The sequence below is a fragment of the Zootoca vivipara genome, chromosome Z1, assembly GCF_965207765.1.
Source record: "Zootoca vivipara chromosome Z1, rZooViv2.hap1.1, whole genome shotgun sequence".
NCBI classification, from domain to species: Eukaryota; Metazoa; Chordata; class Lepidosauria; order Squamata; family Lacertidae; genus Zootoca; species Zootoca vivipara.
In genome coordinates this window covers 35,113,494-35,174,441 of record NC_142583.1, presented here as the reverse complement: position 1 = coordinate 35,174,441, position 60,948 = coordinate 35,113,494, and the positions used below count along the sequence as shown (strand labels likewise).

General features: G+C 43.0%; 2 protein-coding genes across 4 annotated transcripts; both read left to right on the top strand.

Moving 5' to 3' along the window:
• Nucleotides 1-1,057: 1,057 nt before the first annotated feature.
• Nucleotides 1,058-8,009, top strand: LRAT (lecithin retinol acyltransferase). Of its 2 annotated transcripts, none has more exons than XM_035112399.3 (3): nucleotides 1,058-1,684; nucleotides 3,102-3,791; nucleotides 7,324-8,009. In XM_035112399.3, the coding sequence occupies exons 2-3, from the start codon at nucleotides 3,195-3,197 to the stop codon at nucleotides 7,474-7,476; spliced, it is 750 nt and encodes a 249-aa protein (XP_034968290.1). In that variant the 5' UTR covers nucleotides 1,058-1,684; nucleotides 3,102-3,194; the 3' UTR covers nucleotides 7,477-8,009. The 2 variants fall into 2 exon arrangements, with proteins under 2 accessions (XP_034968290.1, XP_034968291.1); XM_035112400.3 differs by having other exon boundaries at nucleotides 1,059-1,299.
• An 8,428-nt stretch (nucleotides 8,010-16,437) lies between these two features.
• On the top strand, nucleotides 16,438-31,728 carry RBM46 (RNA binding motif protein 46). Of its 2 annotated transcripts, none has more exons than XM_060279136.2 (4): nucleotides 16,438-19,276; nucleotides 19,785-20,252; nucleotides 20,848-21,630; nucleotides 26,071-26,126. In XM_060279136.2, the coding sequence occupies exons 1-4, from the start codon at nucleotides 19,126-19,128 to the stop codon at nucleotides 26,124-26,126; spliced, it is 1,458 nt and encodes a 485-aa protein (XP_060135119.1). In that variant the 5' UTR covers nucleotides 16,438-19,125. The 2 variants fall into 2 exon arrangements, with proteins under 2 accessions (XP_060135119.1, XP_034968789.2); XM_035112898.3 differs by lacking the exon at nucleotides 26,071-26,126 and adding an exon at nucleotides 30,702-31,728 and having other exon boundaries at nucleotides 19,111-19,276.
• Nucleotides 31,729-60,948: the final 29,220 nt, after the last annotated feature.

Here is a 60,948-nt window from a genome sequence, read left to right as displayed (position 1 = left end):
ATGTAGGAGGCAGCTGACCTTCAGTTGAAAGGAGTCTGTTAGGTGCTTTGCAGTTTCCAGGTTGCACCCAGGAAGAAAAACTGACCCCCCCCCCTTTGGAAAACATAACAATCTTGCTCTTCAGCTGTTGCATTGGCAATCCTAAAATGCAACCTGGGAACATCTTGGAAGGGCCACAGCCTATGTGCTTTAAATGTATGGTGTGGTGGTGTGACCAAGGACAGGTAAGCCAAGCGCCTGTCAAGGGGAGAGGTTCATAACCAGGACAGGAATGTAAGAACAGCCCTTCTGTTGCTTATCTCCACTATCAATGAACACGAGCTGAAACAATTGCGCAGGAGAATCCTCATTTTGCAAACACTGATGGTGAATATAGCATGCCGTCACTGCTTGGCTTTATTCCCTCACCGCACCCCTTTCCCCCGTTGTTTTCCCTTCACAACTGATGCCCCCGGCATTCTCTGCCCCCGGAATTTGAATGGGTGGGGATGGAGGGAGAAGTCTCGCTCATTTTCTTTGTTAGTTTAATATGCTTCCTCAATTAAAAGATTAACAATAGCAGGCAAGCTTCTGCCACCGCTGTCAGATCTCTTGCAACATACAGCCCGGAGGAGAGGGCCAGGTGTGTAGCACTCTTCCATCCATGAAACACATCCCAGGTGCTCTTGGGGGTGTTTCAAGCGTGTCCAATCCAGTCGGTAGAGCGTGATACTCTTAATCTCTGGGTCGTGGGTTCGAGCCCCACGTTGGGCAAGATTCCCTCGTGGCCCCTTCCAACTCTACGATTCTGTGACACCTTGGCTGCGAGTTCCTTCCTGGTAACTGGTTAGGGAAGCCAGGGGTCCTGAGGTGCGCCTCCCTCCCTCCCTCTTCCCTCCCCGCCCCCGCCAATCCTGCTGCGCCTCCGGGGAGGTCCTTAGGCAGCGCTGCCTGCCCGGGCGGGGAAGGAAACTCGTCCTGTCAGGGCCCATCGGGATCCGTTGCAAAGTTTTGGCAAAGAGAAACAGCTCCACGCCTCTGCCCCGTTCAGTCCCAGCGGCGCTTTGAGAGAAAAGGGGAAAGGGGGTGGGAGCTCTCGCTTCTTCTAAGCGCAAGGCGAGAGAGATCCGCCCCCTTTCCCCGGTGTCCCGCCCTCTCCCCTTTCCAGTGGCCGCTTTTCTCCTTCTCCGGATCCGGAGTGCGGGGAGGGCGAAATACACAAAAAAGTGAGTCTGGCAGGGGCCGCTAGAAAGAGAAGGGCGGGTTGCGTGGGGGAGAAGCCTCCCCCGCTCTGGCTGTCAAGCCCTTGTCGCCTTCCAGGTAAGATGAATGGCCCCCCATCAATCATCCTTTGCAGCCCGCGGGAAAGCTGCAGGCTCCGCTGGGCTATCAAGCATAGTAGCCTCCGACAGGGGCCGAGGAGGAGGGCGGGTAGGGGAGAATCGCAGCTTGATGGGCTTGGGGTGGGTGTTGAGTTGAGGCTTTTGTTTGCTGGGATTGACCCCTCCACATAATGGATTAGCGGAGAATCAATCTTAACCGCAAGGCACGGCTGGCTCCTTTGGCGCGTTTCTCTGGCTTTCTCGGCTGGGGCAGCCAGTTAGTCTGCCGCAGAGTCTTGTGGCACCTCGAGGCTGGCGCAGTTGTCGTGCCAGACGCTTTCGTGGAACGAAGCCCACGTCATCAGTGTTATCCTCACCTGCAGGTACGCGCGCGCGCGCACACTCACTCACTCACATACACGGTGGGGGAGGGCAGTGTAAACAGTGGCGTCAGAGGGAAATGAAATGCAGAAAGTTAAAACGGGGATATCCGTACATGAATAGATGTGTGAAGTGCAACATTAATATCCCCCTTCCCCAAAGCCAGCCAACGATTACAGTACACTATTTTATTTTTTCGTTTGAGCAGAAATACTGGCCCATTCTGAAAGGGGGGGGGGAATGACTTTTAAAGGATCGCTTGCTTTTCTCCCATCACTCTGCTTCTCCATCACCCCAGTTTTTTTAGCACCTTCCTTCTGAGAACACTGCAAGTACCTCCATGGTGCATGAAAAAAATACCTGGGTGTGTGTGTGTGTGGAAAGGATTTGCCCATGCTTTTGTTTTTTGTCATAACAGAAATGTATACCTTCCCCAATTCTGTACAGATCTGTTGCCTCTCTAAAAGTTAAAATAAAAAGGATACATTACAATTCTGGTGGAAACCAAACCACTTCCCAAACTTCTGCCAAACAGAAACCACATTTGACAAAAGCCCTATATATCTTGCATTGGAACTTGATGCTATCTTACCTGGAAACTATGTGGAAAGTTATGCTTTGAACACTCACATAGGAAATGCAAATAAATGAACTTCTATCATGGCATTTGATCTCTCACCATCTTGCTAATTCAGATATATATATTTAAATGTTAAGTACCAAGCTGAGTTCATGTTTATGTCAAAAATGAATCATTTTCATCAGTAAGCATATCTCTGTATCTTTCGATCAGTACATGTATAAACTCAGATCCAATTTGCATGGCACACAAAAAAACCTTTCACTTAGAGGTACCTATCAACATTTTCCTAACACTGACTACATGGCATGGTTTGAAAACCTATTCCTTACTTGAAAATAAGGCTGCAAACATATGTACAAGGAAATAAGGCCCAGTGAGCACAGTGGGGCTCACTTTCATGTAAGCATCTATACAATTAAAAGTCTGCAATTCTAATGTTTACTTGGAAATAATTTTAGGGTGCCATAAGTATGCAGCCTTGTAACCCAAACCCCTGCATACAGTATTTACTTTGAAGCAAGTCTTACCGAGTTCAGTGACAACTTACTCCAAAGTAAGTGTATGCTGCAGCTTTTGTGTCTCAAATAGTCTCCCAGGATGGGCTCAGTAGTCATAATATATCACAATCTGAATCAAATGCCTAATGATTGCATTGGTACTTACATCATTCTAGGCTTTCAAGCTGTTCATTCACTAAGTGCTTGCATTTTGATAAGTACATGGTCTAGGTGATTTTGTATGTGTGCCCATTCTATATACTGAATGCATAATTGGGACTCTTGTAAAAAGTTTATGAGAGAGTCACTTTCTGAGTAGAGGTCTATTTCACTCCACAGTAACCACCCACTTGCCTATCTGCCAATCCAAACTGATGCTGGTTGTGGGACAGCCCCTCTTGCCATGATAAAAAGGCAAGATGCTGAAGCTGAATGAGTCAAGAGCAGCTGCAGCCGCAGAATAAGAATAAGATCAGCACCATGAAAAACCCCATGTATGAAATAGCATCCCTGCTACTGGAAAAGTTTCTGCTGCTTGCCAATTTCAAACTTCTCGGTGTGGGCTCCGGTGCAGAGGAAGAAGAGAAGAAGAAACAATGCTGTTATTATGATACCACCTATTTCAAGCCAGGTGATTTGCTGGAGGTGCCCCGAACACTCTTCATTCATTTTGGCATCTATCTGGGGGATAACCGGGTGGCTCACCTTATGCCAGATATCCTGCCTGCTCTCACCAACGACCAAAAACAGATCCAGAAGGTGGTGACTAACAAGAGACTAATCTTTGGTGTCATCGCTAAAATGGCCAGGATCCGTGTGGACACAGTGGAGGACTTTGCCTATGGAGGCTCTATTCTGGTAAACCACATGGACAAACTCTTCAAGAACAACGTCCTGCGTGATGAAGAGGTGGTTTGCAGAGCAGAAAAGCTGGTGGGTGCCACTGAATACAGCTTGCTGTGGAACAACTGTGAACATTTTGTGACCTTCTGCAGATATGGCTCTCCGGTCAGCTTCCAGACTGAGAAGGTAAATTGCCACTGTACAAATCTAGCCAAGCAACCTGGCAAAAGGATTCAGAGTCCTTGCTTTGAGAGCACAAAGGGACAACTGCACAGTGGCTTATCTGTATGGGACTCCGTGTTGTGCATTTATAACCTGTTTCTATAAGCATTTCTCACTTGCACTTTCCTTCCCCAGAACATAAAGTAAGCTGTGTGAGTTGAGGGTGTTTCATTTTTGGTTCAGTCTTGTGCCTTTAACTATTACCGGTAGTAACCAACCGTGTTCCAAAATCTCTAACAATCCATAAAAAGCTATATAGTGCCTTTTATGTTAGTGGTAAGATTCAAGGCCAAGCTTTCCTTGCCTGCTATCCAAACATTAAGGTATCTCTGAGCCAGAATAAACAAAAAAACTAAAAAAAAACCTGTCCAGCCATTCCATCTCTGAGAACAGGGCAGTGTGAGCTGATGCTGCCAAGGATGTCTAGAGATCCTGCTGTAGCACCGGCTATCCAGTTTTCCTGTCTGAAAGCAAACCTGGGCAGAGAGCTATTCAATTCCCAAAAGATTTTAACTAGAGCTTTCTCTGTTGAAGAAAAATGCTCATCTTCCCATTGCTATTGGAGAAGTGGAGGTGATCATCCAATCCTGCTCCTAATAAATGGAATTTATTATTATTATTATTATTATTATTATTATTTATTAATTCAGCTCAGGATTTGACTATACTTACAGTCCTTTTAAATTTTGTTTCTTGCGAGTCAAAAGTGGGCAAGTCATTGTTTTAACATTCCACCTGCCTCTCTTAGATCCAAGCCCAGACCTCTAGCAAGGGCCCACCAATTCTAAATAGAATTTGGCCTTAGACTGCTGACAGGATGCTAGATTTGGTATTTTGAGTACTTTCTACCTAGTGACAATGGTGCTGGTTGCAGGAATTGCTATATAGTGTATATATTTTCCCCTGCTCCCCCCCCTAAAGAAATGGTGATTCCCTGAAAGGCTTACAGTTCAAGGCCGTTGCAGAATCTGGCTTTTTAATACTCATGCAGAAAGCTAAGGGGTGTTGTGGGCAACACTAGCCTCTGTCCCTCTTTCCTTCCTTCCCTCCCTTATCTTATGCCCTCTTGCATCTCTGCCTCCCAAAGGCTTGCACAGCTGTTTGTTCCAGCAGCCCTGGCTACACGCTCCCCAGGTGAATGGTGCCTCTGCGGCTGGCCAGGGGGTGCTTCCCACACCCCCATGGGGCAGTGTGATGGCACCTCTCTTTGGGGCGCGGGGGCAGCTCAGAGACCAGGGGCAGCTGCCCAGAGGACTCCCAAGGAGAGGAGGCTGAGGGAACATTCCACAAAGGAGGGTGTTTGAAAAAGGGGTGAGAGGCTGCCAGCTCTGCAGGCAAGGGGTGACATAACTGGGCTCCTGAGCCCCAAAGGGGTGCAGCAGTAAGAATATAGTTGGTCAAGCGAGCCTTGGACTCAAAAAGGTTGAAAATGTGTGGGCTAAGGTATGTCCTTTCCTTTTCCACTCTCATCTTTTGTGTGTAAAAACTTCTGATTCATTGGATTGGCTGCTATCTAAAAGCAGAGCATGTAAAACAGCCATCTGAAGCACAGCACATCCTCTGCAGAACTTGAGTTCATTCCCGTTTTGCTGAATGTATGTTTGAGTTGGGTTTTATTTCATATTGTTGAGGGTGGCCCTATGTGAACCCTCCATCTCAAGCTTAACAGTGTTAAAGAAATAGGTCCCTCTTCATATGGGACAGCTGGGTACAGGGAGTGAAAATGAACACTGGTTTAGATTGTACACTGTGTACTGTTCTAACAGGCAGGGGTTTGGCATTGCAAAGGTAAAAAAAAAGTTCATCTTTCCATCAGAGGGTAAACACAGGATATTTTTGGTGTGGTTTAGCAAACATCTAAATGTGATGCCCTGAAATTCAAGGTTATGATTCTCCTTTGTAGCTGGGGATGGTGGTATTAAGAGCAGAGCTGATTTCTTCTCCACCATTCAAGAGAAATAAAGGTACATTGTGCAGGGACTAGGGGCAGTATTACCAGCAGCCCCAGGTTAGCTCAGAGGCGTGCTTTTACAAGCTCAACTTGATGAAGTCTGCAAAAGGAAGTACGTCAGATTTATTTAGGTACCAAGCAAATAATTTCTTGTAGTAGAGGCAGTGTTTCTGGGTGGCTAATTAGAATGGAACACATACAGTATTACCTCTCTGTACCCAATGCAGGCAGGAACAGAGCAAGGGCTATTTTGCTTTAATTTCTCCCTCTCTCTTAAAAATATTGAATCTGTGTGAAATGCCAATGAAGCCATTTAGGTTTGCCAGGTTTCTGACAGACAAAACCAGATTTTAATTGGTGTTACTGTTCAGCACTGTTAATCTAACAGAGTTTTTGTATAGTGCTTTATTAGTCTAATAAATGGCTTGGCTGGAGAGAACTTGCAACTTTTAAACCCTTAAGGCTGCCTGGTTTGGTTTAATTTTTTTTTTTTGCTATGTTTCCTTAAGAAGTAGGACAGCTAGTTCTGAAGCCTTCATTTGTTCATTTTCAATACACTTTAACAACAACAGCCAACCCCCACTATTCACTACTCTACGCCTCACTTGGATGTCACTGGTGGATTGGCACATTCTGAAGACTATTCTTTCCCCCTTTCTGTTCGTTTCACTCCTGCCATCTCATCCCACTGCAATATTCTAGTAAATAGAAAATGTGTAGGTATCACAGTTCTGCTGACATTTTGTCCTGAAGCCACAGGAATGATGGGGTAGTTGAGATGGGGGTGGCTAGAGAGTAAGCAGTTAAGGCATTATTTAGTTTCAGTCCATCAAAACCGACTTGCTAGAAAGCTCTGAAATACCATCATGTAAAAGTTAGCAGAGAACTGAAACCAAATTCTAGCCAATGTCATCATGCAGAACATAATTATCCAAATGGTTTTAGAAACACACAGCATCTGGATAATTAGAAATTCAGGTGGATGGGAAGTGGGTTCCTGGCCACTGGGGTACCTACTCTTAACCTGTAGTGTCTCTCTATTGTCTCAGGTAGAGCTGTTTCCCTGCCCTGCTGTCTTGAGATCTTGGAAGTTTTGAACCTGTGGCATTTTGCATGCAAATGGTGTGCTCTTCCACAAAGCTATGAGTCCTCCCAAATAAACAAGGGTGCTTCAAGATCCTTTGTAACATCACTGAGGATGTTGGGGTGCATCTCTTAGATCATGTGGCATAGTTGCTTGTAACAGCAAAACATTTTGGACTAGCCCTGCTAAATTTCATTAAAAAAAATTAAATGCTACCTACGGTAAGTCAATTTGCTATATAACCTCCTTCCCTGGAAGGTGGTGGACTCTCCTTTGTTCAACCAGGACTAGCTGGTCACTTTTTAGTGTGTTGCAGTAGCAATTCCCTGCATCAGCAGGAGGTTGAACTACATGAACTTTAAGGTCATTGCCCAATCTATGATTCCATGCATGTGTTTATTTCTCAACTGGAAGCAGCCCTTAATTTGCATTCTAAAAATTTCTGCTCTGATTTTTTTCAGTTCTGTGAAACGGTGAAGATGATTATTCGGGACCAGAGGAGTGTTCTTGCTTCAGCATTGCTGGGACTGGTTTCTATACTCTGCCTGGGTCTGGCACCTTCTACTACCCTCCCTACCATCATTATTCCATTCATTTTGTGGATGGCGGGTTAAAGGCATCCACATAGCTTGTTAGAAGTTGTAAATAGAATGTACAATGTATTTATGAAAGTTCAAACACCTTTCCAGTATCATGTACAGAAGAAAAATGTGGCATCCAGTTGTGTAATGATTTAAATGCATCATTGGCCAGAATATGTAATAGCTTACTGTGTAAGCCACTGGATTTTGTGAAAATCTTTCTAGAAGGCAAATTTAGCAATGGGTTCATGGGATTTACTCCCAAGCTAGCATTCCTAAACTGCATTCCTAAGCTCAAAAGTGAATTCTAATGAAATTTATAGGTCTAACTCCCAAGTAAATGTGCATAGGTTTGGACAATAGGGGTAATATGGGACAATAGGGGCAATAGAGGTGTCTTTCAGAATATCAGTGAAACAGGGTATTAGAGTCCTTAGCTAGTTGAGAGGGGACAAATAGGGAACGAAAGCATGCTACTAGCATTCAGCATCTCTTCCAGTTGTACTTTGAAGTCTGTTGTTTCTAAACCAAATGCAGTGGGAATAAAATAAGTCCAGATGTGTGTTTTTATTGTTGCATATTTAACAACTTCTGACCGGTTCACCTCTGCTTTTTTACATTTCTAATTTTAGACTCTGGGCTTTACAGGGGCCACCTCTTTAGACAGTAATGTGTATTACTTCACTTACTTCAAAGCCAGCCCTGCTGCATTGGGGGGGGGAACCCTCCTGCTCATTCTGCTGAGAGGGGCCCTGGACTTCTGTCCCAAAGTCCTGCCAGTGAGTTTTATAAAGTGGGAAGTTAATTCACCAAGAGGTTCTCCATTTAAATTACAAAACTGCCTCCCACCATCCTGCCTGGATTTAAGGGCTGTGAAAAAACTGCACCTCCCTAGAGCTGTCCCTGTTATTAAATGTTATAAATCACGCCAGAAGTTTCTGAAGTGTAGACTAAAACAGTTTGACTGGTACAAGTGGTTAACAAGCAAGCAAAAAAGAGAGAGAAAGACTGTGTTTTGAGGGAAGATGAAAGGAGACTGCCTTGCTCTTTAATCTTTTCTTGACAATGAGACCAATCAGGTTGCAAATCATGAAGCTGCTTTATGACAGCTAATGCACTGGGAAGTGGGAAGCATGTGTCATCATTGTGTCCAGGGCCAGAGCTGCCATTAGAAGGGGTGAAACAGCCTGCACCAGGCAGCAGATTTCAGGTGTTGTAAAAAGTGTGGCAAATTGTCTGTTACTTGGACCGCAGTGCTGAGTACACTTACGTAGGCGCTACCACAGAGCGATCAAGAACAAAAAAGATCGCTTGTGGGGTCAGAGCAAAGCCCACCAGCAAGGCCTCTCCCTTGTTGATTCCTAGCAAGCTGGAGGTATTGATAGATGTCTGAGGAAACATGAATAGTGTACAATTGGGTGGCATATTTGTTATGTTTTCAGCACCACTGGAGTGTGTGTGTGTGGGGGGGAGGGGTTGGTGAGCTGGAATTTCTACCCCGGCCCCTAACCTGTCTTAAGCCGTTTCTGATTGTTCCACGTGGGACAGAAGAAGCCTCAGAATTCAATATCTGATATTTAAAACAGAAGTGCTTCTTAATATAGTCACGTTCCTTCTCATCAGTACGGTATCAAAACCCACATCTTGACATCACAACCATGCATCCCTTTATTGATGCATGGTTGATACCCATGATGTACTAGAATTTTTTAAAGCTCTGATAAAACAATAGGATAACTCCCCCCCCCTTAAAACTCATCTGGCTTGCGATTATATATATACACACACAAGCTGGCCCTGCAATGCGTTGTGGTGGCTCAGTTTGTTAAATGGAGCCTCAGAGTCCTCCTTGAGACTCCCCTCACCTTCAGAGTCCCCCTGTTTTGTGTGTGTTATGTTTACATAGGCGCATCCCTATGTCTCCCCTCCCCCTGTTCCGACCCATTACCTATCCCTGTCTCTCCTTCCCCCATCCCCCGGTTCATCCCTGTGATTGGGCCCACCCTGTTCTGACCCATGATCTATTCGCCCCCCCCCAGGCAGCCGCCCCCCCCCCCAGGCAAGGCCCTACCTCCACTCGGCCTTGTCTGGAAAGCTGAGCCTGTGGAGAGGGTAGGTTTCCTAGGTGTAGTACCAGTGTAGCCATCGCTAGAGGGCACTGGGTTACAATCTCTCCTGTGCTCCCAGCATGTACTTGCAGGTGATTTGTGAGTTCCGGAACACTGGGTTTGGGGTTTTTTACGTGGCATCAGTGTGACATCTGTCTTAGCAAACTTTATAAGATTAATCTCACGGTAGCATGGGACGTTGTGTGCAAATTTGAATGCTATCGGTCAAGTGGTTTCGGTGAAAAGTGGAAACACACCCACATGCCGTTTTTACATTTATATATATATATAGATATATTGAGCTGCTTTACACAGTTGCTATGATCTTCTCGGCAGGGGCTTGTAATCGCAATAGGCAAACTGGTGACCTCCATGTTTCGGACCATCAACTCCCACGATCCCTGGCCACCATGCTGGCTGGGGCTGAAGAGAGTTGTAAAACAAAACATTTGGATTGACTATCTTTGCAGCAAGCTGCCTGAGCATAAGATGAAGACAGTTTTAAAAAGTGAGATGGCTTAATGGTGGGGGGCTTGTAAATGGAAAACAAGTTGAAGAAGTCTAGGGCTGTGATTCATAGCTCCAATAGAACGATCTGGAGTAGATGCATAATGACTGGTGTGATCCCAACTCTACTGCTAGCACACATGGACCCAAACAATGTGAATGTGGGGCCCTTCCAACCATGCCATTCCCTCTTTTTGAGATGCAAATTTGAAAAACTTCCTGCTGTGGTCAGTTTCATTTGCATGGGAGCCTTTTTTTCCTTCTGCAAAGGAGGTGGGAAGGAGGGAATAAAACACTGACTCTGCATCCCTGATACCCACAAGCCATACAGCAACTCTGCTGGTCTCTGGTAGTCCAGATCTTAGAGTGAGGAGTGGTTGGGGGCATAGTCTAAACAGGCAACTGCTGCAGAAAAACACCATGGCAACTGGTACCTCTTGCACGTGATCATCCCTTTCTCTTTAGCATTACAACACCAAACCAGCTGGGAGAGAAGCTGCAACTTTGGATGAGCTGAAAGTCATAGCAATGGGAGGCACAGACATGCTCTCACAAGGAGACAAAGCTTGACCCTCTCCTGGTGAAACAAAACTCGATTCAGAAGGGTTTGTGAAATGAACAGAAGTTGCTGGCAGGAGCAGGGGGCAAGTGCAACGAGGACAGAAGCAGGGAGAAAGAAGGCAGTCCTCAGAATAAAGAGGAGCTTGGCCCTCCCTTCTCTTCCAGATTGTATAGTCCTGTCATCTTCCAGATAAGATAAATGGCCTCCATCAATCATCCCCTGCAGCCCTCACAGAAGCTGGCTATCTGCTTGACTCCTGAAACATATTGGCCGTCAACTGGGGGGTATTGCTGATCTGACAAGGTTCTCTTTTCTGAAAGCAGCCCCTAGGGTTTGATCATTTGCATAATGGTTTATTGTCTCCACAAAACTCAGCCCTGCTTCCTACATTTTCCCAGATGATGGAATTGAGACCAGTTATTTGGGACAAGCAGGTAATTGTCAACCAAATGGAAATCAAAATGAATTTGTCAAGGAAACAAGGATAGTCCCACCAACCTTATAATTTACTCTCCCCCCTCAGCATGCGGTAGAATCAATGCACGCCACTTCATACTCTCAATGAAAAGAAAGAGCTGTAGGAAACAAACATCCATTATTTGCAGACTTATTTTAAATCGGAAAGCACTCAGGGCAAGACATTTTGCTGCCTGAGGCAGAGAACAAGATGGTGTCCCTTCCCATTTCAGCTGAAATGGCAGTTGAATCTTGCTTTAACACTGGTGATGGTACAGTATCCTTCACTGCATCTGAAGACAGCAGGCTAGCTTAGGGTATATCTGTCAGGACATATGACACTCCCTGCCCTCCTGCCTCACTCTACCTAATGGTAGGGCTGGTCCTGGTTATATCCAACATGGAACAATTACTTATCCATATATAATTTTTATGAATCTGAAGAGTTTTGTATTGGTGTTTTAATGGGGAAGCCCATGACTCTTCAGAAGGCTTCTGAATATTAACTAGGGTTGCCAGACTCAATAGTGGACAGGACTTCTGTGCTTTTAATTGCCCTGCTCTCTTTTGAGTCTGGAAACTTTAAAAAGAAGCCAGCAGACTCTTTGTTTAATTTCCAAGCAAAGGGCCTGCTGGTTTCTCTTTAAGGTTTCCAGACTCAAAAGAGAGCAGGGCAATTAAAGGCACAGAAGTCCTGTCCACTATTGAGTCTGGCAACCCTAATATTAACTGTCGGTACAACCAAAAAAACTAATTGTTGCTCAATCCTGGCTCAAATTCCAGTGCAAATGATTGCTTTCTTCTGTGGCACAGCTTTTCAGTACAGTAATCAGGCATGAGCAAAAATGGAGGACAGCATTAATGCCAGATTCTTTTTAAAATTTATTTCTTGTGTGTGAGACTGATTAGATCATAACTGCTTCTCTTTGGTGATGAATTACAGTTCACCTGGGCTGCACTGCCTGTGTTTTGGTCAGCATTCTGTGAGTTGTTCATCTACAATGTAACAACAGGAACAACTGGTACAATTCCATAGTGATGTTCTCTGTCCCACTTGTTCAGTAGCAGAAGTTTCAAAGCTGCAAAGTACTGTTTGTACCACAGCAGCTGAAGCCAAGTCTGAGGTTTTGCACAGACAAGATTAATGGGGAAGGGGGGATCATTTATCTTGCTTTTTTCTGTGCATGAGAATCAAGATTCCAGTTCTTTTAATCATTTGCATTGACTTAAGGGATGTTTGCTGGAATGCAGGGATGGGGGACCCATGACTCTTCAGATGATGTTGTATGACATTCCCTTATCATTGGCCATGCTGGTTGAGGCTTATGGGAACAGAGATCCAACAACATCTGGAGATCCTCAGGCTCCCCATCCCTGCTGTAATGAGAAGCCCTGCCCGAGATTATAATATTTAAGGCAAGTGATTATTCAAAGAACTGAGGCCACACATGCCACACTTCAGCCCTTGCTTAGTGGCATCCTCCTGTTGAACTGAACACTGATACAGCATTATTATTCCTTTGTATTAAGGCTAACAAAATATACAGGCAATCTTCTTAAACTGTCTGAAGTTTCAATCTTCTTAAACTGTCTGAAGTTTCAGTCTGATAGCTGACAATGGTCTGCCATTATTAAGGTAAAATGATCTACCTGTGTCTAGTGACAGGTGCACATGGGAGATGTATTCATCGAAGTGAAGCTTGAAAGCAAGACACAAAAGCACATGATTCTGTCAGCCTCGTGTTCTTTTGCACTTTCTGCTGTGAACCTTATCCTCATTTTCCAGGCCATAATGCACTATAACAACAAACAACAACAACAACAAATTATTACAGCAAAAGTCTGTACAAATGCTGAACTCCCTTAAGTAGATGAGACTGCAAAGTAGGGCGGCACTTCTACTGTTTGTAGTAAGAATGCTTTAGCTAATCAATGAAATGTTCCAATGATCTAATTAAAAACTATCCCATAAGAAAAGCAAATTACAGTTGTATACATCTGTGCAAGTTCCAGAATATTTTTTACAAAAACATGTAAAAGTAATCAAAATAAAAATCAATACTAATATGCAAGATATGAATTTAAACAGAAATAATTAGGTTAACTGTATTTTTAAGAACTTCCCAAGAGAATTTCCAGAAGTTGAGACTCAGCAATTTACTAGAACATAAACGTAGGACTTAGAGATGGATCACATGCCACTGTGAAAACAATGTGTGCTGAGAGTTAAACTGTAATTACAGTGTATGAAAACGGTATTTAAAATTCTGCAAATAATATTTAAGATATTGAGTTTTTAATATCTCTGTATTTATTATATATAATGTGTGTGTAAATGTTGTTTTAAAAAGAGAGAATGTAAAGTACCTGATAAAAAAAAAAAAACACAATCACAACTTAGTTTTTCTGAATTAATACTTATTGCTGATTGCATTGTACTGGTGGCAGTGAAGCCCTGCTGCCTACATTAGTACCCTTTTAACCTTGGAAGAAACAGAAAAGAGTTTAAAACATTGTGCTGAATGCAAGTGAGATTTAATGATGGGAGTGGGAGAGAGAGAGAGAGAGAAACAGTGGAACATGCAAGCTGAAGTTGGGGTGCTTATCTGGAAAAGCAGAGATAGGTGGTGTGCTATCAAAAGTCATAGATTGCAAGGGCAGGCTAGCCAAGCAGAGCCAGACATACCCTTAGGCAAAATGCCATGACCACCTCAGGTGGTAGTTGCTGCGGGGCGGCGGAAGCACTCAATGGTAGCAGTCAGTTGTTGCTCCTGAGTTTCTAGCCATTGCCCTCTGTTGAAGGACAGAGCTGCTTATGCCCCACAACCTGACCTGGGACCCTATCTTAGCCTGCTGCCCCAAGTGCGGTGGAGGTTGCTATTCCATTCCATTCTTCCTCAGGCTGAAAAATATCCTGGGCAGGTCCTGAGGTCAGATCATTCTCACAGACAGGAGACACAGCAAGAGAGAAGAGGTGCAATTGTGTGGTGTGTAAAGAAACAATGACCCAACTGCCATGGCAACGAGATCATAGTCCTGCTTTGCAACATCTGGCAAGACAGGAAGGAGCAGCCTGGTGACCACAATGGTGTCTCACAATACTGTGAGACTTGGAACTTCTCATGGGAATTCAGGAGGAGGTGGGCACTGGTAGAAGACAGTGGGTAGGCGGAACAAATAATTCTAGTTTTGTCCCCATTCTCCTCCCTGCCGAGTTGTACATGGACAACATTGAGACCTAAAGATGAAGTGGATAGGTTGTGCTAACCCCTGAAGTGTTTGTAAGCAACATGCCAGGCAGGTGGGGACTGTCTGAGAGCAGAATGAAGTAGATGGTGCAAAGCCCCATTCATTTTTATAGACTAGCCTCCACTGGGCAGCATGCATAAGGCTGGCTTTAGAACTGTACGTAAGGACCAGATGGCAACAAGCCAAGAAAGGCAGACACTGCAGGCTGCAAGCCCAGGGAAGAAGAGAAGGAAAACAAAGGTGATGATTGCCAGCACCTTTTTGCTGAAGCTCGGAAAATGGCCACACTCCTTCTACAGTCTGTACAGGATAGGGGAGAGGGCAAGGTCAGCTAGTATGAAGTGTGTGGGACACTCAGTGGACAGCAGAGAAGGGGGAAGAAAGAGACAACTGACAGAAACCCGTAAAGCAGGGGTGGGGGGATCCTTTTTCATCCTGAGGGCCACATACCCTTCTGGGAGCCTCATGGTAATATCAGGCCAGAAGCAAAAGTGGGCAGAGCAATGAATACACATTTTACTTTGGTACAGTAGGCTAGTTTCTTCACAAAAAAGGCATTATCCAAGTTCAACATCACATTCCAGCCAGGCAAAAATGCTCAAGGAAGGAGGTGAGGTAATACTGGTGAGGGCTTTGGCCGGGGGAGAGAGTATGTGTGGCCAGGGAAGAGTCCCAAAAGAGACCTGGAGGACAGCATTTGGCCCACAGGCCTGAAGTTCCACATCCCTGATGCATGAGGTGAGGCCAGAGACACAGCCAAAGTAAGGCACTGAGGATTTTGAGCAGGGAACTCTGTCTCACTCGGTAGCTTCCTTGCAGAGAAAACTGCTAATCTCTGCTCCACCACCACCACATAGGGCTAGATAAGCTACTGCAACTTTCAACACCAGCAAAATGTAGTGCTGTGAGGACCCCACTTGGCTTTTGATAGCTGCTTTCTTTGGGCTTGGCTGCTCAAACTAATTTCCTGCTCAGTACAGGCTGAGCTGTTATGGAGTACCTGGGAGCTGTGCTGAACAGCTGGCCTGCCTCTTGGCTACCAACAATCCCATCCCAGTTCTGGTGATGTGACCTGAGTGTCCCACTGCCTCTGGAAATAAGCTGTGGTGGGGATGGCTTTTTGCACCATTATTTTACCAGCCAAAATGTTGGCTGCAGGCCTGCAACTGAGATTCATTTCAGTAGAATCACACATAGGCATCATTAACTTCCCTGGGCTGGAGCTATTAACATTTATTGCAACTGTTTGATTGTTACCTGGAAGGTAAATATACTCTTTAATATCTTTTCAGCTGTAATGCTAAGCTGTAAAATGCCTGTTTTTGAATTTCTTCGTGCATCATAGGAATGCCTGGAGGCCAAACGGTAGCCTGGTGCCACATTGACTACAGTTCACAGTTAGTGAGGAGAGAGTTTAACCACCAGCCAAATCTGGGCTTAGCCAAGTGTTGTGGGAGCAAAAAAAGCGGCAACGTAAGCCAGAGTGAGGGAAGCTTTGGCCCTTCAGACTACATTTCCCACCATCCCTGGCCACTGGTCATGCTGGCTGAAGGGAGTCAGAGTCCAGTATGTACCTTTCCTTGCTTATGGGTTTGTTTTGTAGTGTTAATACACAACATGTATGACAAAAAAACCCTAAATGCATACAGAGCACCAAAGGCTCCCTATTCCTCTGTCAGCCACAGTTTGGCTTACCGTGTTGTGGGAACCAGGCCAGTGTGCCTAGCTATGTTGCATCTTTCCCCGTTTCCTTGCAAGCCTTTGTGCGGCCCCACTAAGCTGCTCACACTTACTTGGGAGTAAGCCCCCCCCCCCAATATGGAACCTACTTGCGAGTAAACGTGCCTTATTCAGCCTATGAGCTGGCAGCTCCCTTCCCATTGGCTGCTTCTGGCCATCGACGAGAATTATTAGACGGGGCAGGCGCGTCCGTTGGGATTTACAACCGTCTCTCCTCCTGCGGGAAACCGCGCGCGCCGCACGCCCCTCCACCTCTTTAAAGAAAGCGAAAGCTCCCACCTGTCCCCGTGCCGCTCCGCCGGGGTTCAAGGGCTCCCATTGGCAGGCGGCGGCCGTCAATCTTTGTAAGGCGGTCACGCGAAAAAAGCAGCCGGCGCAAACTCAGACGGCCGAGTGCGGCAGATGCGCGTGTGCCACACGGGTGAGAAGGCGTGGTGCGGCTTCGCTTGTTCGTCCCGTGTTCTCCCCCCCCCTCTCTGTACAAGAGAAGGAAGCCTTATTTCCCCCCATCCACCTCCGTCCTAGGCGGTAGGAACCTGCCTGGGCGACAAGGTGGTAATGTGAGGGGGCTCAAGGGGGTTCCTGTCCTGCCGCCGTCGGCGCTGAGCTCCTTTCACATTCGCCGCCTCTCTCCTCACTCACTATCTCGGTTTCTCAAGGGAAGGGGAAGCGGTCTTTCGTGAGGGCTTGGGAAAAGGGCCCACAGAAGGGCGGGAAGGGGAAGGGCGAGGGCCCGCGGAGACGTTCACACGAGCTGGGCGAAGCGACGGGCTCAATTCGAACAGTTTCGAAAGCAGGCCGTAGAAACGGCCTTTCTCCATTTTCTCGCCTTTCCGGAAACAGAACCGAGGGAGCCCCGGGGTTTAAAGCAAACCACCCTGAGAAAGAGCCGAAGATAAAATGGGAAGGCAGGGTAGAAACGGGAGCAGCAGGCGAGCCGGCCTTGCCTGCTCTCCCTCGCACCCGCGGATGCGGCCTGTAGGCACTGCGTCTGATCCATCGCACCCCTGTTATTGGTTAAGATTGGTCCCCCTGCCTATAAGGTATTGGGAAGGGCGGGCGGTAGGCCGAAAGCCTGAGGTCCAAACTCCCCGGAAGTTTTGCCGCTCAGCGTTGTTGGCAGCCTTAGACTTGCGCAGCACAGAAGTCTCGATTTGGCCATATCACCGGCACATGGGACGCTTTAAGGTCTTGCCCCAGAAACGCCAGGTTTTTGAGTTTCTGTTGGGGTTGGTGCCGGCATTAGCTCCTGTTCGCGGGAGCATCAGGGATCTGGGTGGCGGTGGAGGCTCTCTGAGAAACCACCACACCCAAATCTTGAAAATAATGTGTTTCGGGAGCACTCCTAGTAAAAGAAAACAAACGCCGCCTCCATAGAAAAGTCATAAGGTGGTCTTGAGTTTCATATTAGAAGCCATGGGGTTAGTGCTCCCCCCCCTCCAAGTACTGTAAGTAAGTACTGTAAGCAAGTAAGTAAATAAAAGTAACTGAGTACCTGACCCCTGACCCCCATGCCCATGTTAAAAGCACTACTAAAATTGCGAATGTGTGCACCAGCAATCTAGAAATATTTGATACCATGTTCTTTGTTAAAATCTGGCAGTTTTTTGGGGGGTAGAAAAATTTCTAGTGCAGTATATTTCTCGTGGAAATACACCGTTTTCTGTGCTTGGCACAAGGGGCTCGTCAGTATCCCTCTCTAGGAAGGATGAGGTTTGGGTCTCGGAGAGCCCCAATAAAACAAAATGCACTGTTTCATAAAATGAATTGTTCAGTGCCATAATTTTTCCTTAAAATCTTCAGAGTAAGGAAAGTGCATGCTACTGAGTTGTCATGTTTTACAATATTTACAGGTATTTCAAGAAAAACAATTTCCAAGTAAACATTTGAATCAGTTTGAATATATATATTTTAATCACATTGTGCATTTCCCCCTTCCTAATAAGAGACATTATTTGACTTGCTTTTGGGAAAGTTTTTTATATAGTATGGAGAATTGAGCGAAGTATGTATAATAAACGTAAGTCAAACATGCTAAATTGGATCCTAGTTGAAAATCTGCATATTAAATCTGTGTTTTAATATGGAACAGACTCCCTTGGGAGGTGGTGGACTCTCCTTCATTAGATGTTTTTGGCACAGGTCAGATGACTATCGGTCACTGATGCTTTAGTAGATATTATTGCATCGCAGGGGGTTGGACTAGGTGACCTTCGGGGTACCTTCTAGCTCTACAGTTTCAGAGAATCTCTGCTTAGCAATATGTGTGCACTGGGAATCCTGGCTTATAACAACAACAACAAAAAAGGTTAGCTGCAAACAAGCCAACTTCAAAGCTAGTTAGTTTAAGCTGAGATCTTTTGAAATAAAAAGTAAGCTCAGCAAGTGCTCCTTGCCACGTGAGAAGGGAAAGGGACTACTGAACCCAACACTTTATCTTACCAGAAAATGTGGTTATTTGCATTAACAACAAAAATTGATTGCTAATCAAATAGTTCTTAGCACCTATAAATGGTTAACTGTGTTTCAGTTCTGTTTTGGTATTTTAGCTTCTTCCCATTACAGATAATAGCTTCTAGATGAAAGAGGGAGGATCACATTTGAAATAAACAAGAATTACTGAGTCCATTTAGCTGTTTATAAAAGCATTTACAAAAGCTTGCAGTTCATTACACATGCACATTTATCTAAAGTAATTCTGCTTATGCACTAATAAAGCTAAAACACTATAAACACTTAAAACATTTTGTTTCACTTTACTAGTTTATATTATATTCATATAGTGTTTTGGGGTTCAGGAATAGACTGCATAAAACCATACAGCATGTACAGTACTAAAATCCACATTAAAATAGATGCATAACTTAAAACATGATCCTGGAAATTAGCAAGCATATATAGATATATCACGAATTTTCTTTGAAATATATCAGGTTACTTAAGCATGTAACTGATTTTCAATAAAGGTTTTTCAATAAGATCTTAACATGAAATAAGAAACTGCTTTCTGTTTAAGCAACACTATGAACATTCTATCAGTTTGCAGAAGACATTACAGCAATGAATGAAGAACACACAGATGTAACAAATGGGTGCAGTAAAGTCAGAACTGGTACTCAGAATGAGGCTGCCTTATTGGCTCTTATGGAAAAGACTGGCTACAACATGGTTCAAGAAAATGGACAACGAAAATTTGGTGGACCTCCACCGGGTAAGAAAGCAAACCTGTGTGTTTTTAAAACGTTAAGCTTTGGAGTGGGAGTGAGGGAACATCTTTTGAATTAATTTGTGTAATGTAGGTCAATTTAACATTGACTGAGAACTCTGTAGTTAGTTTTTCAAAGAGCCTAGATCCCTTTTGTGCTTAATGTTACAGGAAACTATACACTTTCTATAATTTGACCCATCCCAGCTTAAGATAAAGTAACTGGATTCAAGTTGATTTATTCCTGTTTGTTAGACTAGGCTATAATTCTGACCATATTTTGAAGTAAATTCAATTGAAATCACTAACTAGCAGGATGGGTTAGGGGAATAGAGCTATTAAACTATTTTCAAACTCCATTAATAAAACAGATATTTTACCCCATCTGTTTATCATACAGGAAACAACAAATTAGAAATTTTCTAATGTGTTAAGACATGTATGTTAAAGTTCTTACTGGGAATGTATCTTGTCCCATAGCATTTGTAATAATGTGCTGAACAATTTTTTTAAGGTTGGGAAGGTCCACCACCACCTCGAGGCTGTGAAGTTTTTGTAGGGAAAATTCCGCGTGATATGTATGAAGATGAACTAGTTCCTGTTTTTGAAAGAGCTGGGAAGATCTATGAATTTAGACTGATGATGGAATTTAGTGGTGAGAATCGTGGATATGCATTTGTAATGTATACAACCAAAGAAGAAGCTCAGCTTGCCATTAGGATCCTTAATAATTATGAGATCCGTCCTGGAAAATTTATTGGTGTTTGTGTAAGTTTGGATAACTGCAGACTATTTATTGGAGCTATTCCAAAAGAAAAGAAGAAAGAGGAGATCTTAGATGAAATGAAAAAAGTTACGGAAGGTGTAGTAGATGTTATTGTGTATCCAAGTGCAACTGACAAGACAAAGAATCGTGGTTTTGCATTCGTAGAATATGAATCCCACAGAGCTGCAGCTATGGCACGAAGAAAATTGATTCCTGGTAAATCTTTGTTTTTCATATAAAGTGTAAACATATTCTTTTCAAGCACTTCATTCCTAGATATGGACTTCACTAAGAGCCAACCTTGATGAGATAGTGGCAGGTTCTTGTTCCCTAGCCATGTAGAAAGCAAGGAGTGGTGGATCTGATTAAGAACAAAATGGGCTGATTAAGAACATAGGTGAGGAATGCTAAATTATCCCCCGGCTACAGTTTACATTGAAGCAATGTAAGTCCTTCCCCCCTCCCCACTTTTGTTCTTAAAATTGGACCACCATTTCATACCTGTTAGTCAATTTGGGTTTTTATTATACTGATCTGCCATCACAGCCAGTTCGGCCGTAACATACTCAAGTGGGAAATGAAGAAATGACAATGAGCCTTACATAAAGCAAATTTGTGGTTTTTTTTTGCTCTCTCCTGATTTGGTTCCCTGCAAATCAACCACGATGCCCCATCCCACATATGTCAGCCTTCAACCGTTTGGAAAGGCTTTTGGGGGTTGTGGGGTGAAGGGAGAAGTAGAAGAACATTCTTAGGTAACTATGGAAAATGTTAAAAATTGATGCATTTTCATTTCATTTTTCTTTCATAGGAACATTCCAGTTGTGGGGCCATACTATTCAGGTTGATTGGGCAGACCCAGAAAAAGAGGTTGATGAAGAAACCATGCAGAGAGTCAAAGTATTATATGTTAGAAACTTGATGATCTCAACTACAGAAGAAACAATTAAGGCTGAATTTAACAAATTTAAACCAGGAGCTGTTGAGCGTGTAAAGAAACTTCGAGATTATGCTTTTGTTCATTTTTTCAACCGAGATGATGCAGTTGCTGCTATGTCAGTAATGAATGGGAAATGCATTGATGGAGCTAGCATTGAGGTAACACTGGCCAAGCCAGTAAACAAAGAGAGTACCTGGAGACAACATCTGAATGGACAAATTAGTCCTAGTTCTGAAAACCTCCTTGTCTTTGCAAACAAAGAAGATGGTCACCAAAAATCACTACCGAAGCCAGCCAGCCTCCCAATTCGACTTAATGGACAGCACAGTCCAAGTCCTCCTGAAATTGAAAGGTGTACTTACCCATTTTTTCCTGGAACAAAGCTTACTCCAATTAGCATGTACTCATTAAAATCTAGTCATTTTAGTTCTGCAGCAATGCAGTTAGATTATTATTGCAACAAAAATAACTGGGCTCCTCCAGAATATTACTTGTATTCAACTACAAGTCAAGATGGAAAGGTTCTACTAGTGTACAAGATTGTTATTCCTACTGTTGCAAATGGATCCCAAAGTTATTTTATGCCAGACAAACTCTGCACAACAGTAGAAGATGCAAAAGAATTAGCAGCACAGTTTGCACTGCTACACTTGGGTAAGCTCTTAAAATTTTTATTAGTGTTGTGGTTCTTGGTGCTCATTATTTTAGTAGAATGAATAATTAATCTAAAGCAAATAAGACTTCATAGTGGCCCCTGGTGATTAGTAACCAAGCTCTATGGAAAAGCCTGCATTTTATACTCCAGAGATACTTTAGAATCTTTTACATACACCAAGGGATGTAGAGACTTTGTACTTTTTGCCTCAGAATGCACCTGTCAGATACTCAGTTTCATCTTTAACTGTCAAGCAGCAGCATGCTAGAGAACAAGAATACATTTAATCTTCAGTGTAAATCTGATTTTATTTGTTGTTTTGGACCATATTCATCTATGGTATCTTTGCCTTTAAGATTGAGGCTTCTAGTTTTATTGAAAAGGCAGTGGCAGTTAATTTTCATTTCAATCACATACTTGCGTTGGGGGGGATTGCAGAAAAGAAAAATACAGTAAAGTTGTTTGGGGATGGAGTTACGCAAGGGGATGGAGTTCCGCAAATGCTTTAACTTTTCTCAGGACTTTGGGAGGCATTTACTGTCCTTAGAGATGTGTTTGTCAAGCACCAGCATACAGCCCTTGGACTTGAAAAAGTTTCTCACCTCTGGTTGAAGCTATGAGTGGTAAAATATTTTCCCAAACCTCTTCACCTTTCCTAAGCTCTTTTTATTAGCAAATAGTCACTGTTTCCAAAAGCTACCCACTTCCTTTGTGAAAAGGACTAATTTATAGTTGATAAGGCCTTAGAGGTTGTAAAATAAAGGGTTTGTGAAAACTCAACCAGGAAAAGATAAAGCATGATTGAGGTCACATCTGCAGGAGAAAGTCCTATCCAGCTACATGATTAATGTTCCAAATCAGGAGATATGTCAGGCGGGTTATGAATTAAATTATTATTGCCCAGCACTCTGCATATATGCAGTTGCACATGAGTTGATTGCGCACAAGTGGGAGGATGCCTGTACAGCATTTATAATCTGAGGGAAGTCTCAGACTCAGTCAGCTGCCAGTTTGGATTCCCCCCCCCCCCAGTTGATTGTACTTAGTTCCACCTTAGTTGTTTAAGTACTTATTACTGCCCTGAATTACCTTTCCCGCCCAAACCCATTCCTTTTGTATTATTCTTGGATCCAATATTGCATTGTTTCCCACATTTTAAGACACCGTCTTATATTAATTTTACTCAAGAAAATAAGCCTATGGCTTATTTTCAGGGGGTGTCTTTTTAAAAAAATATTATTACTGTAAGTACCCCTCCTTACCGCGGCCAGCACTGCTGCTGTTGGGTCCCGCTGGCTCAGGGCGCACAGCAAGGAGGACGCCTCTGGCCAAAGGTTTAAGGGTGTGTGTGTGTCGGGAAGTTTCATTTGGCGGGGGGGGGGGGGGAGTTGGAGGCACAATTTTCCTCCATTGCAGGGCCTTCGTGGTCCCTTCCAATTCCACAATTCTGTGAAACCGGAGGACATCATAGTCAATGTTGGCATATGATAAAGGTGACCCTAAGCAAACCAAGCCGAGAACGGATGGCACAGGCAGAAAAGTCCCTCCTCCCCTCCTCCCCTGACGCTGCGGTAGACCTGCTGGCGGTGCTGAGCGGGGGCCCGAGGCCGTAGAGCATGGCTCGCACAGGTGGCTGTAGCGGGAGCGCAGGGGCTGCCGTGGGGCTGAGCTGCAGCATGTGGGCGTTGCTGCTGTTGTTGCTGCTGCTACTGCTGCTGAGGCTGGTGCCGGCGGGGGACATGCCCCCGTGCCTGTGCCCGTGGCGAGGGCGCTGGCCGGCTCGGCGCGCTGCGCCCGGCTGCTGCGCCGCACAGAGCACCCGATCAAGGAGCCGGTCCGCAGAGTTAGCGTCCAGCAGCGCCGCACGGAGCATCGCCTCCTCAATCCGGCATGGCGCTGCTGGGCGCTGACTCTGCAGACCGGCTCCTCGATCTGGTCCTCCGCGCAGCGCTGATCAGCGCCGACCCGACAGGCTGCCAGATCAAGGAAGCAGCCTGCTGGGTCGGTGCCCAGCACCAGATCGAGGAAGCTTCCCAGGGTTGGGGGGGGGAAGAAAGAGGGAAAAGGTGTCGGCGGGGAGAGAAAATGTGCGAGTCCTCTCCCCTTTCTTTCCTGCTTAGCCGGCTTGCAGGCAAGCTGAAGCAATCGAGCCGACGTCTCTAATGACAGAACAGCCGTTTTCTCTCCCTGCCGACACCTTTTCCCTCTTTCTTTCCCCCCTCCCACCACCCTGGAAAGCGACGGAGGCGAGGATCAATTGCTTTGGCCCGGGGGTTGCCATTTTACAGGAACAAACGTGAAAAGAAAAAAGAGGCAACAAGCCCGGTCAGCGGCGTCTCCCTCCCTCACCCAAATGGAACTTCCTGACACCCCCCCTTAAACTTTGGCCAGAGGCGTCCTCGGGCCCCGTTCACACCTTCACTGCTGGGCACCGACCCTGCAGGTAGACCTATGTCTTATTTTCGGGGTATGTCTTATATTTTAAAAATCTTAAAAATCCTGCCATGGCTTACTTTATGACTACGGCTTAAAAAGGGGGAAACACGGTAGTAGCCTCCTAATTGACTTGCCTGGTGTGACTTTTACATGACTGAAGTATTGTACTGTACAATATGGTCTGGCTGGTGAGGTTTGGTACTGCTGTCTCTGCCGACTTCTTGTAACCAGCAGTTTTAACAAAGTGAATATCCTAATTCTTAGTGCTCAGACTACACATTCTGTTGGATATTTTCTACTCCTGTATTACAGGGGTTACTATAATGTAATCTTCAGAATCCATATCAGTATTATATGCCTAAACTCTATTGCACTTCCTGCCAACTCAAAGTTCAGGTTAACTTTTATCAATATAAAAGCTGGTATTTGAGAACTTTCAGCACAGTAGCTATAATAAACACTCCACTACCTTTTCTCAATCTAATATTGAAAACTTTACAGATGATCTGTTTCTTTAAAACATCCTATTTGATATGCCCCATTTGTATTTTGCTGCTACTTACCATTCAGCTTTTACATTTAAGTACTAATAACATTAGGGGCGCGGGTGGCGCTGTGGGTTAAACCACAGAGCCTAGGGCTTGCCGATCAGAAGGTCGGCGGTTCGAATCCCCGCGACAGGGTGAGCACCTGTTGCTTGGTCCCTGCTCCTGCCAACCTAGCAGTTTGAAAGCACCTCAAAGTGCAAGTAGATAAATAGTGGGAAGGTAAACGGCGTTTCCGTGCGCTGCTCTGGTTTGCCAGAAGCGGCTTTGTCATGCTGGCCACATGACCTGGAAGCTGTACGCCGGCTCCCTCGGTCAATAACGCGAGATGAGCGCCGCAACCCCAGAGTCAGTCACGACTGGACCTAATGGTCAGGGGTCCCTTTACCTTTACCTTTTTACTAATAACATTAGATTATTGAAAAATGTCCCAAGTTTGGAAACACAATTTAAAATGCTGGGAAGATGCTGCGAAGGGAGCTATCACAGAATTGTCAGTTATTGGTAGATATGGAAACCAACTTTAAATTATCTGTATTAAAATGTAAGAAGATCATGGGTTATACTGCCTCAATGGACATGTGAAAGTTTATAGGAGAGAGAAATAGTAAACATTTTCCCTGTGCCAATATACCTGAAAATAAATACAAAGTAACAGATAGGTTTCCTTGTATAAAAGGGATTTTTTGTTTGTTTGGCAACTATGTCCTGTACTAAAACAAATCGGAGTCTGATCAAGTTTATAATCGGCAAGACCCCTGTATTTAGATCTTGTTATTTTAGTATATGTTATGCAAATCTATACCCTGTGACTTCAGTGTACAGTGGATGCTTGGGTTGCGAACGTGATCCATGCGGGAGGCACGTTCGCAACCCGCGTCTGCGTGGGTTGCGATTCGGCGCTTCTGCGCATGCACAAAGCACAATTTAGCGTTTCTGTGCATGTGCATGCGCCGAAACCCGGAAGTAACCTGTTCTGGTACTTCCGGGTTCAGTGTGGAGCGCAACCCGAAAAGACACAACCTGAAGTGGCTGTAACCCAAGGTATGACTGTACTAAGGAAGCCTCTAGATTGCTGTTAGTTAGAAATGAAAGAGCTCAGTACTTCTGGAACTTATGCCTTGAGATCAGCTTAGCTGGCATATTTGTGAAGATGTATTTTGCAATGCCAACATAACATAACAGTATTGTACTGCATAATTTTGTGACGGTTGTTGATGCATGAGTTGGTGCCCTTTTTCTTAAAGTGTGTGCTAGCACAGGAAGATTGGGGGTTGTTAATCATAACTTCAGTGTGCGGAAGATCAGTGTCCTAAAGTGATTGAGAACTAAAAAGTTACACATACATAACAAACTGAAAATGCATAGTCCAGTTAATTAAGTTCCAGAATTCCATACACTTTTGTTAGGATTAACATCACCTTGAAGATTGTTACATTCTGTCTCCACTGCTTGCAGAAAGGGTACATAACCTCCCCAGTCTGGACCTGTGTAGGAAAATTTGGAGAAAGTAAGCAGGTAAGTAACTTGATTGAAGAAGAAAAAAAATGGGTCAAATTCATGCCTGGCTAAACGCTTGGAATTTCCCCCGGAATGAAATTGCCATTTGCAGAGAAATAACTTGTGCTTCGATTATGGCACTTTTATTTTGAATGTTGCATGTAACTTCAGTAATTAATCCCCAATAGTAAAAAGTCACAAATTCTCCTCCATTGTAAAGAGTGATCAGGGTATATATTTAACTATTGGCAGAAATAATTATTTTTTCCTTTCATTTTTTTTAATGGCACAAGGAATTTCTGTGTGACAAAAATGCTTAAATGAGCCTTACTCTGAGGATTACGACCTCCTTAAGTTACATATAAACTAATTGATGTTTTAATACTGTTTTTTCCTCTTCCCCATACCACCCACTGATATTAAAATGTCTTCTACTGTTCATAAAGTTTTATTTATTGTGACTCCTTTTGCTTCTTTTTTGTCTCACCCCCAAAATGCTGATTTTACTGTCACACTAAATTCTTTCCCTTTTCATGTCACATTTTTATCTAGATTATGGCAGAAGCTTATGCATATTATTCATGTTTAGCACCTAGTATATTGTTAGCATGCCTATAAATAATGTTGATGACGTAGTCCCTGTGTTTTGGTTCATTGAGCTTTAAAATATATGTTGAAAAATAAATGGCAAGGATTATGAAGTCCAAGGAATGAAGTTGGTCTGAACCTGTGTACTCTACTTTAACTGGAGGGCTGCAAATTAAATCATTTCTAATCCCCCATGCCCCCCCCCCCAAATCCTGCCTAGTTTAGGAGAGTAGATATGCTAGCCTACTGTAGCAAAACAAGCCATTATATTTATGCCACTTTAAAAGACTTAAAACAAATTTATTGTCGATGCAGGTTTTAAGAACCATAGTAAGGTATAGCGTTTACATTTTCCTAATAATACAGCCATGTACAGTACTTGTTTTTATTCTGAACCGATATGTAACTCTGCCAAGTCATCTAGAACAGTGGTTCACAACCTTTTTGGTACAGCAACCCACAAGTTCACATTTCCTTGGTATGGTGATCTATAGCTTCATTGTCACGTGAATTTTGGACCTTAGGTCTTCGACAGCCATCAGCTTTGTGCATTTTAATGTCAAGTTTGCCTATTTTATAACCAACAACTTGGGGCACCCAAAGACAAATTTACTTAACACTCCTATTAATGTGCAATTTGTTGAAATATTTATAGTATATTACGGATTCCGTTCGACTTCCAAGGTACTTACAAAGTTTTTCTCATCTTTGTTTATGGGAATGTCAGAACACCCACCATCCGGATTGCAGGATATTTCTTCAAAAACTATAAAAATGCTTCTATAACCATAACATAAACAGTGTAGGGCCCTATCTGTACTATATGCTTAAAGCAGTATTATATCACTTGGCTTCCCTCAAGTAATCCAGGAAACCGTTTGTTATGGGTCCTGAGAATTGTTAGAAATCCCTGTCCCCCTATAGAGCTACAATTCCCCGAGTGGATTAACAACGCAGGGAACTCTGGGAATTGTAGTTCTGTGCAAGGGGAATGGGTTTTCCTAACAACTCACAGCACCCTTAACAAACAACAGTTTCTGGGGGGAACTGAACTTTGGGGGAAGCCATTAGTGTCAAACGACGCAGGTTGTGCTGTGGTCTAAACCACTGAGCCTCTTGGGCTTGCTGATCAGAAGGTTGGCGGTTTGAATCCCCGCGACGGGGTGAGCTCCCGTTGCTTGGTCCCAGCTCCTGCCAACCTAGCAGTTTGAAAGCACGCCCAAAAAATGCAAGTAGATAGATAGGTACTGCTCCGGCGGAAAGGTAAACGGTGTTCCATGCCCTGCTCTGGTTTCCAGAAGTGGCTTAGTCATGCTGGCTGCATGACCCGGAAAAACTGTCTGCGGACAAACGGCGGCTCCCTCGGCCTGTAAAGCGAAATGAGTGCCGCAACCCCAGAGTCGTTTGTGACTGGACTTAATTGTCAGGGGTTCTTTACCTTTACCTTTTATGAGTGTGAAAGTGATGTAATACTGCTTTAAATGTAGATGGAGCATTAGTTATAATGCACTATAAATATTTGTTACTGTTTTATTCATGAGAAAGTCCATTTTGGCAAGTAATAGTGGCAGTGTATGCGTACATTGTGGCCTACTGTCACCTGATATGCCGTCATCTGCCAGGGAGCAGTTTCCAAGCATTCAAATGTAAGACTTTAGCCTTTCTCTTTGTCAACATAGCATTCCAATACAGTGGTACCTCGGGTTACGAACACGATCCGTTCCAGGACGCAGTTCGTAACCCGAAATGGTCGTAACCCGAAGCACCATTTTGCACATGCGCAAAGCGCAATTTCCGCGCTTTGTGCATGCGCAAACCGTGTGCTGCTTCTGCGCATGCGCAGAATGCGCACACGGCGAAAATACTTCTGGGTTTGCGGACTTCGTAACCTGAGGTGTTCGTAACCCGAGGTACGACTGTATGCCAATGAAACAAAAAGTTGTAAGAGGTGTTCATTGTTTCAGTTAAGGATTAAAAGTAAAAAATTATTATTTGGGGTTTACTTATAAACTTCATTTGCACAGGCGTTGCAAGTTGCAACCCATAGGCTGGGAAACACTGTTTTAGAAAATAATATGTTGGCTAAAACCAAGGGTACCTTCATACTGTTCCTTTTATGGTGTTGAGAAAATAATGTGGCTTATTTCGGCTTGTGTTATCTTGGAAGGCATAACTGAGTGGGGAAATTAAGAATTTTTGTTGGTCAATCATAAAATAGAAATTTAATTTGTTTCTAAACAGTATTGAATTTTAAGTTGCACATGCTGGGAAATTATTTATAGATGTGTTTTTAGCTGTTTTCCTTTGAAAGGCTTGTTGCAGTTCTGCAAGTTACTATTAATGTATTTGCACAGCAGCAATAATACTTAAATTGTTGTAGGCATATACCAAGATGCATGGTAGTTAAATATTGGCTAATTGGTGTGATAAAAAGTACTGCCACTTTCTTTTTCTCTGAAACTGATTCATTTCTAACTTGTAGATTGAGTCTTAAAGGCAAAGATTAAAAACTTGCTAAGGTTGGACTCTTGGAAAGCTATTATTTAAAACGCTTCAGTGTGGCAGCATGATAACTCTGTTTCTGCAAAATTAAAGATGCAACTGAAATCTATAAATGAAATTTCTGTTAGGCAGGGGCTAATTAGACATTATATGCAACTATGTGAATAAAACACTGAAGGCTTTCTTACTATAAAATATTCTTTTGAAAGGAGGCATCTCTGTTCCAAATCTGATTTCAGGTGAGTTTAACCTTCAGAATGAGTTTCTGATCATTCAGGAGGAAAGATGCTGATAATTGGGAGTGAAGAAGGGCAGAGGGAGGGCTAAATCTCTTCCACTCCATGTTCCCACGCAATCCCAACAAACAGCTTAAAGATTTTATCCTAAAAGGCTTGCAGGGTTTCTTTTTATGCATTTCTATATGGTTAATTAGACCCTAAGTGCCCAGTATTTGTAGCTGTTGTTGTTTAGTCGTGTCTGACTCTTCGTGACCCCATGGACCAGAGCACACCAGGCACTCCTGTCTTCCACTGCCTCCCGTAGTTTGGTCAGACTCAAGTTGGTGGCTTCGAGAACACTGTCCAACCATCTCGTCCTCTGTCGTCCCCTTCTCCTTGTGCCCTCAATCTTTCCCAACACCAGGGTCTTTTCTAGGGAGTCTTCTCATGAGGTGGCCAAAGTATTGGAGCCTCGGCTTCAGGATCTGTCCTTTCAGTGAGCACTCAGGGGTGATTTCCTTCAGAATGGATAGGTTTGATCTTCTTGCAGTCCATGGGACTTTCAAGAGTCTCCTCTAGCACCATAATTCAAAAGCATCAATTCTTCGGCGATCAGCCTTCTTTATGGTCCAGCTCTCACTTCCATAGCTACTAGGAACAAAATTTCTGAGCCATCTTTTAGTGCAGGCACCCCCAAACTGTGTCCCTCCAGATGTTTTGGCCTACAACTCCCATGATCCCTAGCTAACAGGACCAGTGGTCGGGGAAGATGGGAATTGTAGTCCAAAACATCTGGGGGGGCCGAAGTATGGGGATGCCTGTTTTAATGTAACAAGATATGCAGTTTAGTATCCTACATCTTCATTGTGTTTGTCCTTTTTGAGGCTTGAAATGTATAGATAGTTGTTTAGCTGAAGGACAAAGCATGTAAGCTCCTGTCTCCGCTTGTAATGCTGTACTAGATGGCACCACAAAGTCTTCATTAGGGACATCCAGGGGACAATCAGAGTTCCACCTGATAGTTCATTTTGTACAGTACAAGCAAGACAAGTAAGCTCTCTCTCTCTCTCTCTCTCTCTCTCTCTCTGTGGCCCTGTCATACTTTGTTTTAGAGAGCTTTGGCTCAAAGTAGCCCATGTGTATAGGTAGTCTTCAGTGCTGTTGGTGAGCAGCAAGGTTTTGAGTGAGGAATGTGTAGGTTTTATTTCTTAACTTTTGTTGCTTAATTAAACCTCTGTTGTACATTCAAACTTAACTCAGATTATTATTGTTTTTTTACAGACTACAATTTCCGTCGAAGTTCAGTAAATAACATTTCTCCAGTTAGTGCTACTCTCTCTTCTGGAACAACCAGCATGTTACCATATACATCCAGACCATATTCTTATCCAAGCTACCCTTTGTCACCAACAATTCCACTTGCTAATAGCAACCATGTTGGACAGCGTCTGTATATCTCCAATCAGGCCTCATTCTTTTGAAAAAAGAAAAAGCTGGATGAAAATGGAATATGTTTTATTTTATTTTAAATCTAGAGTGTAGTTTTAGTTTTAATCGGGTCCACGCAATTAGTTTTGGTGAGTTAACTTTATCCATTTTACAGATTGCTTATAAATTTATTGAATTTGTGTGAAGATAAAGTTTCAAATGTGTTTTTGTTTGGCAAGAATGGGATTCTTTCAAACGTGACATAGTATTCCATGCCTTGTCTAATTGTAGGCAAGGGAACCCAAGTACTATTTTTTTTAAAGTAATTACTTTGCTGAATGGTAGCATTAACATATTTTAAGTGCCTACAAATGTTGGTTATAATCTTGTTACCAAGGATCACACTTCTTTTCTTTTCTCTTTTGGAGATGGGAAACATTATTTCGTTAAAAAGCAAAGTATTATGTAAGAAGGAAATGATACAGATGAGAGATTTATTTTTGTAGAAAAAGAAAAACAAACTTAACTCCAAGTGAATGCCTCTAAGTGAATACCTCCAAATTTGGCTTCACACAAATAACTTATATACTATTGTGGTCCTTGTAAATCACTTTGCATATTTTAGTTGCATCATAAATATTTGTTTTATTAATGAAACAAATTATTTTGTGTTAATTTATCCAGTGTTTACATTGTTAAGCATTATTTGTTAAAGGTACTGTTCTATTTGCATGTTGTCATGTTTTTAATGTTTATATCATGTGTTTAATTCCATACTTGAATGCAGACATTTTGACATTAAATTCTTGCTGTATAAAATACTAATGAGATTTGTCTTTAATACGTAAAGTAGTTGTCAGTAAATTTCAAATCAGTTTATTACCATGATTCTGCCCCCTGTGGTGTTGAACCAATAAGTTAACTGATTAAAATGTGCATATTGCAAACCACCGTATGAAACTGCAAATAAGGTCCAATTTATAAGTTATTAGAGTGGATTCTCTGTCGTCCATTCAGTTGCATGCTGTATCACTAACGTATAGATACCAAAATGTGGATGGGATAAAGGGCATTGTTCTTTCACCTCCCATCTTGATTTCCAAATTTAGGCACTGGGAGGGTTAAGGCACCTCCTTGTCTACCTCTGCTCCTCTTCTCCCTATTACCCCCTGCTCTGAACCTGTTTTTCTTTAAAGAGCGTATAAATATAAATAACAACATATGTTGTGCAATATTAATAATAGTTGCTTCTCAATGGAGACAGCATACTTACTTTGGACTGTAGGTGGCAGCAGTGTGCTGCATGAATGGCTTCTAGAGTTTATTTACATCTTGCCTTTGGAATTGAAAATATCAATGTGGCTAACAAAGGAAATAAAAAACAAATGGGTCTAACGAGCTATGGAAGGGTACTTTACTCTCTCTTAGTTAGTTAACTCTTAGTTAGATAACTAATTCCAAACCTCCATTAGTTATCAAACACTACTTTTAAACATACAGTGTTGTGTTGAACTTCTGAAACATTTGCTGCTACAAAAGGAAGCATCTAATCAAATTCTGAATGTGCAAAGAAATTGTCAGTTGTAGCATGAGGAAAGTTGTATGGTTGCATTATAGCAGTCTTGCCTGCTCCCTGTTAATATGGAGAGCATTAATTGGCCACAGTGCTATGTGTCTTCCAGACCTGTCCCAAACTTTGAGGAAAAAAGCACCTAGGCAGATGTGCCACAAAGCCAAGATAAGCTGCTGCTACCTGGTATATATTTTAATATTAATTTGTATCTATTTTCAGATCATGGGCATAATCCAGGCAGAGCCCTCCCCCTGCCTCATTGCTAAATGCAAATGACCTAAAGTTAAGAAATTTTAGTAAATTGGATTATTTTTTCCTACTAAACTCAGTGGAACTTGATAATGATTTATTTTGGTTGGCCAATGCTCCATAGTTCCAAACGGGGGAATTTTTTTAGTCTGTAACTTGAATTTGATATTTGTGAAGATGCATATTGTTTAGAAGTAGAATTTCTTTCCCACTAGAAGCAATCTGGCTTGTTTGTCAGCACAATGTATATCCAATGTATTTCTCCTCTGGGGAAAACCAAATGCATGAATTTTTTTTTCATCTGAAGAGAATGCAAAATAGTTCTCCGGTTTCAGGCTGGCATTGGCTACAAATCAAAAGCAGATGTTTTACTGGTGAGATGGACAGGTTCTCTTTGTTAATGCTTACCCACCAGTTCAGTGCTACTTCGACTAATCCCCAGACTGATGTAAGTAAATGTGGATTGCATTTTGAAAGCACTACCGGTAACTTGACTCTGCTGAACTTGGTACTCTGTACTAAGGAAACCCAGGGAACAATGCTTAGAAGACATGGAGTAAGCTCCCTTCACCTAATGGCATGAAGGTTTTTATCCACTGATATGTAGAGAGCCATGGGATAGTGCTAAGATGAAAAGGATAGTGAAATCAAGAAAATAACGTGCAGTAAAGCCTTATAAATACAACTATAAAACTTACTGGAGCTTCTTGTTTGGAAAGAAACCTCATAATATTTCAGCAACATTACATTTGGAAAGAAAAAAAAACCTTAAAGTATTTGAAAACACTAAGTATCTGAAGAAGTGTGCATGCACACAAAAGCTCATACCAATGACAAACTTACCGTAGTTGGTCTCTAAGGTGCTACTGGAAGGATTTTTTTTATTTTGTTTTGAAAACACCAGGGTTGAGATTTAGTTTGATTCGTGTTAATCTAGCATTACTCATCACAGCCCACGTTGACAACTTCAGGCTCCTTGTTTTGTAATGCAATACCGAAAAAATTGAGAAGTTTGTTTCATGTTGTTCATATATGGAACTTTTCTGTAGTGTTACCAAAATGAAACATTCAAATCCCACTGGATGATATCCTGGTGCAGCTGCCTGTCAGTTTTCACCGTGGCACAGTGGGATTTCCTATCCCCCAATAGCCCCCAGCACACACACTCCAAATATGTTCTTGAGCTTTAGAGGGCCTTTCGAGTAGATTTCAGGAGGATGGGGGCAGAGAGGAAGGGGAAGGCCCTTTGTGCAAGTTGATGTCCATTTGCGCAAGGTTAGATATTTATGTATTTGTTTGGACAGTTACTGCCTAATTACAATTGCCTCTTAAGCGGTTTACAAGGAACACATTGAACATAAAAATGGGTTAAAACTATAAGATCAGAATTCAGTCAAAATGCCTGCTGGAATAAAAGTATTCAGCAGGAAACCTGTTTGAATTCAGCTGGAAAGGAGTTCCATAAAAGGGCCTACAGGCCCACAGTGGTAACCATTTCCTCATTGCAAACAGACTTTCCAGACTGTAGGTTCAGCTTTTGTTGCTGCTGTAGCTTTTCTGACAAGATAAAGATGGTCCCCTCCACAACATGCCTGAGATGTGGTTCAGTTTTCTTAAAAGCTGGCTGACTGATTACACCTCCTATCTCAAGAATAGTCACGTCACATATAAAGATGGATGAGTTCTGTCAACTGCCACTTCCAAATGGCAATATTTGTCTTAATTCTGTATGAGCTTCATAGTTGGCAAAGGCAGAAATTATTTCACATTACAGATGGTAAACTTCAGTTCAGCTGTGGTTTATAGCCTGACATGTCTGGGAAATTTGCAAAGGGATATTAGTCTGTTGCAACAAAAAACAGTCATGGCATTTTAAAGATTGTTGGCAGTAACGAAAGCTGCCATTGCAGTTGTATAACTGACTTCCACTTGTGCAATGGATCTTCCCCTCCTCTCCCCTGCAGCTGCTTGTCTCAAAATTTGTTCCAGAGGTTTGGGGGACCCTTTTGTAGCAGATTTTGGAGATGGACAGAGAGAGGAAGGGGAAGGGGAGCAGCGTTTGCATCAGATGCATGAAGTAGTTGCAGATATATATATGTATAGTTAAACAGTGCGTTCAGAAGAAAAATAAATGAAGCAAGGTTCTGATGGTAATTGTTATGTTATTACCCATGGTAGTTCGCAAAAAAGCCAGTTGTTGATAACACAGACATCCCCAATGAAGTGGTCTCCAGATATACAGTATTGGACCACAACTCCCATCACCCCTAGCCAGCATGATTGTGAAAGGCTGTAATAGTGATAAAGCCAGAGAAGAATGAAACTAAAGTAATGACTAAGGCTGCAAACCTAATCATGTTTACTCAGAAGTAAATTCCATTGAATTCAGCAGGGGCTTATGCCCAGGGAAGCGCTGTTAAGGATTGCAGCCTAAATTCTATCCAGATACAGTGGAACCTCGGGTTATGAACACCTCGGTTTACGAATTTTCGGTTTACGAACGCCACGGACCCATCTGGAACGGATTAATTCACTTTCCCTTACTTTCAATGGGAAAGTTCGCCTCCGTTTATGAACGCTTCAGTTTATGAACAGACTTCCGGAACCAATTACACCCATGCTTCGGGTTAAGTACGCTTCAGGTTGAGTATTCCGCGGACCCGTCTGGAACGGATTAATCCACTTTCCATTACTTTCAATGGGAAAGTTCGCTTCAGTTTATGAACGCTTCATAGAATCATAGAATCATAGAATCATAGAGTTGGAAGAGACCACAAGGGCCATCCAGTCCAACCCCCTGCCAAGCAGGAAACACCATCAAAGCATTCCTGACAGATGGCTGTCAAGCCTCTGCTTAAAGACCTCCAAAGAAGGAGACTCCACCACACTCCTTGGCAGCAAATTCCACTGCCGAACAGCTCTTACTGTCAGGAAGTTCTTCCTAATGTTTAGGTGGAATTTTCTTTCTTGTAGTTTGAATCCGTTGCTCCGTGTCCGCTTCTCTGGAGCAGCAGAAAACAACCTTTCTCCCTCCTTTATATGACATCCTTTTATATATTTGAACATGGTTATCATATCACCCCTTAACCTTCTCTTCTCCAGGCTAAACATACCCAGCTCCCTAAGCCGTTCCTCATAAGGCATCGTTTCCAGGCCTTTGACCATTTTGGTTGCCCTCTTCTGGACACGTTCCAGCTTATCAGTATCCTTCTTGAACTGTGGTGCCCAGAACTGGACACAATACTCCAGGTGAGGTCTGACCAGAGCAGAATACAGTGGTACTATTACTTCCCTTGATCTAGATGCTATACTCCTATTGATGCAGCCCAGAATTGCATTGGCTTTTTTAGCTGCTGCATCACACTGCTGACTCATGTCAAGTTTGTGGTCAACCAAAACTCCTAGATCCTTTTCACATGTACTGCTCTCAAGCCAGGTGTCTCCCATCCTGTATCTGTGCCTTTCATTTTTTTTGCCCAAGTGTAGCACTTTACATTTCTCCTTGTTAAAATTCATCTTGTTTGCTTTGGCCCAGTTGTCTAATCTGTTAAGGTCATTCTGAAGTGTGATCCTGTCCTCTGGGGTGTTAGCCACCCCTCCCAACTTGGTGTCATCTGCAAACTTGCTCAGGATTCCCTCAAGCCCATCATCCAAGTCATTGATAAAGATGTTGAACAAGACTGGGCCCAAGACAGAACCCTGTGGCACCCCACTAGTCACTACTCTCCAGGATGAGGAGGAGCCATTGATGAGCACCCTTTGGGTTCGGTCAGTAATCCAGCTACAAATCCACTGAATGGTAGCATTGTCTAGCCCACATTTTACCAGCTTCTTTACAAGAATATCATGGGGCACCTTGTCAAAGGCCTTGCTGAAATCAAGATAGGCTACATCCACAGCGTTCCCTTCATCTACCAGGCTTGTAATTCTGTCAAAAAATGAGATCAGATTAGTCTGACATGACTTATTTTTCAGGAACCCATGCTGACTTTTAGTGATCACAGAGTTTCTTTCTAGGTGCTCACAGACTGTTTGCTTAATGATCTGCTCTAGAATCTTTCCTGGTATTGATGTCAGGCTGACTGGGCGGTAATTGTTTGGGTCCTCTCTTTTCCCCTTTTTGAAAATAGGGACAACATTTGCCCTCCTCCAGTCTGCTGGAACTTCGCCTGTTCTCCAGGAATTTTCAAAGATTATTGCCAGTGGTTCTGAAATCACCTCTGCCAGTTCTTTTAATACTCTTGGATGTAGTTCATCTGGCCCTGGAGACTTGAATACATCTAAACTAGCCAAGTATTCTTGTACTACCTCCTTACTTATTCTGGGCTGTGTTTCCCCTGCTGAATCATCTGCTCCATATTCTTCAGGTCGGGCGTTGTTTTCTTTCTTGGAGAAGACTGAGGCAAAGAAGGCATTGAGGAGTTCTGCCCTTTCTCTGTCCCCTGTTTGCATTTCACCATCTTCTCCTCTGAGTGACCCCACTGTTTCCTTGTTTTTCCTTTTGCTACGGACATACCCATAAAAGCCCTTTTTGTTGCTTTTAACCTCTCTGGCGAGCCTGAGTTCATTCTGTGCTTTAGCTTTTCTGACTTTGTCTCTACACGTGCTGGCTATATGTTTGAATTCCTCTCTGGAGATTTCCCCCCTTTTCCATTTTTTGTACATATCCCTTTTAAATCTTAACTCAGTCAAAAGTTCTTTAGATAGCCAGCCTGGCTTCTTTAGGCACCTTCCATGTTTCCGTCTCATTGGTATTGCCTGAAGTTGTGCTTTTAATATCTCCCTTTTAACAAACTCCCAACCATCATGAACTCCCTTCCCTTTTAGTATTACTGTCCATGGGATTTCACCCAGCGTTTCCCTAAGTTTTCTGAAGTCGGCTTTCTTAAAGTCTAGAATTTGGACCTTAGTATGCTTGGTTGCTCCTTTCCGCTGGATAATAAACTCCAGAAGAGCATGGTCACTCCCACCTAATGATCCTGCCACTTCTACCCCACTAACCAAGTCATCACTATTGGTTAGGACCAGATCTAAAATGGCTGATCCTCTTGTTGCTTCTCCCACTTTCTGGACAATGAAGTTGTCTGCAAGGCCAGTGAGGAATCTGTTCGACCTTATGCTCTTGGCTGAGTTTGACATCCAACAAATATCAGGATAGTTGAAATCCCCCATTACTACTATCTCACTTCCTTTGGAATGCTTGGCCATCTGTTCCAGGAAGGCATCATCTGTGTCCTCAGTTTGGCTTGGGGATCTATAGTAAACTCCCACAATGAGATCACTGTTGTTTTTCTCTCCCTTAATTTTGACCCAGATACTCTCAATTTGGCTTTGAAGTTTTAAATCCTGGATCTCTTCACAGGTATACATATCCCTAACATATAAAGCTACTCCTCCTCCTTTCCTGTTTGGTCTATTTCTCTTAAATAGATTGTATCCCTCTATTACTACATTCCAGTCATGAGACTCATCCCACCAGGTTTCAGTGATGCCTATTATGTCATATTTAGTTTGCTGTACCAAGAGCTCAAGTTCATCTTGTTTATTTCCCATGCTCTGTGCATTAGTATACAGACATTGAAGACCGTTGATCATTCCCCCATGTCTCTTATTTAAGGATATTTTCGTCCCACCACTAGGTCTGCATGCTGCTTGCTCCAGCGTTTCCCTTCAGTTTATGAACGCTTCAGTTTAAGTACTCCACGGACCGTCTGGAACAGATTAATCCACTTTCCATTACTTTCAATGGGAAAGTTCGCTTCAGTATATGAACAGACTTCCGGAACCAATTGTGTTCATAAACCGAGGTACCACTGTACTGTAAAAGGAAACTGGGTGCCCAAACATCATTTAATGCTCTCTGCTAAACCTAACAATAGGCACATAACAGAATAATCTTAATAATTTTCATGATTCTTCACTGATTTTTTTACATAATAGTATTTAATTTCTACTTAAAAGAATAAGGTAGCATTAAGACATTAGCTGTTCTTCATGTTAAAAAGTTTTTGGTGTTATGGACAGAATTTTCAAAGTAATGTATACAAAACTCTGCTTTCTTCAATAATTGTGCACAGCACTGAACATTTTCCTAATTCCATATATATTGGTTTTCATTATGTTTTATCTCTAATTCTTTTATCATTATCTGAATAGTGGATATCTTCACACTAGAGATAAGAATCGCAGAAGAGATTATGCAAATGTTGGTAAGGGAATCTCGGTAGAATATATAGTAGTTGCACCTACAATTACAGTCAAGCATTCCAAATACTGTTAAAGAAAATTGGACTGTTGTAAAAATTACTTTTATGCATTGTGTCAAAATGATAGTTCTGTTTTCCCACTCAGTAATTTTAAAAAGTGACTGTATATGTATTTCTCATTTCCCTCTCCAAAAGACATTTTATTTAGGAGACTTCTCTCCTAGATAGATTTCTAGACCACATTTAAATGGTGCATTAACAGTATATTAAATGGCATGAAATTATCTCCTAAAAATATAAAATATAATTGTGGTATGAGTGCATAAAACAATAATCTGGGCACAGTGTTCATGCACGGGTTACCGTAGGACTTCACCAGCACCTACAGACTGCAAAACTGATCCTTTAGCAATAACTCTGCCCATAACATACAGAACACGACCTCCCTAATCAGACAAATCATTTACTAATAGACACTCTACCTTATCTCAGCTTCAGTTTATTGGCCCTCATCCAGGTCATCATAGATCCCACACACTGATTCAGCACCACCGCTGCCTTACTTGCCGTTCTTCACACAGAGAATTATCTGGGGCATGGAGTGGAGGAGAACTGCGAAAATCCTCCATAAGCGTTTGTGATTTAAACAAAGGGGTAATGTAGAATTATTTGTGAACTTCCAATGGCATTCTGGATGAGAAGGATCTTTGATTCAGCAAAGGACTTACCTTAACCTATGTAATAATAGCAAACACATCTTCTGAGTGTGGATCCTTATTTAGCCAAAATGACACCGTCTGCACACTCAAGGAATGTATCAGCCAGCTTGGAGTAACCAAGGTTTGCAGAATAATGTTGGGAAGGGAAAGTGGGAAACCAAGGCGAAATGGAATGGAGAAACCTGGAAAAGGCTGGAACTCTTAAAAAGCATTCCACGCTGCAATATTTTGTTGCAGGTCCTCCTTTGGCTCTTATTTATCTACAGAGTTTTGTCTCACTGAGTCAAAAAAACAATTTGGTTTTCTGGCCTGGAACCTCCTTGATAAACCCTTGAGCTTTTATTGTCCGCAATACAGCCATTGATTCTGTCAAATAATTTGTAGGTTGCAACCACCATTTGTGAACCCCCGATTTAACAGTTGCATATGTAACATAGTTGTAGACAATTTAGTTTTCAAATTTGCCCAGCTGATAGTGGTGATCAGTATTTATTATGCACGCGGTGCAGCGCAATTACTTGCATCCTTTATTTTCTGTTTTCTGTGGATTTCAGTCAGACGTGATATATATCTGAACAGCTGCTCTAACAACTACACAATACATATGCTCAGATACCATAAATCAGCAGAAAGTTATAGGCATGCTAAATCCTTTTCGTTTGATTAGCAAGTAGGTTAATTTAAATCCTGACAGGAGCAAAGAAAGAAGAGCAAGGCACTCCCTGATAACAGTCTGCTTCCTTAGAAAAACTTGTGCAGCCATTGCCTTTGTGCTTTGTGTTGCAGATCGACTTGGCCAAGTGTCTGCACTGGCTGCTTTTCAGACAGGGGATGTTTCTAGCCCTGTCTGCTGATGCACGAACCTGGAAATCTTCAAAACAGATGCTTTTCAACCAGGGTTGGGGTCCCTCTGGTGTGGGTGCCAAATGCAGCCTTCCAGGCCTGACCGGCCGGCTCTTAAAGCTCTTCCCAGGCTACACTCTTCATTGCCCCTGCTTCACACTGGCTGCAATATGTCCTTGAACTTTGGCCTCTTGGCTGTGTGAACAGGGAACAGAGAGAGATTTGTGTGTGTGGAAGCCAGCCTGCTGTGCATGCATTGCTCCACCTACTTTTGTCTCTGGCTCTGCTCACCAGAAGGGAAGGTGGCCTTCAAGCTGAAAACAATCTCCCACCCCTGCTCTACCACTGAGCTTACAACCATTCCCTAGTGGCTGGTCTACCTGTAGCACACTAAGCTGTCTTGGGCAGGTGTGGGAAGACAGGGGGATAGGCCTGCCATGCAGCACAGGCTGGAACCAAGGTGACCTTTTGTTGTTTAGTCGTTTAGTCGTGTCCGACTTCGTGACCCCATGGACCAGAGCACGCCAGGCACTCCTGTCTTCCACTGCCTCCCGCAGTTTGGTCAGACTCATGTTGGTAGCTTCGAGAACACTGTCCAACCATCTCGTCCTCTGTCGTCCCCTTCTCCTTGTGCCCTCAATCCTTCCCAGCATCAGGGTCTTTTCCAGGGAGTCTTCTCTTCTCATTAGGTGGCCAAAGTATTGGAGCCTCAGCTTCAGGACCTGTCCTTCCAGGGAGCTTTTAGTGTCTTCCAATTTTGATTATTTCGGAATCAAAACAGTTCTAGCATCATGGAATCCTTCTGCTGATACCGTGTTCAAGAGGCCCAATAGTCCACGTCATTTCCTTGCCCATCTCATTCCCACGTCATTCTAACGCATGTCAAGCAAAGCAGCTGAAAGAGAAGCATGCAGAGACTAGAGAAAGAAGTGTGAGAAGAGAGGAGAGTATTTTTCTATTTGCCATCCTTTGGACTCCCCCCAGAAAACCTGCCCAACGAAATCTGCTGTATCCTGGCTTTGGTATGTGCAGTGCAGCTGACTGGGTGCCGAATGGGACACGGCAGTGGGCAACCTGATGAACTCCCACTGACCATGGTGCCTGTCCATAAAAACAAGCCTAGAGTGAAGGACTATGGTGATGCCAGCAGGTCCCAGAACAATCTTGTGAGATTTGGGGGGAGATTTGTGAGAGCCAGGCTGGATGGGTGGAGCCTTTGGTGAGAGCCTGGGGGCTGAGAGGTGTCAAGTGGGGAGGTCTGTCAGAATGAAAGAGAAGGAATTTGATATCAGTATATATATTTTTTAGCAAATTGTGCTAATGGTTTTATTGTGTATTTTCAGAATCGGTGTGTTTCAGTTTTCTGTACACTGCTTAGAGATATTTGTATCTATTAAGTGGTATAGAAGCAGTCTAAATAAATAAATATACAGACCAGTCAAGAGAAAGCATGAGAGTGGAAAACAAGCAGGCTGTGTCCTTCAGAGAGCTGCTCCAATGCTGAATCCCCCTCCCTCATAAGAAGGGAAAAGGGATGGGACACAATTCTAGATGAGGCTCAGCTGGCAACTCTCATTATACTTCTAATTTCTTAAACTCCTTGGCCATAAGTCTCTTGTTAACGATGACTAATGTCAGAATCAAACTGCCACTTCTCATGAGAAAGAGCTTAGTCACTAGGGTGAAATGGACCAGGAAAAATAGCCCATTAAATGGCAAGCTTATTAAGTACTAATACGTGTTGGGGGGGAAAGCAGAAGGTGGGTGAATCTGCCAGTGATACAAAGTCGGCCGGCTATTATGGAACTTGTAAATAAGTGTTTCTGTTTGGCTAATTGCTGTTTATCCACAGGAAGATTAAGAGAGCATAATTGCTTTGAAACATAAATCCCTCTGTAAACTATAATTACTATTAAATCGTTTCCAGCGTACAAAATACTTCACCCTTCCAAACTGATTTAGGCACCAATCCTGTACATTTACTTGGGACTAAGTCCTATTGAGCTTACTGGAGTGAACTTATTGGATTGCAACGCACATCTCTTAACACTCTGATCTCAAGCAGAGAGGTATTGCCGCAAAGGGCTTGATTTGAGCTTCAGTATAATGAGGAAACTGCCTGTTATCAAGTCAGACCACATATCTCAGGTTAATCACCGGCTAGCTGTGACTCTTCAGGAGTCTTTCAGACAGGTGCCTTATATAGCCCTACTAGAGGATGTGGGGGACATGGGTGTCCACAGGTGGGCAAAGGAGGGAAGCTTCTCCCCCACTCCCAAATCATAATATTCAGATTCCCTGCTTTCATTTTTAATTAAGTGTTAAATTGCCAGCATTTGCCTGAGTTATGAGGCAAAATGTGCAGGCATCATTTGTTTGATGGACTTGTCCTCTGATGCTTATTACAGTATGCACATGTTTTTATTTGGAGTATTTACTATCCCCACTCCTGGAGGGAAATTCTGCAAAAAAAAACAAAACACCTCTGGGCAGGGATTGAACCTGGGAATGTGGAGCATGTGCTCTATCACTGACCAGTTCTTTACTTGGCAAACTGCCATTTTCTGCTCGCAGATGTGGTGGTGATGATTATTTGAACTTATTAGTTGTTTGCTGTACAAAGAAGGTCTCAGAGTGACTTAAATTTTTTATGAGCGTAAAGCAGAAATACAAAAAAACATAGTAAGAAAAACATATAATAGTTAATAATAAAAAAATCAACAGAAACCTCCGCTGCCCCATAACTGCGGCAAATGCTTCAGCAGCATCAATAATAGTCAACAAGCGCTGGCTTTAAATACTGGGGGAAAGAGGCATGGTTTTACCTCGAACAGAGAAGATGTTAGTTATGGCACCAGGCACCCCTCACTGTGGAGAGCATTCCACAAACGGAGCCACAACTGAAAAGGCCCTCTCTTCAAGCATCTGTCGGAGGGGAACCCAGATCAGGGCCTCGGGAAAGGCATACTACAGTCAGCAGGAGGAAGAAATTTTCCAGGTAGTCTTATTTTATCCCACATGGAGGGACATATTTCTTGTCTCCCTTCCAAATGTCACTTAGCAGCTCACGAAGATCTCTCCAGCACATTTGCTGCTGTCTGTTGCACCTATTTACCCTGCAGGAAGAGCTGATCTTACCATGGGCATAGCCAAGGGAGGGAAGGGAGGGGGTCAGCTGCCTCCCTAGATCAAGTAAAACAATAGAAATACTTAACTAACCGACCAATCAAGTCCTGCCCCCCCCACAAAGTCCAGCCATCCCTAACAAAAAATCCCGGCTACACCCATGTGTCTTTCATTGATGTGTCTTTCCACGTAACCAAATACAATGTTTTGTCTCTGAGTTTAGGATATCAGGTGCTGACCAGACCCAAACCTCCTTAGCTTCAACAACTTTTCTCTGCCTTGTGTCTTGAGTACCCATTTTTACAAAATAGAAACATGTTGTATAGTGAGTCCAGTTCTAGCTCAGTTTTGTCTACACACTGACTGGCTTTCCAGGGTTTCAGACAATGATAGTTTCCAGTCCTATCTGGAGGTTGAGCTCAGGATCTTCTGCATGCAGCACAGATGCTTGAAAACTGAGTTACGGCCCTTCTCTAAACAACCTGTCAATCCAGTAAGTTGGATAATTCACAAAACATTTTATCTATTTACCGGTAGTAGCAAAGGTTGCAAAAGCCAAAGTCAGTGTTCCAAAAGGGCGCTTTCATTATGTCTGTAATATGAAATTTCATTATGTCTGTAATATGAAATATAGGATCTGTGCAAATCCTAAGGGTGACAAATCCTTTCATTCACAACTTTCCTAGCATTCTCATTTAGCTAGTAGAAGGAAACCAGTCTTCCACTTAGGAGGAAGAGGCACAGTGGCTTGGATTCTGGCTTCTTTGGACCTTCTGACTATGTAGTAGGCATTTGTGAGAGATTCATCAGCCAAGCCAGGTAAATTCTCACTGTGGCAACAAAGGCCCTAACGTATGTGGTGATTAATTGGCTCTTGCTAGAGTTTTGAGAGCACATATTGAGCACTTATTAACTCATTGGGAAGGGATGACATTTTGTCAGTAAAAAACAACAACCAGAGACATTTTTTAGTTGATAAGTCTCTTTCACATCCATCAGATGGTGGAGATAAATTAGTTCAGCAGCTGTCTGATTTCACTTAGAATTGATTGTGCCTTGGTTGATATATCATTTGATTAAAGTTTTCTCATTCCAACAATGGCAGTTTTTCATGTGTCTTTTTACCTCCCTAGTGGTGCAGGTGATGGTTCTGAGCTGCCTGATGAGCATTGAAGCCTTGTGTCAGAGACAGAGCTCTCCAGAGAGACAGAGAGCTAGAGGAGGAAGGAGTAGTTCTTCCTTCCTTCTCAGCCATTTGTAGACAGCCCCCCTGCAACCCCCCTTCTCCTCTGCTGAAGAAGAGGAGATAAATTCTCAGGGAAGTGAGAGAGGGCTGGAGGGAGGCCAAGGCACTGATAAGCAGTCTCTAACAACAACACAAGGGGGGGGGGAATGATTCGTCAGAGGAAGAGGTGGGACGACGGCGAGAATATCCCCATGCTCGTAGGTTAACGAGGGTCAAGGAAAGACGTCAATCAAAGAAACGGGGGGGGGGCTTCTGGAAGACATCTTGTTGGTGGAGGAATCTGAGCTCAGATGCCTCAATGTCTTGAAAGGGGTTGGTAGCGGCTCTGAGTGTCATTACTGTATATAATAAAACTGCTTAAAAACTGACGGAGTCCAGTGGTGAACGCACATACACAGTCCGTCCCGGCGTGTGCATCGTGACGTTACGACGCAGCCTGATGCATGCGTCGTGATGCCACGATGCACGTGCCAGGGCGGACTGCACATGTCCGCATATGCACAGTCCGTCCACGGCGGCACTCTGGCGGCAGTGGCGAGGGCGGTGCGCTCGGCCGGAGGAGGTGAGGGGTGGGCCAAGGGCCAGCAACGCTGCCCCTGCACACGGCCCCCGTGCTGCCTCTGCCAGACTGGAGCTAGGGGCGGCCTGCTCCCTTGCTACCGGTACGTGCCTGACAGAGTCTGCTTGCTGCCTGATTAAGCCGAAGAGCCGACTAGATCGTGACACCTTGTTTCTTTGAATGGAGGGTGGCCTTTTACAAATGCAGACTGATATCATCAGTGCTAAAAAGTTATCAAGAATCCATTTTGAATAAGGGAAGGGGTTGCCAAACTGCGCAGCCTAGGCCCAGTTAATATCATTAGACCATCAGGACTGGCACAAGATAGTGTGGCATTGCCACCACTTCTGCTCTGAGGAAGGGCAGAGTAAGGTATTTGGAATGAAGCAGCCCAGGAAAGTGCCTGCCCCACAGTGACAGGCAGTGACGCTGAGCAAGAGACACTCATTTCCCTCTCCCTGGCACTTATCTTGTGAATCACCCTGAGATCTTTTGATGAAGGGCAGTATATAAATAACAACAATAACAACATCTCCTTCCCATAGCTAGACCTGTAACCAGACTGAGATGGATCTAAATAATCAGCATCACCCCAGACTTTCTGGAGTTCTGATGCTACAGGCTACTTCAATTCCTTGCCACCCAATGGCAAATTGGACAATTGCTACAGGGCAATTGGCTTTTTAAGGGGTGGCTTCACTACCTCCATGATCTTAAGACGGCCAGGGATGTCTCCTTCCCTCAAGGAGGCATTAACCACTGTTGAGGTGCAGATGCTCAGCCCTAATCTCTCTGATTTAATCAGCTAGGATGGGTAAGGATCAAACCAACAGATGGTATGCTTCATCAAGTGACTTGCTGCCATCTTCAGGTAAGAGAAGCTGAATAGTTTGCAAACATATAACCTGCTGATTATGCCTTTTCAGCTTTCTTGGGCATTGTACCGGTGGGTTTAGTGTAGGACGGCAACATTACAATAAAACATCCAAATCATCAAAATAGACTCTTGAAACCTAGCAGCTGCATAAAGAGAACCTTGTTGAATCTAATTTCTGTTTCCCTGGCTGAGGTTTTCCTAGGACTGCAGCCATTACGGGAGTGTTAAAACATCAAGCACTCTTCATTCCTTGTGACATTTTAAAATAAGTAACTCCTTAACCGCTCAGGTCCCTACATTCTAAGTGAGTTTTCACTTTATGGAGTTCCTTTGCTGGTGTGCAGCACATTCTAATCAAGAGTATTGCAGTTTTAGTAAGATAAATCCTTTCCCTTGGAACCTATTTCTGCAGTAGTCCTCAGAAAGGAAAAGTTATTGTTTGAAAGAAAGGCACCAGTCTATTTGCTTTCTTCCTAAGGGTGCTTCCGATGTCTACTTCTTCCACTGTAGCAATGAACAGAAAGAGGTAATGGAAGAAGTGTCCCATTAGGAAAGGAGTGGTGAAGCTCAGGCCTCTCTCTATTTCACCAATGGGGTTTTCCTCAGTCCACACCTCTCCCTATCCCTCTTCTGTGCTTTATCGTGTCCTCCCTCAAAGAGGGTACATGTTGCAGTGAGACCTGGAGACTGACCTCCTGTGTTGTGGGTGGGTAAGATTGGTCAGCCACAATTGGTAGGTCTCTTGATGTTGGGTTCAATCTGGCCAATGGGGTGCAGTCCAAACGGATTGAGGGACCTATATATACCCATGCACATGACCCAGAGCTTCCTCTTTTGGCTCGTGCATTTGGAACACCCGCCCACCTCTTCTAATTTTAGGGCTTTTGCGATTGACCTTGCTATGCCGTCGTGTGTTGTCTGTCGTTGGGACAGGAGCACGGCAGGAATTTCCCCCACTTGGCTAATTGGCTGTTGCCATTTGGGTTTCGCCTGCCGCGTAGCAAATCGTCACAACTTGTAAGGTTGCAGATAGGCACTGGTTCAGGTGGTAGGGATGGGAGAACGCTCTCGCCCATCCCTATATGAAGGGTATTCCATTAAAGGAATCCAGGGACTCAAATGGTTTGGTCAACCCCTGTGAGGGGGTTGTGCCCGTGCCTGAGTCCAGGGGGACATCTGGGTGGTGGACATAGCCTGTTCCCGGCTTTCCGCCTATCAAGGTGTTCACCCTTGGCTGACCTATGCTGGTGCCCTGGCTCAGAGCTACCTGCAAGGGTGCAGGGAGCTAGTCGAACCAGAGCCTATGCAACCACTCACTTTCTGTAGTCAATAAAGTTGTAGCCTAAATTCTGCCAAAAACCAAAACTAAAATTTGAGTCAAGTGTGAATTTATTTAGGGGGGAGGTCTCTGGGTCTGAACACGCAACTTCCAGCATTCTTTGCCTGGGTCAAATGTAACCTTGAACTATGGTGCCTCTTGACCTTGCTAGGATGGCATCAATAGAAAAATAATTATAAAATCTAGTCTTTGAAAGAAGCACACAATTGTTGTATAAGGATAATACAGGCAACCCTTAGACTAGAGTCAACTAGCATGCAGCCATGCACTCAAAGAGGTGCATGGATATAACAACATAACTTATGAAAGGACAATTCTTTACAAAAACTTTTTGCTTAAAAAGTAATGCATACTGCACTGATTTTAGTCTATTTCTTTGGCACACAGTGCAAGACTAAATAATCGGGGCCGGTGGGAGACCATTGGAGCTCAAGTAGCAAAGTTAGGTTATGAAGCTATAAAACTGAAAAAGATTTTGATGGATTTGAAAAGATAAAGCCTCCTCTGTGGTTTTTGGAGCAGGAAGCTTTTGTTCAGTACCGGTATATGTCAGTTTCAATTTGATACTGCTGCAGAGAAGTTATTCTGTGAGTAGCTAATCTGATTGAAATGTTATAGGGATATCAGAAAAATTTGTTCCAGTGGCTTTGGGCACCTAGTAAACAAAATGCAGATGTATGAAAATGGGCCCAAACCATAAATCTGTATGCCGCTAGATTATTTTAAAATAAGAGAAATGAGTTCACATCCTGGGGTTTAATTTTTCCTAAAAATACCACAAAGTCTGCACTCCAGAGATTGCATGCTCAGGCGCACTAGGTTTTTGGTAAGTTTCTCCAATCAATCATTTTATTGGTGAAGATGAAGTCATAATCTCCATAGATCAGCTGAAGTGGGGCCTGTGTCTTATGTGTGTGTATTTTTGTGAGTACCTGTGTCTGATGTATATTTTTGTAAGTACCTGTGTCTGATGTGTGTATTTTTAGGTTGCGATCTTCAGAGGAAGGGCAGTATACATATTTAATGAACAACAACAACAACAACAGTTGTGGGTTGCATCAAATGGTGGGAAGTGACTTGGGGCACCCAATTCTCTCTGACCCCCCTGTTTTTGCTGTCTTCTTTTATATAGTACAGTATATTCTAATCTATTCTGGAGGATCCCCAATCCTCAGGTATATCTTTCTGAGGGCTGAAGCAACAGGGAGGGCAGTTCAGCAAAAATAATGTATCTTGATGTGTGGATGCAAGCTTTTTTTCCGTTAAAGCAAAGCCATTGGACATAACTCAGAGTTCATTAACTCTTTGGAAGCAACTGCAGAGTACAATTTGGAGAAGATTGAACTTGGAGCAACAGTAAATTTCAGTTCAACCTTGTCCTGACAAGGCTGTTGGAAGTAAGATATTTATCTCTCTCAGCTTCACGTCCACAGAACTGCAAAGGATGTTACGAGAAAGCCATTAATTTTATTCAAGCAATCAATTTCATTGATTATATCACGCCATGTTCATTAAGAGGCTGTTCACTGTGTTCATATATATTATATAGGTGAGGAAATTTCTATCATCATTGAGCTCTGATGTACTCTGTGCAAGCATACTGTGCCCCACTCATTCTTACAGCTTGTTCTGTGTTTTCCTAGCTTGCCTCCCGCTCATTGTCTGTGTGGAAAGATGTAAAGGACATTCTCAGGCTGTTATGAACAGAATGGAGCAGCTCCAGATTCTTCCCATTCAGAAATCTCCTGTACACATGGACTGGAGCACTTGCATTATATTGAGAACCATAGGCCACCGATAGTTAATTGCTTCATTCTTTCAAGTGTATTTCCTTTTCTTTTGGAAGCTGGTTGTAGCTCCCTTTGGTCAATATGCAATTTGTAGCTGCAGTAGATCACGTGTACATAGAAGGCTAGTCATGAATGGCTGGTATCAGAAGTTGTGTGCCAGTTGCTGGGGAACATGAACAAAAGAGTACTATTGCATGATGTCCTGGTTTGGGGCTCTTGTAGGCATCTGGTTGGCCACTGTGGGAACAGAATGATGGACTAGTTAGGCCATATATTAGGCAGACCCAGACCATAGAAATGTAATTGGTAGAGGGCTCTTTGTGATGTCATCTCCCATCTCCTTTATCCATATTGTGCCCATCAGCAATACAGCTCTGTGGTCTTAACCCATTCACTTGCTTACTAGCAAGAATATGCATTCTTAGATATGGCTGCTATTCTCCCATACTTTGGACCTTCTGGGAAACTCAACAAACCTGCTTCACCTGGAAATGGGTGCAGAGTGTGCAGCTGAATGGGATGCACCAATAGACAGCCCGAGGAAGTGTCATCTACATTTGGTCTGCTCATAAAAAGCAAGTCTTGAGTGATGTTCACTGTTTCCAGGAACTCTTCTCATTGTGAGACTTTTGAGGGTAAGCTGAGGATTTTTTGGACCATGGGGGAGAATCTGAAGGCTGAGAAGGAGCGTATGTCAGTAGGAAAACAAGTTGACGTTCATTTATATAAATTAACAAACTTGTATCACTGGAACATTTTTATATGTAACTGCATTTTTTGTAATATTTTGTTTAGGTTGCTTGTTGTTGCTTCAGTTTTTTAGACACCACTTAAGGAGATTTTTAATATATTGAATGGCATAGAAACCGCTCAGTCAATATACGTTTTGAGACCGAAAGGTGATTGATTCCACAGACATACTTTGACATGATGTAATAATAATAATAATAATAATAATAATAATAATAATACCACCTCACCCATCTGGCTAGGTTTCCCCAGCCACTCTGGGCAGCTTACAGCATATAAAACACCAGACATTAAAAATTTCTCGATTACAGGGCTGCAAGGATGTTCCTCCTCTTGTTAAAGAGTCTCTTCCCTTTCATGTCTGATAATTGTTTTACCCTGGCAGCATTTCTATTTAACAGGATTCTAAGCACAAATACTGCACTGTATTCTGGAAATACACTTTATTACAAAGAAATGAAATGCTTGAAACACCTATAGGAAGCACAGTTTTATAGCTCTTTGTAGCCAGTGTTCCTAATGCAGAAATTGGTGTCTTCCTTTGAAGGTAAAAGTCTGCGAAACTTGGGTGCACTATAATATGTCATGCAAATGCATATGTAATTCTTTACATCAGTTCTTTTTAGCTTTGTATCTGTCTTCAGGAAATATAAGGAGCAACTCAGAGCAATGGCCCATGTAGCCTGCGGTCCTCCATAATCCCTTCCTAACGTAGTTGATCTGTGAATTTCATTTGAAGGAAATGCTGGCAGGGTCTCCTATACAGTCAGTGTGATTGATAAAGACAGTGGATTTGTACCACATTTGAGCTTCACTGAGATGTTAATCCACTTCTACTTCATTTTCTAGTTTTGTGCAAATCTGAGGTATCAAGTGAACACCCACACCCACAGAGAGAAAGAGAAAGAGAGAGAGAGAGAGAGAGAGAGAGAGAGAGAGAGAGAGAGAGAGAGAGAGAGAGAGAGAGAGAGAGAGAGAGAGGGAGGGAGGGAGGGAGAGAACTATGTTTAGTTCAGGAGCATGCCAAGTATAGTTAGGAACATTCTAGGCATGAAATGAAAGTGACTGTAAATTTGAAGCACACATATTTCAGTTTGCTGGGCAATACCTAGTGCTCCTCTGTTTTGCTGGGGTCCAAACTCAAGTTTATTATCTCTCTTCCAGCACACCACTGCATCCGGGCACTGGTCCAGGACCTGCATGGCTTCTCCTAATTCAGATGTTATCAAGAAACAGGTGAGTGTCATCAACATATTGATGGCACAACAATAATTAAAAATGTTAAAATTCATTGCATACTATCCCAACAAAACCTTCATCCTACAAAACACCACTCAACCAATAAACTCATAGAACTGTAGGGTTGAAAGGACACCCAAGGGTCAACTAGTCCAAACCACCCCCTCCCCATGCAGGAATCACAGCTAAGAAATCCCTGACAGACAACCGTGCAACCTCCGATTAGAAACATCCAATGAAGGGAAATCTACCACCTTTTGGATGGGACTTATTTCTGAGTAAACATGCATGGGACTGAACTGCTGTCTGACTATGAAAGCTAAGTGCACAAGTATTCAATGTCAGTATATTGCAAATATGAATGAATGTCCAAATGTTTAAAACCAAAAAACCAGGCTATGATAACTAAGAAAAACAGTGATGGAACTGACAGCATATTACTTTCCCTTTCATTGGGGGAGTCAGTATTTTGATCCCAACCAACAATTTATATAAAAAAGCTTTCATTCAGTTTTTTTTTTTGGGGGGGGGGAGGTTTGGATCTTCTTCATGCTGTTCTAGGTCACATAATCACTTCATCAAAGGCTCAGTGAGATTGCAATAATGATGGGCACCTATGTACTCAAGTTTCTGGAATTAGTGCAGATGTGACAGACCTGCATAAGGGCAACTAAGATGATTGGCATGCGTATCATGTAGAGACATACTCGTTAAGGACACGTTTTTGCTAGAAAGACTGATTGATGTATATGATTGTCATAACTGAGTTGTCATTGCCGACCTTCTTTTCATTTTACATTCATTTTATGTAAATTAAAACTATACAGTTGAAATTAGTGCATTTTTTTTTTTACTGTTCTAAATATAATGACGTGAAAGATAAAATCTAAAATGCAGGTCAAATACAAGCAGAAAAGAAGAAGTAAAGAGGAAACAAATTTCATTAATACCAGGAGGGAAAGATGGTTTGATTATTCTAAAGGTTTTAAAAATGCTGACAGTGATATGATAAGGAAGGAATATATATAATCAGAAGCAGGATTACATGTCTGGAATCCTTTACTGGGTTGGAAATAATGCATCCAGGTGCAAAAGGTCCCGTATTATCCCTGTTGGTACTGGAGATAGCGGATGGGTATCTGTGTTCCCATCCATGCTACAGTACATATGCAAATGTGCATCTCTATCTGCTGTTTTACGTTGCTAGTCCTGTGTGTGCTACATAATTATTGAGTACAGCTGCCTCTGTATTGCAGCCATAGAATACAAAATTATTTACACAATTTCTAAAGAAGGGTTAATCGGATTGTTTTTGTTCTTGTTTTATTATGCAGTGTGTGTTCTTATTTTGTATTTTTGTGTTGTGAAGCACCTTGTGACCTTTGGATGAATGGTAGTATACAAATTTAATAGACAGCAGCAGCAACAACAACACTATTTATCTCCCTTTGTGGTAGTATATTATATATACTATGGGGACCCGGGAGTCGACGCTTTAAGGTTTTCAAATGCAATTGGGTCATCTAGATATGTAATATTGCCATAGGACTTACGTTGGGTTGGATTTTCCTCTCAGGATTCTTCCCAAACCTGTGATTTTGTAGTTGTGGGACTGGGGTCTGAATAAGAGTATGAGGACTGCTAAAATGATTAAACTCGTTTCTTTTGTTAATGGAACTGGCCTGGTCTGTTAAGTATCCCCTTTGTTATGTGCAGTGGCAAAGCTGCATGCTTCGCTACCGTGGGGAGGGGCAGAGAGCAGGTGAGAGCGTGGTTGGCGCCCCGGGGGGCGTGATGCCCCCAAGGACATGGCATGCCGTCCGCAGGGGCACGGCGTGCGTTCTGGGGGCGTGGCGCACTGCCTTTGGGGTCATGGTGCCTGGCATGTGCTTGGGTACATGGCATGTGTCTGGGGGGCACCGCAATGGCACCCTACCGTAATAGAGGTGCCAGGGGCGGTCCGTTCCCTCCGCATCCCCATTCCTTTGCCAGTGGTTATGTGGCTATATTGCCACAGAAGCTAAAGAAATTTCTGGAAGGTGAGAGCCCACAAGGCAAAAGAGGACATTTCTTTCTCCCCCCCTCCCTTGACTGGGACAGCGTGTAGGTGTCATTCAGGTTTGGGGTAGCACAGAAAGAGAGCGAAACTTCCTCTGGAAAGCATTTTGGAGGTTCTGCCTCCCTAGAAATCTGATGAAGAAGTAGCAGTGAACCTTGAGATACCAGTTGCACCAAACCTGTATCACTACCTCACCTGTATATTCGTAAATAAACTGTGTGTCACAACGTGCTATTCTCCAGTGACCTCATTCCAAAAGAAGCAGAACCTGAGAATATATTGCATCCTTGGAATTCTCCCCACCCAGAGAATTAGAACAATCAAAATCTTCAAGGTGTAGCCAATGTCCTATTAGCCTCTTCCTGCTACTCCTTACTTTTCCACTATAATGTAGGGTGGTCTTCCTACTCCATGCCATGCACTCCATTCTTGCCTTCTAGTTTCATAAGTCCCCATGGCTTCTCTTTTGCTGTGTTCCCAACTAGTAAGCCATTGCAGTTATTTTATCCCTTGTTAGGAAAGGAGATGCTGAAGATGGACTCTTGGAGGGAGGAGCGATTGCCCATTCAGATACGGGAAGAATTAATTGGTTACCCGCAAAATAGATGGCCTTTTTGGAAGAGGTGGAATATTTTCAAGGAGCATCTTTATAAGCAACAAAGGGAAAGCAAACGATCAGCATGAAGAAACTACAAGAATTTAACAGGAAAGGGGGGGGGAACAACTTTATCAACAAATGCCACATAAATGCAGTTACGTTATATACAGATGGTGTGTATCTATAAACTTATTTTCAGTGTCTTTAAAAACAAGCAAAGCAAAGCTGAATATATCTAAGTAGCAAAAAGCATACGATTAAAAACAAAATAGTCATCATTTAAGGGATCATTACTAAACACTTGTTCAATATGGTATATCACCATGACAGACTTCTAGGCATACTTGCCTAGAAAATTACTAAACGATAGTTCAGACTGGGGAAAAAACTACAATGTACTGACAACTCAAATAATATTTTTGTCCTAAAGGCTTTGGGTAAAAGGGACCTCTTTAGCTTGTAATCTTACTTGGGAGACGGTCTCATTGAATCCAGTGGTATTTACTCACAAGTAAACCTAAATAAGATTGTGCTGCATACGAACAAGGTTCATATGTGTCCCCCACTAATCACAAAAAATGTCTGGAAAAACCTGGCTGTACAGCAAGCCATGTCGGAAGTGTTGATTTTTGGGGGGCAAACTTCCTTTTAAAAAAGCCCCCAACCTTCCTTTTTGGGGGAGATTTTGCAAGAAAGCTCAACAACTTTGCCTCCCAAAAGCTTGACAACTTTTGTGTTCTCCTCTCACACAGGGTGCAAATGTCGCATATTTTCACAGAAAATTACTAAGTTATGGTCAACGTTAAGTTTATACTGCACAGCCCACAGAACTTCAAGAAGTTATAGACTATTTTCATCTGAGAGGCTTTGAAGCACAAGGAGTGCCTTTCATGAATACAGTTTTTTCATAAACAGTAACCGTGCAGTTCTGTACTACGTAGAAATAAGGCCCACTGAGTTCAAGGAGGCTTACTCCCAGGCATGTGTTACAGGACTGCAGTCACAGTTAGACAGTCTCTTTATTTTATACAGTGATTTAATAAGTTAACCCATAGGAAATCTAGATACGACAGCTAATGATACCTGAAAAATAACAAGGTGATACATGTTATACCGGTAGTTAATTGTCAAGCTGATACTCTAAGCTTCAAGGGGAGGGTGGTGTAGTGGCTAGAAAGTTGGACTAGGATCCCCACTTAGCCATGAACTTTACTGGGTGACTTTGGGCTAGTCACTGCTCCTCAACCTAACCTACCTCACAGAGTTGTTTTGAAGGTAGATTGGGGAGGGGGAATCCTTGAATGCCACTTGGAGCTCCTTGAAGGAAAGGTGGGATATAAATGTAGTTATTATTAATAGTAATACAGCAAAAAGGTCAAGAATGCATGCATTTTGGCACCAAGGAGTACAAATTATACTTGGCTGGCTAGAGTTCATTTTCCCTAGACAATTTGAAAGGCCAGAATGCATCTCTTGACCATAAGATCATAAGAGCTTAAATATGTGTCGTGGAACTAGCTTGGAGAGCAAGCAATCTACTTCTTGACTGTTAAGTGAAATGTTGTGTTTGCTGACATTATCACCAAGAAATGTGGAGACATGAATGGGCCAATCAAAACAAGGTATAGCATTTAGAGGTAACAGAAAACAGATGGTTATGTGCTTGAGAAATACGAGCTTCACAAAAGATAAAATTTAATTTCTTTAGGAAAGCATGGACAGAATTTTTATTTGTTTCCATTCGCAAGCAGTTCCTGGTCGTTAATGCTAACAGGGCTGAGCTTGCAGAAACCTGGAACATGGAGACAGTCCAGGTTGTTAGAGTCAGACAGTAGAAAGCGGTAATAATTCATGAAGGCACATCTTATTTACGAGACAAAATTACATGGGGGGGAAGTATAATATGCAAAGTAATCATCTTTATTATATTGGATTAAAGTGTAAAAAATGGGCCCATGTGATGGTGAAGTAATGTGGTAGGAATCCATGTTTTATCTATTGTCATTGTGAAATTGAGAGGTGCATATTCACTGTTTGCAAATGGGAACTGTAAAAAATGGAGGAGTTCTCCCATTGCAAACTTTATTCAGCCTGGAACAAGAGCTTTGTCATGCTGTTTGGCACTCACGGATGACACACATTTCCCATGATGCTATATGGAACTACAGGGCTCGGGTTTGGGATTAGCTTCCAGTCCTGAATCTGTGGCTTTTCAGATTCTGTTGGACTCCAATGCCCATCAGCCTAACCTACCTCACAACTAGTGTGGCCAATGCTCAGAGATGATGGGAGTTGTATTCCAGCAATATCTGGAAGGCCATGCCTGTTTAGACTCCCCTTTTCTCTCCTCAGGCGTAGGAGCTGCCAAGGATGGATGAAGTTTGTTGGGGACTCTGGTGCAGTTCCCCAAACAGGACTCCCCTTTCCCAGGAAAGGAGTGCGTGGAATAAGGTACCACAAAATAAGTCTTGAGATATATTAAAAGCTTACCGACGAAAGAGGACTGGATTATAAAATTGATGGAGTATGCAGAAATGGACAAAATGACGGGAAGAATCCGAGAACAGCGGGACCAGAAGTTCATCAAAGACTGGACAAAATTCATAGAATATTTGAAAGACAGTGGTACAGAAATGAAAATGTTAGTAGGATTGAAAGAATCTTTGTAGATATAAGTAGTAAAAGACATCGTAAAAGGACAGTATAATATGAAAGGACAATATAAGAATTTGGACAATGTTAGAATTTGGAAATATAGTATTTAGAAATAATGTTTGAAAGTCATTAGAAGGGGGTTGAAGGAAGTCGAGGCTTGGAAAAGCCGCAATGGAAGAAAGATATAGAAAATAGGATTTAATGTAAAATGTTTATGTATGTAAAACAAATAAAAATGATTTGGCAAAAAAGGGAGAGAGAGATATTAAAAGCTTACACATTTATTAGGAGAAGGGGAAGACAGAGGACAAGATGGTTGGACAGTGTTCTCGAAGCTACGAACATGAGTTTGACCAAACTACGGGAGGCAGTGCAAGACAGGAGTGCCTGGCGTGCTATGGTCCATGGGGTCACGAAGAGTCGGCCACGACTAAACGACTAAACAACAACAACACATTTATTATGACAGAGCTACAAAAATAAAAAATAAAAACATACTCTGAGCAATGGGAAGTTTCACAACTCTCAGCAACACACACACACTATTTTGCCAACCTGTATAAAAGGAAAGCACACTTGAAAGGTCCTTCTTGGTCCATCTCTGTCAATAGGGGCCCAAGGGACCTCTAGTGCCAGGAGTGCATGGCCCACCCTGGACCATGACAGCCTGACCACAGAAGTCCACGTGTGAATAACCTCAAGGCTTGATTACTGTAATTCGCTTTATGTGGGGCTACCCTTGTATCTGGTCCAGAAGCTTCAACTAGAGCAGAAATATTATCTCAACTTTCAAAGTCTTGCAAGGATGTCCCATTTGATTATGCTGTTGTAGTGCTCACTTTAATTTACTCCTCTGCTGTATCAGTGTAAGAATTGCAGCTCGTCCGATGAAAGAGCAAATTGCCAGAAACAGCTGAATAATGTGAACCAGATATGTCAAGATATATTTCTCATTGTAGGGCTGATTTATTTTTATATTATACTTCTAAATGTTTTGCATTTACTCCAGCAACCCTTATGAAATGATCAGCACCACACATTAGAAACGTTCTATCAAGCAAGCAAAAACATTTAATTAGAAAACTTGCAATTTTACACTGTGCAGTAATTATAGATGCACAGTTTGTGCTGCTGTTCCAGCTTTTTACCCTCCTCCCATCCAGAGCCTGAATATTTAAATATTTACAATCAGCAAGATTGATTGTACGTGCAATTACAGGTCTCTCTCTTGGACTAGAATGAAACATCAAAGTGCTTAGCTTGAGGAACACAAACTTTGTAAATCTGGATGCAAACAGACCTATTCTGAACCCTCAAGGCTAACATAAAGATCAGAATTTAGGCCATCCATTGACATTCCAAAACTGGATGGAACCGACTTATGGGTGAAAGTAAAGCAGACTAAAAATGGACTGATTTGCCCAGACATAGACAGTGGCAATTCTTTATTCATAACAGCTTGGGTTCCATGATCACTGCAGATGGTGACAGCAGCCACGAAATTAAAAGATGTCTGCTTCTTGGGAGAAATGCAATGACAAACCTAGACAGCATCTTAAAAAGCAGAGACATCACCTTGCTGACAAAGGTCCGTATATAGTTAAAGCTATGTTTTTTCCAGTAGTGATGTATGGAAGTGAGAGCTGGACCATAAAGAAGGCTGATCGCCGAAGAATTGATGCTTTTGAATTATGGTGCTGGAGGAGACTCTTGAGAGTCCCATGGACTGCAAGAAGGTCAAACCTATCCATTCTGAAGGAAATCATCCCTGAGTGCTCACTGGAAGGACAGATCCTGAAGCTGAGGCTCCAATACTTTGGCCACTTCATGAGAAGAGAAGACTCCCTGGAAAAGACCCTGATGTTGGGAAAGATCAGTTGGCACAAGGAAAATTTGTGTAATTCTTTATCTTCTAAAATTTGTGTGATTCTTTATCTCCTTCACATCTGTAGGTAGGGTGTTCCACAGGGCAGGCGCCGCTACTGAGAAGGCCCTCTGCCCTGTTCCCTGCAACTTGGCTTCTCGCAATGAGGGAACCGTCAGAAGGCCCTCGGCGCTGGACCTCCGTGTCCTGGCAGAAGGATGGGGGTGGAGATGCACCTTCAGGTATACTGGGCCAAGGCAATCTACGGCTTTAAAGGTCAGCACCAACACTTTGAATTGTGCTCAGAAACGTATTGGAAACTCTGGAAAGATTCTTTCTTAATCTTCTTTCTTAAATGTTTGCACCAGCATCACAGTTACATCTGTGATCGTCTTCAGGTATAACTGTTAATTTACCCTAAGCACAATGTGCTGGCACAGTAAGTCATATCGGCAACTTTGATTTATGATGTCCTTTCCTAAATGAGGATAATAATTTTGGGTTCTCTTGAATGTTTGGCTTCATCTATTTTGTAGCATCTTTACTTAGAATATTATTTATCTTCTGCTGTGATGAGTGTTCCGCTGGCTCTATAACAACTCTGGAGAACTAGGGTCAACATGCTGAAGATGCATATTTTATGGAAATGACTACACTGATCTTAAGGCATCTCTCTGAATGAGTACACACAGTTGACTATTGCAGCAAAGTAAGTCATCATTTTATTAGAGGGCATCTGAATTCTCACAGGCAATTTTATTTGGATGCAGCTTTCTTCCTGGATAGATCCTTAATGACTGGACGGAAGAATCCACTTAACAAATTCTGCATGACACCAGCTGTCATAAAGATGTTGCCTTTTATTGCGCAGGCACTCAACAAACTCTTAAGCATTTACACCATTCGGTATGCAGGCAATTGATTTTCTCTGAGCACCACAACATGGGTGGTCATGGCCACCTGATGAACAACCACCGAAGTCTGGTTCTAAAATGCTGCCAAGCTGCAACATTCAAGTGTCATTTGAGGCAAATCTATTGCCTCCAGTGCTATTTGAGAATAAATAGCTTGCCTATTACAGCTTAAGTACGTACCTTTTATTGTAATCTTGTAAATACTATTGAGGGCACAGTTGCTACAGCCTTCTATTGCCACCCCTCTGCCTGCCACTTCATTTCCAAAGCTGGTGCCAGGAATCAGCATTGCTGGGCATCTGCTGAGGACAACACTCCAACACGGGTCACATTGCTAACCTCCATGGTCCATGGCTTCTATTATACCTTCTTGCTGCTGCCATTGCCTATAACAACCCTTCTTTGGGACCAGAGAGTCAGAATGGGTGGAGCCCTGGAAGCAGCTAGTCTACTGGAAACTTATCTGCAAGAAGAGCCAGTACCCCTGTGGTCCGGGGACATGACATTTCCCTCCTCTTGATTCAGAGACCTCCATCTCAGTTTAGCTGGAGTCTCCCCTGTTCTGTTGGGACCAAACACCTGCGGCAGAAAGCTTGGCTCTTTTAAATGAAGAGAGCATTTTCTCCATGAAGGTGGCTGATGAAGCAACACCAGAACTTTGCTCTCATCAGGACTCAACTGGGAGGGTGAGGTGGCTCTGGAAGGCCTTGCCTTGGCTGTGATCAGGACACTGCCTTCCCTTTCTGACCAAGCAATGACAAGGACAAGGAGTAGCAATCTCCATTTGTGTTGCTCTTGCATCTGGGGAGTGTGGCAGATCAGTGAAAGGGGGCAAGTGGAAATGGTGGTAACATGGTGGGTCCACTCAGGGAGAGGGGCTCCTGAGACTACCTTGAGGCACCCCTAAATCTGGAGCTCTTCTCCTCTGAGTACAAAGCAACTGTCATAGCCTGCTGTCATCTTTCTCCAGCCAGGGGAATAGACTGGTCCACTATGGCTGCTTTCATTCACACAGTTTGCATGGTTTTTTTTAATAAAAAAAATACATTCCCTCTGCACCGAGGGAACAGACAGAAAGAGCTATCGTACTTGGCCACAATTGGTACAAACAAGGATGAGGGAGGATGGAGAAACACTTTGGGAGCAGCGACAAGCCATTTCTGCCACAGTAAGTAGGGTTTTAGTTGTGAATGGCTGGCAGCTGGACAATTGAATGACATGCTCATCAAGCTCTGAAGCCTGACCATCAAAGCCTTTCCTCTTCCTGTTGTGTTTATATAGCTTCAGTGGGTCAAAAATGTGTTCCACCTGTGCCTGCAGAGCGATGCTTTATCAGCCCTCCTAACTACACCATTCTACATCAATCCTGGCTGAAACGAGAGAACAAAAATCCCCCCCACAATATAATGGACTCCGCTGTGATTGGTAACCTAGGCAAGTAAGCACCTGCAATATATGACTAATTGAATGTGTCAGGTTCTCATTCTCTTTGAA

What these genes read in the sequence shown, in the direction of transcription:
- LRAT (XM_035112399.3), top strand. Translation starts at nt 3,195, where the DNA reads ATGAGTCAAGAGCAGCTGCAGCCGCAGAATAAGAATAAGATCAGCACC. An exon ending in TCAGCTTCCAGACTGAGAAG is followed by an intron (nt 3,792 to 7,323) that starts GTAAATTGCCAC and finishes GATTTTTTTCAG; the next exon opens with TTCTGTGAAACGGTGAAGAT.
- RBM46 (XM_035112898.3), top strand. Translation starts at nt 19,126, where the DNA reads ATGAATGAAGAACACACAGATGTAACAAATGGGTGCAGTAAAGTCAGA. An exon ending in ACGAAGAAAATTGATTCCTG is followed by an intron (nt 20,253 to 20,847) that starts GTAAATCTTTGT and finishes TTTCTTTCATAG; the next exon opens with GAACATTCCAGTTGTGGGGC. An exon ending in GTTTGCACTGCTACACTTGG is followed by an intron (nt 21,631 to 30,701) that starts GTAAGCTCTTAA and finishes GTTTTTTTACAG; the next exon opens with ACTACAATTTCCGTCGAAGT.